This window comes from Sorex fumeus, unplaced genomic scaffold (assembly GCF_029834395.1).
Source record: "Sorex fumeus unplaced genomic scaffold, SorFum_2.1 ptg000075l, whole genome shotgun sequence".
NCBI lineage: Eukaryota > Metazoa > Chordata > Mammalia > Eulipotyphla > Soricidae > Sorex > Sorex fumeus.
Window position 1 is genome coordinate 2,166,335 of NW_026606132.1, and position 60,948 is coordinate 2,227,282.

Below are 60,948 nucleotides of genomic sequence, written 5' to 3' on the forward strand. Positions count from 1 at the left end.
AATACTATGATCAGGAGTGTGAACCCTGTAGGCACATGTGTGAGTTTCACAGAATCCCTGGGGAATATTTCAACCAGAATGTGCAAGCGTGCCACAATTAGGAGCTATAGGACAGTGGGTAGGGTATTTGCATGTGGCTGACCTGGCTTCAATCCCGGTTCTAAACCTGGTCCACCGGGCCTGGCCAGGAGTCATCTGAGTACATAGCCCAGAGCATCACCAGATGTAACTCCCAAAAGCAAAGAAACTAAATATAAAAAGAATGCCACAATTAAAGCAGTGCAGTCCCCAGTAAGCACTGCTGCAAAAGTGAGAGCAATATAACCAAATGAATGTATAACACAGTGGGCACCAAAACCAAGGATACAACCCCCAGTCATAACAATAACAGCAACAAAGAAAGGGAAGGGGTAAAGAAACATATGTGGGACTATGTACTATAATACAGCAGGTAGAGCATTTGCCTTGCACGCAGCTGATCCAGGTTCGATTTCCAGCATCCAATATGGTTCCCCAAGCACTGCCAGGAGTAATTCTTGAGTGCAAAGCCAGGAGTAATCTGTGTGCATCTCTGGGTGTGACTCAAAAAGAAAAAAAAGAAACATGTGCATATATATATATATATATATATATCATATATATCACTGGGCTGGAGCGATAGCACAGCGGGTAGGGCATTTGCCTTTCACGCAGCCAAGATGGCTGACCCGAATTCGATTCCTCCATGGCTCTCAGAGAGCCCGGCAAGCTACCGAGAGTATCTCGCCTGCATGGCAAAGCCTGGCAAGCTCCCCATGACATATTCAACATGCCAAACATAGTAACAACAAGTCTCATAATGGATATGTCACTGGGCCCGCTCGAGCAAATCAATGGACAACGGGAGGGCAATGCTATATATCACTATCACTGTGATCCCTTTGTTCAACGATTTGCTTGAGCAGGTGCCAGTTATGTCTCCATTTATCCCTGTCACATGCTAGTGTAGCCCGATGGCATATTGGGGGCACTTTCAGGGTCAGGGGAATGAGGACCATCATTGTTACTGTTTGGGGCATATCAAGTATGCCATGGGTAGCTTGCCAGGCTCTGCTGTGCGGGCAGAATACTCTCAGTAACTTGCCGGGCTCTCTGAGAGGGACTGAGGTTTTTGGGGCAGCCTCTAATCACCTTTACAGGTGTTCCCCATCAGGCGGGCAGGATATCTCAGTAGCCTGCTGGGTTCTCTGAGAGTGAGAACTAGACAATAAGAGGTTGCATGGGAGTTTGGTTTTATAGTCCCTGGATCTTGGCCATTGGTGGCGTTATACGGCAGTTGGTGGGTGTAACTGTCTAGCTACTGGAAGATGGGGGATCTGGGTGGAGGAGGCCAATTCCCAAACCGAGCAGTCTTGGCGATCTCAACCCCAGGTCCCGCACACCTGGGTTCCTCTGCTGGTTCCTTCATGTGTGAGAGAGTGGTCCATATGACTGTGGAGCATGTGGTCCCAATGGCTGTGGCTAGGTCCCGGAGGTCTTCAGCTGACGGGGTTCTGCTCGGGGCGGAGAGGGAAACTCAACCCAACGCCTCCAAGGGGGCAACATATATATATATGTATTTATATAATATATATGATCATATATATGTATATATATGATTATGATTTTTATGCATAAGCCAATGTTTCCCAAATTGGGTGATACTGTCCCTGCCAGACACTGGAAACAATCTAGAGGGCTGTAAGTAGCCTCAGGTGCAAATAATGTGTGCTTTCTATTTGTACACTTTATAAAGCTAACTAAATGTGGGAGGGGTTGATTTATTTTCTAAAAAGGGAATGTTAGACCAAAGAAGTTTGCGAACTTTTGGAATAAGGCAATCCATAGGAAAACTCTAAGAGACCCTATTAATTAATCTCTATTAATAATAAGATGGGGGCTAGAAAGATACTCTAGGGAGCAAGGCACTTGCCTTGCATATGGCTGACAACTGCTCAATCTCCCAACACCATATATAGTTCCCTGAGAACCACCAGGGATAAGCAAAGAGCTAAGAATAGGTCCTGAGCACCCAGGGTGTGGCCCCCAAATAAAATAAGCATAGCACTATCCACTGAAGCACTGTCCTCCCGTTGTTCATTGATTTGCTCGAGCGGGCACCAGTAAAATATCTCCATTGTGAGACTTCTTGCTGTTTTTGACATATCGAATACTTCATGGGTAGCTTTCCAGGCTTTGTCGTGTGTGGGGGGATACTCTAGGTAGCTTGCCGGGTTCTCCGTGAGGGACAGAGGAATCAAACCTGGGTCGGTCACATGCAAGGCAAATGCCCTACCCGCTGTGCTATTGCTCCAGCCCAAAATAAGCATAAGAAAAATTATTTATTAGACATTAATAAAGATCACAAAGTTTACTGAGATCTCAAAAGCAGTGTGTTAAGGCAGTGTCTCAATTACTCGGGTCTCAAATTAGCATTCAGTATTCCACATATTACATAACTGATTCACAATGATGTTATGTAGTCACTTCTTTAATATGCTAGCTTTCTTATTTATTAAAATTGTGCAACTTGTTCTTAATTGTGTAAAAAGTAACCAGAAAGAACTTAGGAGGCAAAGACTGAAAGGTAATATCTAATAATATTTGAAGAAGCATCTGATAATTCTAACAATTCAGCAATGTCCATGCCTATGTTATTTTTTTCTTAGAAACATGGTGGAGAGAGAGAATGTGTGTGTGTGTGTGTTATCTCTTGAACACATATTCCTCTCCTCTCTCCTCACAAATTCTATATAACTTCACCTATAATGTGGAATCTTAAAATGAACAATCTTTTATTTTATGCTAATAATGCTATTATTAGGTGGTTATTTATGAAACATAGTGGAACTGGTAACTATCAAGAGCAGGTGATAGGGTAAATCAGTGGAGGGGGTAAAAGGTGACTGCGTTCTGGTGATAAAGGCTCAGGAGAGTACTATAGTATATCAATACTCTACTGTGGACTTTATTGTTGCCAAGAATGGTGAATGTGTAAGTGAGAGGAACTTGGGTTTAAATTACCGGTTCCACTACTGTTTCTTTGGTTTGGAGGTCACCCAGGACACTACTCAGGGCTTACTCCTGGCTGTGTGCTCAGGGGCTACTCCTGGCAGGGCTGGGGGACATATATGGTACATGGGATCAAATCAGTGTCAGCTGCATACAAGGCAAGCGTCTTACCTGCTGTATAAACTCTCCCACCCAACAATGTGTTGTCTTCTGAGGAGTTAAACGGGACACGTGAAACAGTAATTGAGTGTTTACTAGAGCCCCAACACTCTTAGGTACAGACCTGTAACAACTTTCAAGTTAGCAAACGTTTTTTGTCCTTCATTTTTGTACTGACACTTGGACATGACATTTTGAAAACGTAATTAACACCTGGTAGGTTCCCAAAGGAACCTGCAGAGCGAAATCCCAATAATTGCTATTATTAGATGGTTACTGCTGTTTTTATTTTAGGGTACTCTCAGAAGAGCTTGTCTCGGTCCTGGACGGGCATTTGAAATGGAGTTACTGGAAAGCACCGCTGTGGCTGGCTGAATTCAGTAACATGTCCAAGTCACCAGCCAATCACATTTCCCACGCTGCTTTTCTCCTCATTCATTTTCCTGCTTTCCAATTTCCCTCTCTTACACGTGCGGGACTCAGGGTGAAGGACAGTCGCACTCTGACCGTCCCCGCCCCCTCCCCCCAGTTCCCCTATCGTAGCCGAGATCCCGGGGCGGGGGGAACCTTGGCTTTAAGTCACCTGAAGCAGGTCTGGGGGCGGGGAGTCAGAAACGCCTGAGCCGAGTCATGCATCCACTCAGAGGCGCGGTCCCAGGCTGGGACGTTGGCAGGGCGGGAATGAGCCAGGTCCCAAGGACCTCACTCCCACAAAGTCGGGGAGCCCACATGGACTTGCATCACTCCCAAACTTTCCACCCAAACGTGCGCCAGCCTCGCAAGGCTGCCTGCAACGTGGCCGCCTCGGGGACGCCCGTCCGCTTCCCGGGACACCTAAACTCTTCGTCTCTCCCTCCAGGCCGAGTCGTGTCCCCACTCCCCCGACACCCGGGACCTTCCCTCTGCACCTGCACGGAGCCACCCCCTTCGCCGACTCCAACGGGCCCGGCCGAACCCTTCTGCCAGAAGGAGCCGGGACTCTCCAGACACCGCCCGGCAGCAACGGGACGGGGGCAGGGCCAACGGCGGGACCGCCCCCAAACTCCTCCCGGGCCAAGCGAGCGGGCGGGTGGCTGGGGCGCCTCCACCTCCTCTTCCTAAAGCGGCGAAGCGCAGACGAGCGGCATCACTCGAGCCCAGGTCGCCGGCACCGCCACACCCCGAGCCCCGCATCCAGGAAGCGGAGCTCCAGCGGAGGCGTCTACTTGGGTTGGCCGGTGCCAGAAAGGTAAACTGAGTCCCCGGGAGTCGCTCCCCACCCACCACCCCCGGCCCGCGCCCACCTCTGCGCTCCCCCCACCCCGGGGGCGCCGCGCCGCCCGGCCGGTAACCCCACTTCTGTGTGTCCTTCCAGGCCCGGGTCGAAAAGCCTCGGAGGGCCGCCCAGCTACCCCTGGAGGAGGAGCCAGCCCGAGCTCCTGGCGCCACCGCCGCGCGGAGAGCGCGGAGCAGCAGCCGCCTCCATGGCCCACTCCCCGGTGGCGGTCCAAGTGCCCGGGATGCAGGTGAGGAAGCCCGCCCCCCGCGCCCACGTGACCGCCGGGAGCCGGGTGCTGGCCCGGGGCGGCCCCGGGGCTCCCCCCGAGGCAGGGCTGGACTCGTGGGCCAGGTGATCGGGTGGCAGCATTGAGGCTCCGAGCGTCCCCCACCCCCAAGGCTCCTGGGCCAGGCGGTGCCTTGGCCCGGGAAGATGAGGAGTTCGAGGGGCGCGCGGCGAGAGGAGGATGGGGGTGCGGGGTGGGGGCGGCTGTTTAAAAATAGGCCCGAGCCCGAGAAGACACCTGCGCCCGCTGAGCCTTGGAAGGTCAGGCTTGGAAGTGGGAGGACTTGGGGAGAGATGGAGGCAGCTCGGGATCGGTGGGATCCCCAACTCCAGCCCGGTTCCCTCCGGGCTCCGTCCCCCCGCCCCTCCACCCGGCGCGCACACAGAAGTTGGGGCGGAGCGAGATCGGGGTGGGGGGGAGGAGGGGGGCGGTTGTCGGTGGCGGTTTTGAATTTGGGCTCTTCCTGTGTGCGCAAAGCGAAGAGCAAGAGCCGAGGTGACGACTTTTCCCCATTTTGGTGAACTTGCTGAAGGGCCGCCGACTTGTGTCTTGCTCCCCCACCTGGTCCAGCCCCGGAGCGGAGCGTGAGAAAATGCAGGGTCCACCGAAGGGAGGGGGAGCTCCCGGCTCCCTCCTACAGCCTTTCCCACCAGATTGTTGCATGTGGTTCAAGGCAGCTTTTTGTCCCAGACAAGGGAGTGTTGCGTGGGACCCAACTTCTTACTTGCGATCTAGCCACCCGGTCCCCGCCTCTCCACCCTCCCCACCATTCCATTTTCATTTCATTAAGGAAGAAATGAGTGATGTCCACACCCCCTCCTGTTTTGCTGTTGCTTTTTAAAACCGGTGCGTTTACTTCATCCTAGCAGGGCGGTGTGCTGCAAGTCTACCAACTTTTTAAGCATTCCCGTTTTCTTTGTTTTTCTTTCTTTGCTAGATTAAACGGCCCATTTGTGAAAAGCTCAGAGACTAGAAACACTAGAAACACGCGTTCTCTTTGAATGTGGCGAAGACAAACTTTTGTTGAAGTTTAGCTCAGATGTTTGGAGCAGTAAATCGACAACTTATGTTCCCAGTCCAAGTACTGGGGAATGGGGGCTCGCTTTACTAATTGCTGTATGGAATTCATCTCTCTCTCTTTTTTTTTATTTTTGCAGTAGTTGGTCACATTTTATGCATGGTCACCCAAAACTCCCCCAAACAAACAAACAAAACCTAGTAACTTTAAAAATACTTTCCCTAAAAAGGACTATTTGTGTTGGTCATCTCTCTATGCGGGGAATCGCGTGTCTGAAATACCAGGCCTTTGAACTGAGTTTAGGGCAAGTTTGTGGTGAGTCCCAGGAAACCCATGTGCATTTAATATGAAAAAGAGAGTGAGAGGGAGAGAGAGGGAGGGAGGAGAGAGACCGGAAATTGAAAGATATTAGGGCTATTTTATTTAGTCCCTTCAAGTTTTACGAAATGCCTCAAACTTCTTAAGCTAAGCTTCTCGCCCCCCTCTCCCCCGTCCCCATCCACCCTGCCCCACACCCCATTCATTCAGTTCTGCCTTTTATTATATCAAGAGAATTAATAGGAGGCGGTCCCGACTTCTGTTTTCTGTTTGGTGTGGAAGAAAGTGTGAGAAATGCCCCCATGGTGCACGCCTTTCCCTTCTTGAGAGAGTAGAAAGTTACAGATGGAAAGTTTGCCTCTGAGCGGCTCCACACTTCCCTCTCCATTGTGTGCACGCGCCTGCAGGCCTGCGGCACCCTTGTGGCTCTCGTTCATCAAGTTTGTGATTCTGAGGGCCTCTGAGAGCAGAGGGAAAGAATGCTTTCTGGCCTTTCTTTTCATTTGTGTGGACTTGAGTGGATGGATATGAGTTCTGATCTTTATTTCATTGAGTTAGGTGGCGTAGGAACAGCTTGCTGTTCAGTATTTCTTATATTTCCCTGCTTTGTTTCATGATCTGATTTGCCTCTGTTGAGTGTTTTGATCTTAATTCAGCTGGCTTTGTATGTGAACTGGTATTTGAAATTCCCAGTCCTGTTTTTGACTTTTGCCTCTCCAAAGTTGTGACGACTTTGCCTCATCTAATTTGGGTAAGGGAATCGTTTCAGTGTTAGCAAGAGAGGACTGTTCGTTTGTCCTCCTGCGTCTTATTAGGATGGTGAAGTATGGACTACGTTTGCTGTTCTTTGATTTAAGAGAATTGCAGAAGAGATGCCAAAATATATCATAAACTTAAAAAAATTCTCTTAGAATTTTGTTAGAGAAGTGGAGTGACTCTCAGTCCGAGTATTACTAAGGAAACTTCAATTCGCCATGTGTTCTTGGAATTACTATTTAGTATTTCCACAAATCGGTAAAGTGGTTGACTGGCCTGCAGCTTTTTAACAGTTTGTTTTAGAGAATTAGGAAGATTGATGGAAAAAATGATTTTTCCAGGAAAAATTTGACTTTACCCACAGTGTTTTTCTCTCCCTGAGGAGAGACATGAAGTAAGAACCAAGCTACCTGTTCTATCACTTAAGAATTCCAGCATTCCTGACTTTCAAACAAAGAAATTTCTGTTGCCACTAGTTTAAAATAGAAAAGAAACTTGGAGTGATGAAAGAAAACCCAGAGTTTGGTTCAGCTAAAACTCTTCCTTATGAATTAGTTATTCAAACTCATATTGTTGATATTTCCTAAGATGGTAGTAGTGAATTTTTTTGCCATATTCCACCAAATGTTAAAGGTCTGAATGCTTTGCATTTAATTTGTGCTTGCTTTTTAAGTATATAACTAAAGGAATTTTCCATACCAGGAGCTAAACTCTTGAAAAATACTTAAAGTACAACTTCAAGAAAAACAAGAAAGAAACCAATAAATCTGTTTCTTTCCACTCAAGTATTTATTCTCTAATGATTTAAAAGTTCTTTTCTTTGTAGTTTTCAGTTATATATCATACCTAAGTTTAAGATAGTTCCCCGTAGAAAATGCATCAGTAGTTTTTAAAGCTAGTATTCTAAATGGGTTGTTACTTTTTTTCTTATTAAATGGAGGTGGGAAAATAAGTCAAATGTTGAATTTGAAAATAAGTGTTATTATATTAGGCTTGATGTGATACCTCTTGTGAAAGAAGTCTTTTAAGTTCCTGGTAAAGAATTTAAATTAAACTCGTGTATCTTTAAATATTATCAAGGTCGTATGATTTTTTAAGTTGTTATTTGAGATGTGAAATGAAAAGAAACTTTAAGGATTAATAGGCACTTTATTGAAGGCTTGTATCTAAGAAGTAGAAAATATTGCCTTCCATTAGTAAGCCTGGGTACTATTCTCTGGGAAGGATACAGAAGTGCATGACATACTTTCTGTGCTTCAGTTCTTCAACTGATTTTGTGAATTAAATCTAGCATAGGAACTATATGATAATACAAATTCTATGATACTTGCACTATCTGAAAGGTTTGTTAATGACAGAGAAGAAGGCTTATAACTAATCCCAAAGGAATGTTAGAGTCCATACTGGAGAGGGCATTTTCAGGCAGGGAAATAACCTAAGCAAAGGCATGTTAGCAGGGAAGGGCATATCCTTAAGTGTGGGTGTGCACACACAGTCTTTCAGAGTGGGATAAAATCACTTGGACTATGATAAAAAAATTCTTCTAAAGAAGTAATATGAGCAATGATTGGAAAACATGATTGGGTCCAGAGTAGTACTTGGATGTTAGGTGAAAATTCTAGGCCTTGGGCTAATTAAACAATTCTGAATAAGGGAGACTAAATGAACAAAGTTAGAGAAATAAAATTTCTGATATTGCACAAATGGATGAACTAGAAGCATTGTCTGATTGCTTTCAGTGGACCTAATACTGTGATGAAAAATGCAGTTAATAGGCTTAATTCCCTAGTTACAGAAGATGGAAGCAAAGCCTTTTTGTAATGTTGAATATGGACAAACTATGGTACATCTGAAAGATACTGGAAAGTCAAGGGAAAAACACCAGGTCAGAAAGTGAGTTAACGATTTCTGTCCTAGACTGGTGGAAATTGCGGTAACAATGGGATAACAAAAACCATGTAGAACAAGGGCCAGCTGTGTGGCTCCATGTTAGAGCCTATACCTCACACGTGTGAGATGCTGGGTTTGATTCCTGGCCTGGCAAAATAACAATAACGAAACTGTAGAATAATATACCAGTTAGCTTGATTGTGGTAATGGTTTCAAAGTTATATGTTTATGCCCAAGATTGTCACATTATATATACATATGTAAATTTTTGTCATCTTAATATACCATTATAAATTTGTTTATGATTTTTAGAATTTTATTATTATTATCCCACAGCTGGTGGTGCTCACGGCTTACTCCTTGGTCTGTGCTCAGGGATCACTCCTGGTGGGCTCAGGGGACCCCAGAGCCCACCAGGAGTATTGGGAGTCAAGCGCTGGGACGACTGCATGCAAGGCAAACACCCTGCCCAATATACTATTACTCCAACCCCCAAACTTTGTTGTTTTTTTAGGCGTCCATCAAGTATGTGCTATAGGTGCGGAGTGTTAGTTGTGTGTTCCACTTTTATTGAGCATTTACTATGTGCTAGTCATTTCGCCTGAAACTGAAGGGTAGTAATTGACAGGGAGGGAGAGGTTCCAAACATCAGCAAATGTGGAAGTGCAGCCTCTCATGAGACAAGCAGCATTGGCCAATGATTAGCAATAACTTTTAAGATGCATGAGAGGATGAGAAATTGTGTCCGGATTGGAAGGGAATTAACTGAAGGAAATTGTTTTAACTCTTATCCTGAAATCTGAATTAGGAATTCTGCTTGGTGCCAGAAACTGGTGTGTGGAGTTCTTACCTTATTCATCTGAAGAGACTAGTCAGCTTCACAATTTGAGGAGAGAAGAATTGTTTTGCACTGATAAGCCCAAACCATTATCCTTGTGGAGCAGTGGTTGATACAAAGATGTTGAATATGCTAATGATAATGGCAGAAGACTAGCTGGAATAGAATAATCAAAGACAACTCTTAGGTGGGAGAATTGGAAGTAATTGGAAGGTATGGGTTAAAGTCTAGGGGCTGTATAGGGAGAGTAAACAGGAATTGGGCATGATAGGACATGTGCCTTGAACATTAATGAGGGTCCTGAAATGGCACTTCTGTACAAAGGTCTATCATGTACCTTCTATGCTTGAGTCACAGAAAATGAGAGAATATAATTTAGTTGGTACTTAGGAACCATTGAACAATGTCATACTGTTTTTTTATTCTGCTTTTCATTTATTCAGTGACCTTACAAAATGGGGAATAATAAAAGCTGCATTTCCCTTTGCCTCGATGAAATGTTATTAGGATGAATTAACTGTCATCTGTGAAGTATATTTTGTACTCCTTTATAATAGCTGTTGTGATGTATGTGGACTGTTCATCCTGCAAAACAATACTTGGCTAATCACATGAAAACACGTCATTATCTCATCTCTCTCCTGCCTGATAACCTACATTTTTGTATTGAAATCTGGTGTTTTCCTCAACCCCCTACACCACCATCACTGGACTCAGTGTCCTTTGCTTAGCTTTCCAGACTTTGTTATCCAACTCTTCTTAGTTATCATGATCACTTCTCAGCAAGAAATACCTTTTGTTCTGCCATGCCAATTACATTTTCAGTAAGTACTGACTGATCAGGGCTGGAGCGATAGCACAGTGGGTAGGGCATTTGCCTTGCACGCGGCCAACTTGGCTGACCTGAGTTCGATTCCTCCGCCCCTCTCGGAGAGCCCGGCAAGCTACTGAGAGTATCTCACCTGCACACACGGCAAAAGCCTGGCAAGCTCCCCGTGACGTATTCGATATGCCAAACACAGTAACAAGTCTCACAATGTTACTGGGCCCACTTGAGCCCGCTTGAGAAAATCGATGAACAACAGGAGGACATCACTGTGATTTCCTACAGTGATACTGACTGATCAAATGATACCTGATTTCCAAGGTCTCCATCTTACTTTCCCATTGAACTTGCCTGAGAGTTGCAGGCTACCGAAGTCTTCCTCCTTTCTGAGTGCTTAGTATATTTACCGCCAGTAGCAGATAGTCCAATCCTAAATTAATATACTACCTTAAATTTCCCCTAATTATGTATACTTGTCTCTAAAACTAGGTTATAAATTTCTTGAAGGCAGGGCCTCCTGTATTTTACTTTTCTTTGTACCGTTAGGCATAAATTTTATGTAACAGTGTTAGCTAATGAGTGCAGTGCAGAATAGACTTTTCTAACATTTCTCAATTCTGTTTCTGTTCCTTCAGATATATTATGTAATGCTTGAATTCTTTTAGTTCATGAAGGCTAATTAATGTGTGCACAATGTAGACTTTTTATACTTGCTGAAAAGATTTAACGAAACATACTTGTAACTAATCAGCTGTCCACATACTGAAGCTCTCAATCCCTTGCCTACCAAGACCCTTAAGAGAAAAAGGAGCCTCATTACTTTTGTAGTAACTAGGACTGATTTCAAACAAAATTGTGTCTTTGGGAGAAATAACCTCTTGTTCTTTCCATCTGTTCCTACCTTCCCCTGAAAACAAACAAACAAAAACCCATTAACGATCACAGAACAAATCTAGCACAACATTGGCAAGTCTGCTAGATTTGAAAAAGAACAAAATACTAACAGAAATAAAAGAATAAATAAAAGGCTATGTTATATTTTGATTAGAAACATCATTATCTTGATGTCATTCTCCTGGAAATGTCTTTATTAATTTCATAAAGTAAATGAAAACAAACAAATAAAATAAAATTTTCTCTATCTTAGCTCCCTCATTAGTAAGACTCTGATGAATTTTATTCATATGAAGATGTTTTTGATTAATGGCTCAGTGTGTGGCCTCTCCCACCCAAGGTTTACATTTAAATGTTATACACTTTATATACACACAAAAAGAAATCTAATCTTAGAATTTCAGGCACTTGATGCTACTTTTGATTGAGTTGTGTCTTTTGGAAGAGTGGTGACTTTGTTATTTATTTCTAGAAAATGAATGTAAGAGACAAATTAACACCATGTAATGCAGCAAGGTATTTTTCATTTCATGGAATTTAGACTGAAAGAATTTGTTTTTAACCACGGGTATATATAAAATAATGTTTTTGGTTGAATACCATGAGGTAACTCACCTTTAAAGGAACACAATTCAGTAAACTATGCTCATCTGAAAATTGGAAATTTTAGATATTATGTAAATTTCTTACTTTGTTATCTGCCATTTTGGATTAAGGTAGATACACAACTTTGAATTAATGTCTATAGAAGTCAAATCTTTTCAAGATATATTCATCTTAGCAATCGTAAGAAATACGTGATCTAACAGGAAAATGCCTTAAATTTGGATTAAAAAACAAAGAGCAGGGGTGTGGTACAACAGTAAATCAAGTGGGGTCCTTGTCTTATATGCAGTGGACCCAGGTTCAATCCCTGGCACCACATAAGGTATCCTGCAGCCCTGCCTTGAGTGATCCCTGAGCACAGCTCAAAGAAATAACCCCAGTCCAACCTAAAAACACAGTTCTGGTTAGTCTTACCCATAGTCCTCTGCATTTTCCCTCTCTAAGCCCCACATGATTGAGGAGAACCATCTAATGTACACCTTTAGAGTAACTGGGTGGCCTAGTATATAGAAGATTCTCAATACACTAAGAGTTAGTTTGTTGGAGTCAGAGATACAGGCTGCTGCTGAGAACTCGCTTTCTCCTTTTCTGGGCTGGTTCCAGCATTCCCCTGACAACAGCCCCCCTGACCTTTTTCTTAATTTATCATCTGATCATGTGTTCTGAAATAATCAGATGTGCCATTGGTATGGTATAGTTCTGAATGGTCCAGCAAAATCTAGACCAAATTATGACTCATACTTTCTGGGGACTAGAGAAAAAAATGTAGATAGGTGAACGTTGCAAATATTCTACTAATCAAAACTATAATTCTGGGGCCCGAGCAATAGTACAGCGAGTTGGGCATTTGCCTTGCAAGCATCTGACCTGGTTTCAATCCCCAGCAGACCATATGGTCCCCCAAGTACTGTCAGGAGTAATTCCTGAGTTCAGCACCAGGAGTAACCCCTGAGCATCGCTGGGTGTGAGCCACCTACAAAAAAATTCCAAGGGGCCAGAGAGGTAGCACAGCAAATGTGGCTCTAAGATGTAGTAGCCAGGGCTTCCTCTTGGCTTGGCGCTCAGGGATCACTCCTAGCAGAGCTTGAAAGATATATGGCATGCCGGGATTGAACCCGAGTCATCTGTACACAAGGCAAGTGTCCTACCTGCTGTGCTATCTCTATGGCCCCTTGGAATTACATTTTTAATAAGTAGAATATTTGCGACTTGTTCATCTATCTACATTTATCCTAATCCTCAGAAAGTATGAGTCACTAGATAGATATGTATCTATCTATCTATCTATCTATCTATATATATATATATATTGTGTGTGTATATGAGTGTGTGTGTATATATATCTATATAGGCTTTTTGGGTCACATCCAGCAATGCTCAGGGGTTAGTCCTGGCTCTGCACTTGGGAATTACTCCTAGAGGTGCTCAGGGGACCATATGGGATGCCAGGGATTGAACCCTGGTTGGCTGTTTGCAAGGCAAATGCCCTACCTGCTATATATACTATTGCTCTGCCCCCCAAACATATATATTTTTCCAAGTGTTCACTTACCTCTTTTGCAAGTGTTCATGTATCTTCAGATATGTGTTATGCATATTGTGTTTTTGTCTCTTTCCTCATGAAAAAAATGTGTACAGAAAAGTTTTCAAAATTGTGTTGTGATTTATTTTTTTTGGAGGAGGTGGGCACACCCAGCAGTACTCAGGGCTTAATCTTTGCTCAGCTCTCAGGAATCATTCCTCATAATGCTTGGGGGAACATATAGGACTCCAGGGATTAAACTTGAGTTGGCCACGTGCATATCAAGTGCCCTATCCATTGTACTATTGCTCTGACCCCTGTTTTGTGACCCTTGTAACAAAAATTGTGTATTCTTAGTGGTATTGAGAAAAGATTTGTCCCTCTCTCTTTTAACCTGCTTTTGAAAGAAAGCGAGGGAAAAAATATCTGTTCAAGTGTTGTCAGTTTAAAATGCAGAAGACTGGAATAGGTGTTCAAATTAAACTATCATTGGAATTTTCAGTTTGTTTAGTACAAAACAATGGAGTGGCCAGACAAGGAGCAACAGTTGCTTTGAATTACAGTAACTGCTTCCCAGTATTAACTTAATGAAGTTTGACTGGATTTAAAATCCATACCACATTATGTATTAGAGAATTTCTCAGCATAGTAGTGAATTACCCTACCAGGTTTCAGTAGTGCTAAGTAACTCAATCCTAGAAGAGAATTTTTGGCAGGTGGAGAAAATACTTTAAGGACATCTAGTCACATCAAGATTTCTCTTTGAAAATGCATTTTTGCGTTGCTCTGTTAGTGCCTTTTATCCCCTTCTCCCAGCTTACCATTAAACCACTGGCTTTGGGACATATCATTTTACAGCATGTTATATTATACTAGGATTTTACTGCATGATGCTGTATCGTATAAATAACATAACAGCGGGTTATGGCTACACAATCAGGTGGGGCATCAGCTGTTGTTAATGCAAGAAAATTTGGGGGATCTGAGCTAACAGAAACCGTAAAGTCATAATTTCTTCCCAAAGACTTTGCCTCATCATCACTGCTGCCCACTATAGCTGGGAAAGTTTCTAAACTCCCTGGTCTCAATTTCCTGCTGCCTGCCTTAACTTGAAGCAGAAGCACAAAGGAAACCAATCAGCAAAGCATACACACATGCAACTAAGTATGGTGATAGAAAATAGAACTTTGACCTCTGCGGTTAAGAGAACTCTAGTCAGTGTGTCTGGCAGCCTCAGGGAAAGAAACATATTTCAAATGTATGCTTTTTAAGTGCTGCTGACCCCATGGGAAGAACAGTTTGTGAACTCATTAATTAGGGTCCTGTTTGCTTCTTGAGTTTTCCTTAAAATCCTTTGAACCGACACTTCCTATGTGCCCGTCCCCATAAAAAGCAGTCTGTTGGACTTGCTCAAAGTTGGACACTGGTTATCCAGGTTTAGTATTTTTTCATATTAGTCTTCATGAAACCACTGGGTATGATTTCAGCGAGAAAGCGCTTAGCAGGGTTTGGAAGGCAGCATTTGTGTAAGACATAGAGCTTTCTGCCTAGCTTTGGAGATACAGAAAGGGTAAGAGAGTTTGACTTCAAGGAGTTTATGTTATAACTGCAAAGAATGCCATGTAGACTTTAGAAATCTATCAAAGCAGAACAATAGTGATTAATCCCAAATGAGATAGAACCCTTCCAAAAGAGAGCAAACTGAGGAAGAGAATGATCCTTTCGGGAATACCTTTAGTCCAGGTGCTACTATTTCTACCAGCATACCATATTGCTTCTAGACAGAGCTGCCTTTAACTGACTTTTTTTTTCAGCCAACATATTAGGATTTATTTAAGTGGGTGTGGAACCCAGACATTGGTAAAAATATCCTTAATGTCTTAGGATATTCTACTGTGCCACTGCATATTAGTGCATTTAAATTGTTCTTTTTATTGAGGTATAATTGACAGATAAAATTACATTAATTCAGATATCATTACATAATGATTCAATGTTACATTTTGCAAATAATCTCACAATAAGTTAAGTCAACATAGTTAAAAATGGAAATAAACATCCTGGTACTTATCTCGGCTATTCTTGGGTGTTAGTCTCCTATTTTGTTACTTTATGTTCCCCAGATGAATGCAATCTTTCTATGTCTGTCCCTCTCTTTCTGACTCATTACACTTAGCATGATACTTTCCATGTAGTACCACTTGTATGTGAATTTCAAGACTTCATCTTTTCTAACAGCTACATAGTACTCCATTGTGTAGATGTACCAAAGTTTCTTTAACCAGTCATCTGTTCTTGGGCACTCAGGGAAATGCATGCTGAGAGTAGACTATAGACCGAACATGATTGCCACTCAATGCCTCTTTTGCAAACCACAGCACCCAAAGGGAGAGAGAGAACAAAAGGGAATGCCCTGCCACAGAGGCAGGGTAGGATGGGGGGGTGGAGGGTGGGAGGGATGGGGGGATGGAGGGTGGGAGGGATACTGGGATCAGTGGAGGTGGAGAATGGGCACTGGTGGAGGGATGGGTGTTCGATCATTGTAGAACTGAAACCCAAGCACAAAAATTTGTAAGTCTACAACTGTACCTCATGGTGTTTCACTAATTAAAAAATGGAAATAAAACCAGATAGGGGTTGGAGAGAAAATACAAGGGTAAAGGCACTTGCCTTGCATGTTAGCCGACTTTTAAAAGACAGCAGGAAATGGGCACAAGTAAAAGATACCAAGTTCCTTCCATATCAGAGGTTTAAGGTGAGTGCTGCTTGGCCTAAATTACATTAAGGCCAAATGATAAAATACCAAAACTAGGGGCTGGAGTGATAGCATAGCCGGTAGGGCATTTGCTTTGCACCTGACCAACCCAGGTTCGATTCCCAGCATCCCATATGGTCCCCCAAGCACCGCCAGGAGTAATTCCTGAGTGCATGAGCCAAGAGTAACCTCTGTGCATCTTCGGGTGTGACCCCCCCCCAAAAAACGCAAAAAACTAAAAATTCCAAAAATATAAAATGTTTCCTCTTGAGGGAGTGGAGCATTAGTACAGCGGGTAGGGCGTTTACCTGGCATGCTGCAGACCCAGGTTCCATTCCTACCATCCCATATGATCTCCTGAATACCATCAGGAGCCGTTCCTAAGTGCAGAGGCAGGAATAACCCCTGAGTATCGCTGGGCGCGACCCCAAAAAGTCAAGAAAAATGTTTTCCTGTTGAGAAAACAACCCTTATAGGACGTGGTGCTGTCTCTGTGCTGGACATGGGAAGATGAGCACAACTCCGCGCCCCTCCCCCACCCCACGTAGATCTAATTGTATGCTCTGTTATGCACTTGGTCTGTGGAGGAACCATGAAGCTAGTCCTGATGTAGGGCAGTGGGAGGGAGCTGAACCCTAGTTTCATCTATGACATATACTTTTTCACTTTGTCTACAAGCAAGCGTTTTTCAGCAGGAAAGTAAACTCCTGAAAGTAATATGTTTTTTGTTTATTTGTTTTCTGAAGATTGCATTAGGCTTCTGACCCAACAGGCTGGGTTGGATAAGGTGAAAGGCTGGATATAATAAACATATATTGTAATATCCGGGCTTTAGTTGATAAGGGTTTGATCTAGGGCAGTGATAATCAAAGCTGAACATGCATCTGAACCATCTGGTGGGTTAAAAACAGACGGCCAGTTCCCAGTTTCCAATGTTTCAGATTTGGTAAGGTTTTGTGGTGGGGTTTTTGAACTTATATTTCTGATGAGTTCCCAGCTTCTATATTGGTATAGAGACCACTCTGAGCACCACTCAAAGAATAACAGACTCTGAAGAGTAATTGGGTATAGAAAAGGAAAAATGTATGAAAGGAAAAGAGTCAGAGGTATATCTGAGTGTAGGGGAGAAAATAGGGTTCGTTTTTCAAATGTTGACTGTGAAACACATTTCCAAATAGGAGCAATTAGTAGCAGAGTTGCTGTTAAATAGTAAAGATGATGGCGGGGGAGAGATAATATGGGGGATAAAAGGCTTGCCTTGCACTCTGACTTCGGGTCTGTCCTTGGGCATCGCATATGATCACTTGACTCCTGCCAGGTATGGCCCCCAAAATCAAACAAAAATAAGAAGTAAATATGGACATCAAAAGCCCTGTGAAGTGGTAGTTAGTAGATGAAATTGTGACACCTTAAAACTATATCTCATATCAAATTCGCCACAGGTAGCTTGCTAGGCTCTGCTATGCAGGCGGGATACTCTCGGTAGCTTGCTGGGCTCTCTAAGAGGGACAGAGGAATCGAACCCAGGTAGGCAGCATGCAAAGCAAATGCCCTACCCACTGTGCTATCACCAGCCTGTGGCTGGGAATTACACCTGGCTCTACACTCAGGAATTCCTCCTGGCAGGCTTGGGGGACCATATGGGATGCTGGGGTTTGAACCCGGGTCAGCCACATTAAAAAATTTTCACTATATAATCTCTCTAGTCCCTGAACTTAACTTTAGGTTCAAAAATACAGTGTCCAGAATCCTCTGGTCACCCATGATATTTCCTGTTTCCCTCTCTCCAGATAGGTTTGATAACTCAGTAACTGCTCTTATCCTTGAATATCTGACATTTTTTATAAGAAGATGAATTCTATTTATACTTGTAGTTATGAAACTAACTTGACTAAAGCAAAGTAAAATGCCAGTCTCCTAAATGACACTAAATGGCAACATTTCCCCTAAAGACACAAATTTTAAAGACTTTCAATTTTAATGCATCTCACTAATTTGTATTCTTCAGAATCCTTTTCCATCGCCCTATTATTCATACCACCTACCCTTAAATCCCTGGACTTAATAATTCTGGGCTGTTACATAAAAAATATCCACTCATTCATCCCCATGATATCCCAAAGACAACTTGTGTTTATACATATAAATTCCTGGAGGGGAAAGGAAGTTACTTTCAAACCACTTCCTAAATGGCCTTTCTGACACCAGCTTCTGCTCTCGAAAGTATTCTCTCTACCTGTCAGATTAATATTTTTTTTTTGCCAATAGGTACCCTGCAGAAAATTTAAGAGTTTGCTTAGTTCAAAGGATTAGGATGGAAAGAAAGAGAAGAAAATAAGACCTCCTTAATGAGTTTTCCAACACCAGACAACGTAAATAAATTCATTCACCAGTATTCGCCCTAAATCACGTTTTAATTCCCACAATGAGCGCACAACCAGTGACAATAAAATTATCTTTCACAACTAAAGATTTCCAACCTCTGAATGTCTTCAAATACATGTGCATTTACAGAAATGTATTTCTAAGCACATTTTAAGTGATGTTAAATTAGCATTAGAATAAATTCATTGAGTCCCTACATGACTTGTTCCCTCTGTAGGGAATAAAAATTGTTTGGTTTTCATAATTCTATTGTATTTATTTTATACCTCATACCTCTTACATGGTGGCTGTCTTTCTTTAGGCTGTCTAATTACTGTTGTTACCCCTTATTATTCTAAATAAGTGGAATTAAGTTTTTTGGTGGAAGTCAGCAGGTGCCTGTATGCACGCTCAATGTATATTTTGCATGAAGTGTATTAAGTTTAAAGACAGTTTCAATCTAGTCAATAAAATAAGGCTCAACATTTTCCTATAGAGGTTTTAATTCCTTCTACCAATTTTAGACATAACTAATAGTAGGAAAGTTCATTGTTGTAAAGGGGGTCAGGACTGAGAGATAGCTCAGGAGATAGGACACAGGTCCAGACTTTGATCCCTGCCACCATGTGATTCTCCCAACACTATCAGGTGCAGCACAGACGGCTCCTAAGCACAATAAGGTATGACCCTAGTGGCCTCAGCACCACCAGGTGTGACTCCTTTAAAAATAGTGAGTTAAAAAAGGGGTAAAAGATGGAATGATCATTAAGTTCAAGAAACAGAAAATCATGATTTCATGGCATCATTTATGAATATTTGCATATAATCCAAATCTCGTCGTGTATGTAAAAAAAAGTATGGTATTCAAGGATTTTTCTGACTACTTTCATGATAGAAAAATTACTTCGAAAAAACTTAAAAATATAATCTCATTTTAAAACATTTACTCTTGGGACAAGAGAGAACAGGAAGTAAGGCATGTGCATGCGGCTGCTTCACCGTAGTTCATTCCCCAGAATGACCTATGGTCAGTCCCCTGAGCCCCTCCAGGGGTCAGTCCTGAACACAGAAACCAGGAATAAACCCTGAAAACCTTAGGGTGTGGCCCCAAAACAAAAAAGAGGATTTACTCTAATGTAAATATAATATATATACACACACACACACACACACACACCTGTGTTGGAGTACACAATAGGGTAATCAGTATTTTACACATGTCACATTTTTATCTGAGTTCATCTTTTCCTCTTAAATATCCAAACTATTACCATTATAATTAAATAAATTGGATTTCCAAGATTCTCTTTCATGTAGGACACAGATCATGAGATGTGACTTCTAATGAAATTTTATATAGGTTAAGCTATTTCTGTGAATTAGAATTAATTAAACATTATGTATGATTATATTTATCAAGCTTCACAATTCTCTGCTAATTTCTTCCATAGAATAGTCTAGCAGAGAATCCATGTATCAAAGAAGCAGCTTTCAGTAATATACACTGGTTTACCTGTCAGCAAAAACAGTGGCCTGTGAACCATATATAAATGGCTTATAGTTAATACGAACTTGTGATCATCTGCTCTTATTTTGAAGGTAAAATTGTGATAGGTACTTCACAGTATAGATTCGAAGGTAATAGGGAGCAAAAGAGACAGGGCATTAGATTATGTTTCTGTCACAAACAGAGTCTTGTATCCAGAGAGCTGCTTTATTTTGTTTAATTATCTATCTCTTCATGAAAATGGTGACTGTCAGTGAAAAATCATTTTTCCTCTGCCATATGCCTCCCAAAGGGCACATAATATAAAAATGTGGGCTTTAAGTAGTTAAATAATGAATCAATTTTGAGGGTTTAGCATAGGTGACACCTCCATGGCCGTCTTTTTGGACTGTGATTTCTGGTAATAGCAAGTGAAAAAAAAAAACTATTACCGCTGTTGCTATGGCTCTTCTATCTGCTGAGGTTCAGGCATCGTTTTGGAGGCTGCAGTGTAAACCCTGCTTAGGGAAGGTAGAATTTCATAATACCAGAGGATTACTGCTGCCTCATGAGCAAACAGTAAATGTAGGTGAGGGAAAAGGTGTTGGACTCTGGAAGAAGAAAAAGACAATATTTCAAGGAAGGGCAAAAGTAGTCTTTTGCTCTAAAGCTTTTGAGATTCTTTATTTTCATCATGGGAAATTTCTCTACTTTCTGCAGAGACGAGAGAAGGCTATCCGAGAATGAGAATGGGGAGGTAATAGTAACTCAGTTCTTTCTTGTTGCATGTGAATTCTTTGATAAAAGTTACATTTACATGTTTGATTTGTGATGATATGAAAGTGTTTGTAAAGAGGCTTTTTGGTAGGGAGAAATAATGGGAAAGATTGGGGGAAAGAGTTGGTATGGATGGGGGGGAATGGTAATTTCAGCTGTTTTTCTGTTGGAGATGTGAAATTTTGGGAGTGGGTATACTGGACCAAGAAATTGTTTCTAGATACTTTGAGTTATTTTGAATGACTTTTCCCCCTTTTTAGGCAAAATGAATACTTTTTATTAACAATGGGGAAATGCCAGATTATCTCTGGATTATATTTGAGCTAATTTGAACTGTGATTTGGGGCTGACTGGGGAAGCTTTAAAAAGAAGGAATCTCTCTTTCAAAGACTGAATTTAATATTATTGTTACTTTGCCAGTAGTTTCTGGACTTTAAAGTCTCCCTCAGGGACTGAATCAGGCAGTTCTTTGCAGTTTGTGAAGACTGAGTAGCATCTCAGATTCACTTTAAAATAAGTTTGCTTAATGATTTTTTGGCACCTCTTGATTTATGGCTAAGCTGAAAGAAGAGTTCTAAGCAGTACGTAGTCCAGTTACCTTTTTTGGGGGGGTGGGGGGTGGGGGAAGAACAATTATGGATACTATGCACTGTATTTTTCTGTTGTTGACTTTCAATTATCTAATACTTAAAAGGTATATGTTTGCTTCTAGTTACAAAACCCAGATATTCCTTTCTGCCCAGGAATTGTAGTTCTCTCCCCACATTCCAGATAGGCAGCTTTTTCTGATATCCATCAGCTGCTGGATTCTTAGTGAGCATCATTCTGTCTAACCTGAATCATTTTAATTTGATTACTTTTGTGTGTAGTTTTGATGACAGCTTATTGTTATGCAGTTAGAGTATAAGTATGATTCTAATGGAAAGATCAGCACTGTTGCAGGTGATTTTTTAAACTCTTAAATGAAAAGATTATCTATGAATTGTGAAAAATATTCTTATTTATATGGCCATGTCATTCCAGAGCTTGAGAATTTAATGGTATTTGGGAGGGGGTGTTAGAGCCCTAATACACTTCCTTCTGACTACTAGAATGAAGAATGTAGTATATTATGTTCCTATACACTATGAAATAATGCCTATGTGTAGCTCTTCAGGTACAAAGTAGGGAGATTATATAGGTAACCCGTAAGGTCTGAGGCCATAAATTATGAGGATTCTCTGCTAAGAATGCTGGATTCTGTTTACAAAAGATAAGGCACACACGACTATTTGTAGATAGAAAAGATTTGATACCCAGTCCAAGAAAATTTTGAATTAAATGTAATTAATTTTCTACTGAAGTAATTAATACCTGATTACTTTTCTACTACATGTAATTATTTTTCTACTAAAACATGGTGAGGCTGTAATGTTTGACTTCTGCTTTGGACAAAAAGAAAGTTTCTGTAAATTTTGAATTTTAACTTCTCCACTAGTGGATATTTTTGAATTCCTTTTTTTTTTCAAAGTAGCAATGATCACTTTCATCCCGTAATGTTTTTAAGGTTTGATTCATTTAATATATAGCCCTTTCTGGATCAGTAGTTTTATCTGAACTACAAAACAGAGAAAAATCTTTAATGTTTTCTCAATTCTCCCACGAAGGACACATAGCTAAAATCATTTGAGATGCACTAGAGAAAAATTTAGCATATACAATGGAATTTCTTAGAACTGTCGGCAAAGTAAGCTAAGGACCAAATCTCCGCCTATAGTCTATGTATAGCCTGCAAGCTAACAACGTATTTTTTTACATTGTTAAAGAGTTGTTCAAACCAGAATTTGTGGACAGAAAACACCACTGAACCTGGCTGACAAAGCCTAAGAGATTTACTATGTGGTCTTTTACACAAAATATTTTCCAGCCACTGCCTTAGTGTAAGGAAACCCATTGAGAATTTCTGATCTAAAGAAGTGAAGCGTTTTCTAGTATTTTCTCGGAGCTTGGGCAATACCATATCATAATAGGAAATGTTCTCTTTGCTGAGGTAACAGACTTATGTTTGGTACTATTATTGAATGTTTAATTCAAGGAGAGATTCCAGATTATAGTACATAGGTATACTTTTGTTTTCTAGACATACATTTTAACAAATTATATGAAAAGTTATATTGGTGATGATAATGATAAGTTGTATGTATGTAAAGATACATTTTAATACTTAGTTCCTAGAGCAAAAATATAAGCGGGTGAGTTTTGTACAGAAATATAAGGGAGGGCTTTGATTGCTTTTATTACTATTTTAAATTAAAGGACCACATCTATTAGAGAAGGAAAGTGAATAGAGTGTTAAGTGTCAGATATAATCACATTTGTTTCCTCCTTGTACTGAATAAGTGTCTTCACCCTACAATTAACATCTCAGGTACCTTGTCAGCAGTAAGGAGAATAGTACTTAATCAAAAATGCATTAAAATTATTAGATCATAGCATATGAAATAATCAGGCTCTACCAAATGCCACTTAACTACTTGATTTAGTGGGGGAGGTGCCATCAGCCATAAAACATATATTGGTATATCAGAATATTATCAAGGGAGGAAAAAATAACAGTGAGCATTATTCAAAATTTGCTACTGGTTTCCTTTATTGTCATGTTTAGTGAATCCTGGAGTTTTAGCGGTGCTTTTTCTTGGAAATGTCAGACACCATCCCTGCTTTCATCATGCCATTCTGGCATTTGTCACTAAGTAGACTCTAGGCAACATGCAGACTTGATGGAGGTACCTGAAACACAGACTTTATTTTGCCACTCATCTGTTAAAAGCTTTCAATGGCTCCCTGCTAGCCTGACCAGAAATTCTTAGGGAAGATGAGTTAAGCCAGGCTTCTAAGAAGGTCTGAAAGGCAGCTCTGGGTAGCTGAGGGAACTTCAAGATAGGCTAAGAAGAAGGGAATGAAAGGCAAGAAAGAACAAAAGGTTGAATTTGCAAAGGTTGTGTTTTTCAATATGTTAAATGGGTCCTTTTGGGTGGGCAGTGGAAATTTAGTAAATGGTACTTTCTCTCTGGTTAGGGCTATAAAATCAGGGAATACACGTTGGCACAAGTTGTAGATCACAGATCTTTTTGGGTAACACACTGTTCAAAGCATTTTAATGACTATGAATTGCTCATTAAGCTTATTTCGGCTACGGCTATTCAAGGACTAATTAAGGAACTTTGTCATTTGTTCCCATCCTGAGGTTTCTTGTTTGTTACTGATTTCCCTAACCCACGTCCAACTAATTTATTTTTAAATTTATTTTAAAATCCAAAGAACAAGTATTTTACAGAACCACTTCTAGTTCTAAAATTCACCGGCCCTTTAAAGCCCTAAACATGCTATTTAAGAGTCTTGGAGGGAAAAAAAACAGCTCTTGTACATGGACTCAGATTTCTTCTTGTATGTTGATTATTCTCACTGGAAAATTTAATTTTGTTAAATTGATTGCTGAACAAACAAGTGTTATAAATTTCAACTAATAAAATGTTAATCTAGCTATGGTGTGGAGAACTTGTGAACAGCGTGTGTTTTTAATGCTGCTTGTTAAAAATCAAAAGGTTTGACTCATATTAGTAAATATGTCATACTTTCACAAGTATTTCGGTATGAATGTTAAATTTGTTAATTGTGCTTTGGTAACAAACACTTGTCAGTAGTGTCAGGACAGACAGTAGGAGTGGAAACCTATACCTTTAGGGATAAAGAGTTGGATAGTCCACAGGTGTCTTTCACAGTAGGATATAGGGGAGAATAGGGATCTGTTGAATTTTATTTCAGGAAAAGTTGGTGAATTTTGAGAGATTTATTTACAACAACAGCAAAAAAGAATAATTATTTAAGCTGCAATTCTTGGGCAAAATGGAAACACGATAATATTTAGGGCTTTCCCCTCCCTTCAAATTAATGGTACTCCCCCCTCTGCAAGGCAAGGGGAATAATGAAAATAAAATCACCCGTGAGCATATTGTAATCCATCCTGTTTGTTAATGTAGCAATTTTGTTACTGTACACTAATGTCTCATGTGATGAGTGCATCTTGATGCTAAGTGCAGCGCTAACATTAATGTTCGTTCACGGCAGTTCTTAGCTTACAAATTTAGGTATAACTTATATATGCATATCCCTTTTACTTAGATTTGAGTAGTTTTCTTATGTATTAATGTGCTACTCTAAATATTTAAAGAAAGAGCGCATAAAATAACAATAAACAATGTACCTTTAGCTCAGCACCTGTGTACACACATAAACACGCTCTGATGCTTCCCCTCCACTTTGGGTAAATGAAAAGTGTGTTTTTTAAAATGTTAAGATCATTCTTTTAGAATTCGAAAATTGCCTCACTCCCTCATTCTTGGTGTTTACCAAGGTTACAGTTTTTTGCTATTGTTACTATCACAGCATCAGCATCATTTTCTTAAGATCATACAATGTTAACACCAGCAGGACCTAAGAGATCATTTTCCTTAGTCCTAAAATTCGAACGGGCAACTTTTTGCAAATACTATTTGATTAAATTTGCTCAAAGTATAGATTTGATTAAAGAGGAAAATGTTAGAGAGAAATTATTCTGCAGCCACTTTCTCATTAAGAATGAAAAGTAAGTCTATGTAAAATTCCACTTTTTCAATCAGTGTTAATTTTCTAAAAGAACCCATGGTGTTAATAATTTAGTGCTGTGCTTACAAGCTTCAAACCTATTGATTTTAATTGGAGTTCCGCATCTAGAAGGAAGATAGGCAGTGAGCAAATCAATTTTGTTTTAATCCAATGCATTTTAATAAGTGTGCTAAAGATTCACCATAACATTACTCGTGATAGTTCGATATTTGCTCTAAGGGGCCTTTGCCTTAGATTCTTCCCAAAGGTGTTTGTTTTTGAAAATACTAGAATGACATCCTTTCGTGTTACCTTCTCTATGGATAGCTTTAAGTGAGCCTCTCAAGTGTCCATCATGTTAAAGTGCCCTATATGGGTTTGATTAAATAATGGCCTGAATAAATTAGGGTACCTGTTTTTTCATTTATATGTTAGCAGCATCTTTGTCTTTCATTCACTCTATGGCTTTGTCCCCTTTTACAAATGAATAGTTTATAGTCTGGGCTTAATATTAATCCCAGCCCAAATTTATGAAACATCCTATCTAGTCAGTAATAATCTCTTTAATTTCAACGTTACTGCTTATGGGCAAGCCTGATCCCGAACCGAATTGTAGTTCTGATTGTATTTCTTTATGTTCAGCCAAACTAAAGTAAAAGATATATAGAATAGTGTGATCTACAGACTGTGGCTCATCAAGTTCTTCAATCTTTGCATTCGAGTATGAAATCATCCCAGATTTTCCTTGACATTTAGTGACCCTGTGACTCTGGCTAATAGTGATTGCAAATGTACATCCAGAATCAGACTGCGTTTAGACTTATATGCGTCTTTCTGTATATAGTTACGACCAAGTTTCCGGTGGGTATAGCACTCTATTATTTCAAAAGTAGCTCTTTTGTAATGTAGCAAGTTCGCCAATAAAAAGGGAAAAATATCTCCCAAGTTGTCACTTTAGAAAATTTCTATTAGGTTAATCCCATGTGAGGATATTCAGGGATTGACAGCGAATTTCATACTTATTTTAATATACTTTAGTTTATTGACTGTTTTTTTTCTTTCACCATACAAAATTAAACTGCAAAAGAAAGACTAGCATCATTACAAAGATTTTGTTTTAGAAGGGGACCCTGCAGACAAAACACTGTACCGGATGCTGTGTAAGAATACCTGGTGCCTTGTGAGTCAGAGCTGCATCCTTAATGAGCTTACTGTCGAAAGTAGAATGGTCATGGCAATGAAAGAGAATGCAAAGATAATAAGATGTGGGCTAATGGAAGCACAAGTGAAGGGCGGTGTGGTGGGGAGAGGTTGACACTATTGATTCTGGTTTTGGGTGATTAGAGTTTCCTGGGAAGTTGGGTTGGTGGCTGTGTTTGGGTTTTAATTTTTAAGTTAGCAGTGTGGTGTTTCCAGAGATACAGAAGTATAGTAATTTCAACTTAAAAAATAACGGGAATCAAAGGCTCAAAAATAAGAAAGTAAAATTGTTCCTCAGTAGAGCTTTGCATTTAAGTTTGTATGCCCGAGCTACTAAGTCACTGAGGCATTAGGCTTGGGACATTACGGTACCGAGATCACTGAAATTTTCCCTTTGGATGTTTAGTTCTCTTGGCTCTTCTAGTTCTGTCTGTAGACAAGTAGTAGTGTTGTATTACTTCTGAATGCTATGAATTTATTTTAAGACCCTTAGATTCTTTATGAACTGCACTCCTGCCTTTCCTTGATTTCTTTGGGGTGTGAGTCACTTATATAATTGGACAAAGCTGGTACGAGGGAGGAAATATCTATCTGGACCACTAATTCACTCTGCTGCCCTTTTATTCACCGTTTGCGTCTAAGCCTGACTCATTATAGTATGAGAGTTGGGACTTAAATTCAGTCTATTAGTGATTCCGAATTTGGTATTGGAAGAATAGGGAGGTAGAAAGACAGATGAGATATTTCATTTGAGCCATTGTTTACCATAATAAAATGGCTATGTAGACAATGCCAATTTAACCCTTAAAAACTGGAGTTGGTTTTACCAACTCTAAGGCTGAAACAAAAGGATTTAGTTTCTGATACTTTACAAATTCCTAGGCTTTCGAAATTATTGCGCACACCTTTCTCCTTCATTATACAGATGGTGAAGCTGACATTTAATTGCTGATTTCTTGCCATTTCCAGGATAAGCAAAATTAAGCCAATTTTGCCTGACCTCATGCTCTTTGCTCCTATTTTTTTTTCTTAACCTCTGCAGTACTTGTAAGGAAACAGACCTCCCTTTTTCTTTGGAATAGCTAGAAGGTCAGAGAGAAATGAGTTAAATGATGTAGTGGAATTTGCATTCAGAATTTATTGTGATGCTAGCCTTGACTTTTGATTTATTGAGAGAAAAATGTGATTGTTGCATACTGTTTCCTTCCCCTTTCTCATTGATATAAGTAAAGGTTTCTTTTTTCAAAAAAACTTCAGATCCCATTCAGGTAGATAAAAAGAAGAAATTGCTTATTTCCTTTTACTTAAAGAGGTCTGAGATCTAAAGATGATATACCTGGCTAAATTGAATAATCAGACATTTCTACTCTCAGTGAAAATAGTGGTAATCTAAAGATCTGTCTGGGAAATGGAATTGTTAATAAAAATGCTTTCTATGATGACTTTGTGTTTTTGCTTGAGGATTTATAAGATGGGCAAACTTATGGTTAAATGTCTTCTCATTATTTCTGTATTTCATTTTTCTTTAGAAAAATATGGTATGTGGTAAAGGGTCAGTAGAGTTAAAGTACTGTTTCCTTTTCATGTGACTGCAAATTGAACTGTCTTACAAACATATGTAAAGAACCACAGTCTTCACACCCTAGAATGTATCCCGCTTACTTCATTGTTCTTTTCCTCAGCTCTGAGCTTGTGTAAAGAGAAGAATGTAAGTTTGGAAGCAGAGGAAGCTCTTATTTTATCTTTTCAAGTAGGAGGAATTAAGATGAAGGAATATGATCAATTATTCTTTTGTTCTTAAAGATGAAGCAGACTCAAAATTATTAATCAGGAGAAACTCCTCAAACTGTTATGTTATTCATACAGCTGTGTCAAAACCTTTTGTAATAATTTTAACGAAGTTATCCTTTACTAAAATATTTGCATTCTAAGTATTTTTGCTAATGAGGTGCATTTAAAAATAGGAATAATGAAATAAAGGGAAGATGAAAAAGTACTTATAAATTTAATTTTATTTCTGCCTTATGAACACATTTTTCTTGTTGCTATGCACAATATTGCTGAAAGTTTAAATTGTTGGTGTAGGAGTATAAAATAATGCTGTGTATGACCTTTGACTTCAAGTTTTGTCATTAATACCCAGGATGTGTTGCTGGGACCTCATCCATCTCAAAACAGCTTTTTAAGTGGGCGAGTAAAAAGACAGGGACTCAACTGATATGACAAAATGCTGTCTCATGGCTATAAGGAAATAGAGTTGTAGGTATATTTATGACAAACATTTCATTTTTGTTGCATATATGTATAATCAGGCAATTTGATTTTCAGAAGTGTTTTTTCAGAAGGTAAATTATTTTTCAGAAGGTAAGTTTCTTTTCAGAAGGTAAATTAGGTTATTACTTTTGAGAGAGATGTGAACTACAAATATGCAATAAAATTGGGCAAAACAACATTTTCTTTATGCACAAAGTCTTTTGAACTCTCATGAACATGGGCATACACTGACGTCCTATGGAAACTTGACCTCAGGCTCAGTTCCTCTTGTTCAATTTGAAACCTGTACATACCAACTTAATTATTATCTTAGTTCTTACTTTGTCAAGTGCAAAGTATAGCAATGCTAAATATTTTACCTCTGAAATATAAATCAGAGATCTTTTAAGAACGGCATAGAATATTCTCAGATCCTTGTCAGAGGAGCCTAAGATAATATGAAGTGAAGCAATGATAGGCTCACATCATATTCAAAAGTTTTTTAAAAATATGAGAAGCTTGTTTAATTTTTCTCATTATTAAAGTAATCTGAGTATTCACATGGCTATTTGAACAAGTCCCTGTTTCTGTAAAACTGAACACATACAAGTATTTTTATTCTTGCAAAATGTCATCAAGTTGAGGGGCTTTTTGTTTTAATGAACAGAACTGAAAATCCTCATGTTAAGGGTTACTGAAGTCTACAATAAATCACTGATAAAGCTGAAATTGGAGTTTTTAGCTTCCAGACATTGGATCCTATGGGAATCATGGTAAAGAATACCCTCACTACCTTGCCTCCTACATACTGGAGGTTAACCCATTGCAGTCTGATTATTGACATGGGAAAAATGAGCTGAGTATAGTAACTTTGCCAGAATGTAAATATCACTTCTCTGTAAATTATAATATGAAACATTTGGTTGTTGTACACATACACAAGGATCAGTTAATTTTATTGTGGTTCAAAGCTGGTAAGAAATTATATCATTCAAAGAATAGGAAAGACCTATTTTTAAAATTTTCAGATTCTTTTAACTTTATGTGTTTTCAATGTCTATAAATAGTAGAGACATTAATAAGTATACATAGGCCAACTGCGTGACCTGTTCATAATAGGAACTAATTTTGGTTTTACAGCAAAAGAGCATAGTTTAAATTACAATTTAATTCAAGCTCTAATGAAAGAACCTTGGACTTAAGACCCAGAATATATGGGTTCAAATTTGAGCTTTGCACTAATTAACTACCCCACACATTTGAAAAATACATAACCACTGTTGACTATAAGTTTTTCCCCCTAAAAAAGTTGGTTTGGGATCAGATGCTTGCTTAGTTCCTATTAACCTCGATGATGCTAGAATTCTTTTAATTTGAGGGGTTTTGTTTGCCTTGTCTTTTTGGTGGGAGGAGGGTTAGGGCCACATGCATTAATTTAGCTGTGCTTAATGTTTGTGCTTGGTTCTTCACTCACGGATCACTCCTGGTAGTGTTCAGGGGACCATATAGGGTACTGGAGAGTGAACCCAGGCCGACTATGTGCAAGACAAACACCCTGCTCACTGTACAAACAATCGACCCTTGTTAGCCTCCTTAACCTCTCCTCGCCTCCACCATAATTTTGACATAATGCCTTAAATTTAAGTTTCATTTGGTGGTGTGAGCCAAGGCCTAGGATAAGAAAGCATACAATAAGTGCTTGTGGGTGATGATGGTGATAAAGTGCTGGGCTAAAAAAACTATTCATTTCCTTCTTGCTCTGAAAGCCTGTAACTATTAATTTTTTTACTCAGGGAAAAGTCAGTTGTACTTGTATAATATATAGCATTGAAAAGATAGTGGCCCATGGTCTTAGACTCAGGCAGCACGAAGAGGTTTATGACTGTTGAATTTAAATCATTTTTTCTTTCATAAGTTTTATTTCCTCCTGTGTCAAAAATTGAACCCAGAGCCTAACACATGCATGGCAAGTAGACACTTTACCTATGAACCACAACCTTGGCCTGATTCTGGAAGTCTCTTCATAAGGAAGTACTTAGCAAACCTTCTGATATGGTTGATAGGGCAATTGAAAAAAGCTTTAACAATCATAGTCAAGCTCATTTAAGGCTCATGAAACTGTAGTTGCTGGAACCATTCTGCTTATTTAATGTACAGTAATAGTGGAAGCAACCCAGAATAGCATTTCCTCTCTAGCCTGAGAGAAGTAATGTGAACAATTTAAATAGTTTACTAACTAGTACTTAGGACTTTGGTAGGCAAAAGATTTTATTCTTTGTGATTTTTCAGATGACCCAGAACTTACTGAGGGTCACTCCTGGTGTGACTACTTGAAATTTGAAGGCAGTAACACAGATCTTCATTTCTAAGCCTTAAAATCATTGTCATAGTCTTGGCTCATTATTTCCTGCACACTGTCTACATCAGTGCATCACCGACAGGCCTAGACACAGATCTGTCAGTGTAAAGTGAAACTGTTTGAGAGCACAAGAGCATATATGAATTTTGTTAACATTAGGGATACAAGTACAATATTTAGTTTGAGGTCAGCCTTGCTTGATTTGATTCTTGGTTTGTAAAGATTCTTTCAGAGTACCCAAGCTCAACCTTCTTGGTTGAGTCTTTTGAGAAATACTCTTTCTCTTCCCTAAATCTATTAATGTTTTTTCACGCTCAGCTCCAGACAAGAGTTCTTATTTAGCTACCTCCGACACAAAGAAAATACTTCTTTTTCCCACTTCCCTTTTGCTGTTGTTGTTTTTGCTGCTACTGAGTATACAGCAGGTCACATACACTTGTTTGTGCCACTGAGGATCACACTGGCAGAACCAGGAATTCAACGTGACAGGAATGTGGGGTGGTGCTGAGGTTAAACTTAAGGCCTCACACATGCAAGGCAGGCATTCTACCATTGAACCATATTCCTAGGCCTGAAAAGAGAGTCTGTCTTTGGTTCCTTTCCAGCTGAGCTCTCCAAGTCTCCATTCATTAAGAACCTCAAAGTTAATTTTTCATTCTGTCCACCTTATTCATGTTTTTTCTGGTCACTTACTCCTAATGACCTCAGTGGGGTCCTGAACATGCTACACCCAAATATGAGACCTTGTCATATTTAATATTTTAAGTGAGAGAAGTTTACAAAAGTGGCAGAAATGGGAAAGTCACTCTGATCGCCCACCCTACACTCCCACCTCACTACACTTCTCATCTCCCATGCAGTAGGACCTTAATATGAGAGGTGCTCCAAAGTTAAAAGGATGCCAAAAAGAATCTGCAACAAACATGCTTTGCTATTTTTGCTAATTTATGACACATTAACTTGCATCTTGCCTTGGTTTTCCACACTTTGGCAAACCAATCATAAAAACACAGGTCGAACCATTTCTTGTCAAATTTTCATTTCCTAATGGAGATGCGAATGTCACATAAAGTTTAACTTGAATAAGTGTATGTGCTTCTTTCTTGTTAATTTGTCATGTCTGTTTTGTTTTTTCATTTCGGGCCACATCCTGCAATACTCTGGGCTTACTCCTAGCTCTGCACTTAGTGACTATGCCTGACGGTATTGAGAATCAAACCCAGGTCTGCTGTGTGTAAAGCAAGTGCCCTACCTGCTGTACTATCTTGTTGGCCCCTATCATGTCAGTTTAATTTTAGACCCAATCAAGAAGTCAAGGAAACTTTTTCCTCTCCATTCCTTATACTCCTACCCCACAAATTGTTCCTATTTTCTACTAGCTAACTTGAGCTAAATTTTCAGTCTTTGTGCATGTTGATTGATGACTCAATTGTCAGCAGTTAAAGCATAATCTATTATATATCCTATTATTACCTAGGTATATTGACTTTGAAAAGTTTAAGAATAAACAGAGTAGGATATGGTATGTGCTCTTTGATAAATATTACATTCTGAGACTTATTAGGGAGTAACCACTAATTTTAGAGATGTATCCTTAGAACAGCGCATTACAGAGCTAATTTTTTAAATATAGGAATTTATAGGCAAATATCAATGCTCTCTTGGTTTTATTTGGTCAGAAGTCTCCACTTACAGTAGGGCACTTATCTTGCACGTGGCCAAGTCAGGTTTGATCTCCGGCATCTTATATGGTCCCCTGAGACCACTGTGAGTGACTCCTGAATGCAGAGCCAGAAGTAGCCCTGATCATTGCCATGTTTGGCACAAAAACTAAACAAAAAGTAAACTTCACCTCGCCCTGCTCAGTGGTTCCCAAATGTTAATCTCAAGATGGGTGCCAAATTGACTACATATAGCATAGTTTGGAGTGAGTACTTTAAAAAAATTACTACTTGTTAAGACCTAATCTTAGAGATTCTGAATTGGGTGAGGAGACGGTTGTGAGTTGAAGTGCCTTCTACTTTTGATGGTGTACAGGTGATCCTAATATACAGCTGGAACTTAGAATACCTATGAGACTTCTTCCAACCCTCTGACGCTATGATTTAAATATGCAAGAAACTTTCTATATGACCCTAACTTTCCATGGGAGACAAGATGGTCATCTTAGATTACATCGCTTTTGGATTACCTGATTGTTACTGTCATTGTTTTAGTTGTAATGTAATGTCTGTCTGAGGCTCAAATTTGAATAATATTCTTGGAGCTGAACAGTTGAAACTCAGACAAAGAACAGGTAAAGAAGGTTAAGGAATGACAGGAATGTACTGGGGTGGATTTATGACGTTTTGATTTTTACAGCCTCATTTTTGTGGGCATGTACAAACCAACAACCATTCATTGTAACTCTGTATGAAATTAGGTTTAGCTTTTCTTCCCATCTGCTACTACAGAACTCTGAACTCCTTCCTGGGCCACAGTTCTGAGACAACAGCATAAATACAGATGCAGTAGTAAATTGTAATTTTATAGCAGAGAGAGAAAAGACCTGGAAATTTTAATTTTTTTAAATAAACTATTTGATTTGTGTAAAGAGGAAACAGGTTTGAGTTGATTTTCTTAAACTATGAAGGAGAGAAATGTGAAAAGTAGAGCAAGCCAACTTCTTTATGTATGTTTAGTGGGTTTTTCCCCCATTGAATTACTTTGTATGTTTTCTGTATATTTCCTTGGCTTTCCTCTAGCAGAAAGGATGGCCTATGGGAGGTAAGACACTGGTCTAGCAAGCGGCCAACCCCAGTTTGAATTCCTCGCACCACAAAGATACCCTGAAAACCACTGTGTGTGATTTCAAAACCAAAATAGTAATAATAATAAACAACAATAATAAAAGTAAATCTGTTTCAATAAAAACTTGAGATGCTTACTTTTGTCCAAGAATCTGAAAAATGATGAAGGAATGCTAGACCTTTGGTGTTATATGCCAAGATTCAGAAACTGGTCAAGATGGCAGGGATCACTAGTCCTCAGGTAGCTAGGGAGGTGAGGTTATGCTAATGAAAAACTTGTTTTCATCATTCTCTACCATTACAAAGTTGGGATTTTTCAGGAGACATTTCAATCCCACGACAGAAGGTGATAAGTGCAAACTGAAAGTTATCAATGTTATTTTTTCTTTTTTCTTTCTTCAAGTTGGGCTCCCATGATTAAACAGTTGCTCTATTCTAAAAAGCATCCAGCCCTTTGACAGAGTCAGAGACATTGTCTGTCTGGTATTAGTTACTTTGGGTGACAACGGTAGAGTATGAACTGGCTGGTTATTTGGGATTACAGTTGCTCAAACAAAGCACATGTGGAGAATCTAGGGAGTTTCTATATTCTTAAAAAGTGGATTGTCTTTTGTGGTTTATTTTCCTTCATTTAAAAAATTGATGCAAAACATTTGTGTTCTTTATTTTCTCTCTCCCCACCACCTTAGAATAATATTGCTGACCCAGAAGAACTGTTCACAAAATTAGAACGCATTGGAAAAGGATCTTTTGGAGAAGTATTCAAGGGAATTGATAACCGTACCCAGCAAGTGGTTGCTATTAAAATCATAGATCTCGAGGAAGCAGAAGATGAAATTGAAGACATTCAACAAGAAATAACTGTTCTGAGTCAGTGTGACAGCTCATATGTAACAAAATACTATGGATCATATTTAAAGGTAATGTGTATGCTGTATTGTTTAAGTCATAAGGTATTTTCATTATGTTTTCTCTTTTCAAAAATTCTATTTTTTTGAAGGTACTGTATTAAATTAGGACTTGGCAGTCTTTGGCCTCCAGGCAGAATCCAGTTCCATTTATGGTGCCAAATTGACTGTTTTTAGATTTAGCAGCTGTATCCTGAATGCATCCCAGTACTCAGTTGCACCATTTTTTCCACACCTGAACTTTTGGGTTGATGGAGGAACAGAAATGCAGCTGGTCTTTGAGACGTATCCTTTGTCAGGAAAGAGCTATCCTCATGAGCTTTCACACATTATTCTCCATGGTCCAGTCTGTCTCAATCTCAGAATTGATGGCTTTTGTAAGTATGTCACTTATTCCATTGAGTTACAGTGTTTGTTTATGCCCTTTCCCTCCAGGTCATGAGCTCATTGTGGCCAAGTGTAGTTCAGCTGTTCTAGGGTTTTACGTCACTGAGCACTTGTTATATATTTTTTGAAATGAAATTAAATGGAATAATTTGTTATCCCACCCTTCACCCTGCAAAGTTTGATTTTTAGTTTCTGTGGATGTAGAATTAGAGGATACATAGAGTTGTGGCAGCCAGAGGGTCTTTCTGCGTAACTCTTTTTTTTTAAAATTTTTATTAGTGAAACACCATGAGGTTCAGTTGTAGACTTACAAATTTCTGCATAACTATTGAGTAAAACTCAAGTGTTCTTGGATTCTTGAGTTGGAAATCAGAACTCATTTCTCTTGAAATGTTAAGAATAAGTGATTAGGAGATCGATCTTAGGTTATAGTTTAAACTGTTTTCAAGTATTTTATTGCCTTTGAACTTTTTTAAAGGTGGTATTTATTAGATCCTTTATTTTTGGGGGGGATTATAAGGATTGGGGGAGGTTTATTGTTCATTGGTGCCTTTAGGTTTATTGTTCATTGGTGCCTTTTAAAAAGATTTTATTTTATTTTATTCAAGCACCACAACTTTCAAAGTTATTCATAGTTGAGTTTTAGACATCAGTGTTCCAGTAGCAGTATCCTATCACCAGTATCAACATACCTCACCAGTGTTCCCAGGGCTTTTTGATTTTTTTTATTTCTCAGTAGGTCAAAAGTGATTTATTTATAATGCATGAAGCTATTATTGACCCGCATAAAAATTAATGCTCTCTGCACTGGAAGATAGTACAATAGTACAGTGCCAGGCAGGTGCCCAACCTGGATCCAATCCCTGGCAGTGGAGCATCTCTAGATACAGCCTTGAAGGCCCACAAGCATCACCAGGAATGGTTCTAGAGACCCCTAGCACCACTGAGGTGGCATGGGTGTCATCAACTCTGCAGTGCCCAAGTGTTTTCACATCCTCAGACCCTTGCAGGAAACCACTGCCTTTGTTGATTGATAACTACCAGTGGTGCCCGTTGGGCCTCCTGAGTACTGCTCGGGAGGTCCCTCCCCAAAAGAGGATAAATATAATTCTCTCTTTATGTGATTCTCTGACCAAATAAACCTAGGATAATCTATATTAGTTAATACTGATGTAGAACTTCATTATCGATTTCACTGCCTTTTTGCAAAGCCTGAGTTATTCTAAGGTCACATGAATTAGATGAATGCATCATAGAATGAATCATTAAATAGCCATATAGTCACTGTGTGTCATCTACAATGGTCGGTGGTGGAAATATAAAAATGAACATCTCTCTCACCATTGAGAAGCTCATAGATACATATTACACTGAAATGGTGCAAATTATATGATTAAGTATGAACCTGATAGAGAGGATGTACAAATAAGCTGTCCTTTATGGATGGAGTTGCAAGAAGGAAGAACTTCCAAGAAGATGTGGTAATTTCTATTCAGTTTCACAGTGTTTGTGATGACTCTTTTACTGTATACACATACTTTTAAAGTTCTGTGTGTTGTATTTTTTTTCCTTCAAACACTTCTTCAGTTGGTCAGATTCTTTGCTGAAAGTCCTATGAGTAGTCCTTTAATTTCAGTAGTTTTAGGTTCCCCTCCTAATTCTAATAGAAGACTTAATTTTAGGGAACTCTAGGGATTTGATGGTGGTGATAGTACTGGTATTTATACATATTGCCGTTTGCTCATTCTGGTTTACTCTTTCTGGATTGAATCCTGGTAATTCCAGACATACTCGAGAGCAAACCTGAACACTTGCTATGTTTAGGCATCTGTGACAGATAAGCTATTTTGGGTAACTGACTTAAAATATTAAATAAGCCCTTTTAAAATAGACTGTTCTGTTTTATGTTGAAAATGGGTGCAGAGGTGGTATTGTAAGCCCTGAACACAACCAGGGTGGCTAGAAACTCACAATGTTTTTCCATATTATTTTCTTTTGGTGTGGATAATTAAAATTATCTTAATTATTAACTATTAACTATATTATTATTAACTATTTTCTTAAAATTAACTATTTTCACTATATGCTAGCTACAGAATTGTAGCTTTTGGTATCCTGTTGTGTCATTACCACCATCCATTTCCAGAATTTCTCATAACCTTCAGCTGAAACTCACACACTTGGAAGTTTCCCATTTCCCTCTCGATACAGCCCTTGGAACTATTTTCACTATATGCTAGCTACAGAATTGTAGCTTTTGGTATCCTGTTGTGTCATTACCACCATCCATTTCCAGAATTTCTCATAACCTTCAGCTGAAACTCACACACTTGGAAGTTTCCCATTTCCCTCTCGATACAGCCCTTGGTATTCACCATTTTACTTTCTGTCTCCAGATTTTATTACACTCAGTTCCTCTTATAAATGGAATTGCACATTTGATCTTTGGTGACTGCTTATGTTACTTGATTGGTTGCTTAATTTTAGGCATCATAGACCACTTCATTTTGATAATGATTATGATCTCTGAAATATATAGCTTGAGTATTTAAAATATATTTTCTGTGAACAAATGAATTTCGAGTTTCACAGTAGCACTCCTCATGCCCTTTGGACAGATATCTTCTTCAGTTGCGAACAGTAAGTTTCAAAGACATTAGAGCGAGAGTTGATACTGCAGGCATCACTAATTTGTTAACACTAGGCTTAATTCTTCAGTCACTCTGAATATTGAAATAGAGAGCCATTTCTTAACCCCAAACTGGCAATCCAGGCTCATGCAGGACATAAATCTCACTCTTCTGACCCACTGTTCACATATGTGGATGATTTTATAACTACAGAAGTACACTTTTATCTTTGGGATTTTTTATGCTTATACGTACTAAATGTGTAGTTATAGTTTACAGTTACTAAACTCTTCTCATATTCACTTTCTAAATTATTTAAAATTATTATTTGGGGGGAGGCACACCTGGTGATGCTCAGCAGTTCCTCCTAGTACTGTGGTCAAGGATCACTCCTTACAGTACTCAGGGTTCATATGGGATGTCAGGGATTGGACCTGGATTGGCCATATGCAAGTCAAGGGCCTTACCCACTGTACTATCTTTCTGACCCCTATTTAAAATTATTGATAAGCAATCAAAGATACCATTTTACATTTTTAAACCCAAACAACTTTGAATCAAAAATAAAAAATGTATCCCCACAAAAATGCAAATAGAATATCTACATTTTGGGTTTTGATTTTTTTTGTGAGTGGTGCAGACACAGCTCCAGAAAGAAGAGCTTCTGTGGGTTCATCCCCATCGTGCAAGGAGGATCCCCTCCAGCTTACTTACTGCTATAGTTTATGCCCGCTCAAGCCTTGTTTCACTCTCCAGGCTTGCCTAGCCCTGTCTTTTTTCTTTTAGGGTGGCATCAGGTGGTGCTCATGGACTATTCCAAGCTCCGTGCTTGAGGTCATTCCCAAGGGGTTTTAGGGGACCATAAATTCTGGGTCCTCGTACATGAAAAGCTACACTCAGCTCTTTGAGTTGTTTGTCCAGATTCAACCTGGCAATCTTTTGAACATGAGACCAGTGGTCAACTTCTGAGTCTTTTCTACAGAATTAGCTATAGGAAGTGGCCCAAAAAGCCCTATCAGGCACTTCTGGTTCCCTGCCTGGCTCTTAGACGAGATCCAGTTCCTGTGAATAGGTTACTTGCTAGGAGGAAGGTTCACTTTCAATCAAGAAGTAGCTTAGTCATTACTTTCATAGCACTGAAAGCTTTCCATGAATAATTCTTAGTGAAGGAAGAACTGAGAGTTGGTAGGTTTCTATCTTAAGATTGGTATCCCCCAAAAGACACATATCATTTTTTACTTAGAAAACAGTTGCTTTGTTCATGCCCTTCCATGAAATGAGTGATGTTAAGCAGATTTTCATGTGTCTTCTTTGGAGAAGTGTCAAGTTATATCATTTGCCCATTTTTTAAATGAAGTGGTTTCGTATTCTGTGATTGAGTTGTGTGCATTCTATGAATATTTTAAGTCACAACCCTTTGATGTATGATGTGAAAATGAGATCAACTAATTGTATAAGATTTAAACATTTTTCTTTTCAATATTATGCGAGTGGGAAACATACTAAACTCATAATATAGGTTATACTAACAAGAAACAAACGTATAGTATAAGAAAAAATGGGTACTCGATCATCATATAAATGAAACCCAAGCATGAAAGTTTGTGAGTCTACAGCTGTACCTCATGGTGTTTCACTAATAAAAAATAAAAAATAAAAAGAAATGCTTGTTTATAAAAAAAAAGAAAGAAAAATGCTCAGGCTATACAGCAGGTTCACAGTTCTTGGGTTCTAAGTACTGAATTTATACTTGCAAAAATAAGTTTACACTAACAGATTTTGTAACTCCTCTCCTCTCCATTATTGTAGGGATTTGATTCCCCTTTTTCACTACAGTAAACTCTATTGCTAGCAAAGACTGTTAGCTTTTTCTTCAGTTCAAGCTAGCCCACTGTGATGGAGAGCAGAAGTCAAGCATTTTTTCTTTCCTCTTTTGTTTTCTTCTCTTGCTGTCTTACTGATTGATTGATTGATTGATTGATTGAATCACAGCAAATTACAAAGTCACTGAGTTATTCCTGATTGAGTTTCAGGCATACAGTGTTCAAACAACAATCCCTTCACCTGTGTCCACTTCCCTCCATGAGTTATCCCCGGTTTCCCTTCTTTCCCCCAGCTTGCTTCTATGACAGGCACTTTTTCATTTTCTAGGTACTGTGGTTTTCAGTACTGCTACTGAAAGGGTATCATGCATATCACTTTACCTACTTTAATGCCCAGTTCTTATCCAGAGTGACCATTTCTCCCTATCACTGTCATAGTCGTACCTTCCCTGTCCAAACCCCTCTCCCCTCACTGTGGCAAGCTTTCTACTAAGAACCAGCTCTCTTCATTTTCATTTTTGAGAGATAGCACAGCGGGTAGGGCATTTGCCTTGCATGCGGCAGACCCGGGTTCGATTCCTCCATCCCTCTCAGAGAACTCGGCAAGCTGCCAAGAATATTCCTGCTCACACGGCAGAGCCTGGCAAGGTCCCCATGATGTATTCCATATGCCAAAAACAGTAACAAGTCTCACAATGGAGACGTTACTGGTTCCTGCTCAAGCAAATGGATGAACAATGGGAGGGCAGTGCTACAGTGGGCATTAATCTCCTACACTGTTTCTTTATGTCCTGCAAATAATACAATTCTCTTAAGTATCCTATATTGGAGTGTTTCCTAGAGGTACTGTAACAGTGGGGCTAGGGGGAGACAATAGTAGCCTCAGGTACGAAGTAACTGAGTGATACAATGTATTTTCCTGAGAAAGGGAGCAGTAGGCCAAATAGGCTTGGGAAGCCCCACTATATGCGATCAATATCACGAAAGAAAGGACTCTTTTCATGGTAATTTAACAGAGTCCTTTCTCTGTTTCTTAGCCCTATGCCATATTCCAGTTCCCTTGCGATATTGTCACCTAAACATTCATCATCATTATTCCTGGAGTCCATTCTCTACCATGATAAAGCCTCTGCCTCATAGAGGCACTTGAAAAATTTGAATGGAGCTTCAGTCTGGGCTGGAGCGATAGCACAGTGGGTAGGGCATTTGCCTTGCATGTGGCCAACAAGGCTGACCCGAGTTCGATTCCTCCGCCCCTCTCAGAGAGTCCGGCAAGCTACCGAGAGTATCTCACCTGCACGGCAAAGCCTGGAAGCTATCCGTGACATATTCGATATGCCAAACACAGTAACAATTGTCACAATGGAGATGTTACTAGGCCTGCTCGAGCAAATCGATGAACAACGGGAGGACAGTGATAGTGACTTCAGACTACTTCCTAGGGATTTCAAAGTTTGAGGGCTACCAGCAGTAGCTTAAGAGTCATCGTGCCACAGCTGGGGCTATAAAGGTGAGAAATGTGTTTCTGGCATCTCAAGTTGAAGCACAATAGTGAATATATTTTTCCCTTAGCAACATTGCTTCCTCCCCCTAGAAACGGAATAAATAGTTCCTCTGGTACTCTTCTTTCTATACTATGAGTATCTTCGCATTAAATTGTCTTTCCAGGGGGACTACTCCAGACATACACAGAAATAACCTAGACATTATTTTTATGGGGAAGTGTTTGCTTTCAAAATTCCAACCACCATAATTAAAAATTGACCTTTGGAACACAGCTTGGCTACTTGCAATTATACTGAACCCATCCATTCCATTTTTAAGTCAACTCTGGAGGCCCACAAAAATTCAGAAATATTGCTCATGAAGTGATATGGAGATAAATATCATTAGTTTTCGAAGCTACAGCTGAATGTAAAAAGATGGGTTTTCCATCTTGTTAATGGTTTATTCTAATTTCTATCTGATGAAGCTTTGGAGTATGTGCATGTGTTTGTACCCTTATATATTTTGGATTTCATACAAATGTACCCTCCTATGGGCACGATTTTGTCTTACACAACTCACAGTACAGTTAGCTCATAAATACTTTGAGTAATTTATGCTTGTTAAGTTACACACTCCTTTTCTTTTTTCCTTTTACCTCAGGGTAAAAAACAATATCTATTATTGTCTTTGGGCATTAATCTCCTACTATGTTTCTTTATGTCCTGCAAATAATACAATTCCCTTAAGTATCCTATATTGGAGTGTTTCCTAGAGTTACTGGAACAGGGGGGCTACATTCTATATGTGTACCAAAAATGTTCTTTAATCTTGGCTGACAAAAGTAGTAAACTATACTGAAACAAGCAAAAACTGAAATAAGGCAAAATGTCCAGTTATCCTCAAACTCTCAAATCACATGGGAAATAACCAGAAGCTCTATTCAAAGTTCTTCCAAGACTCTTTTACCTCCTCATTCTTTAGCTGTCCTTTCCTTTCAGTATTATCATTCAAGATAATAACTTAAAAGTAGGGATTTTTCTGGGTTTTATAAATGGTTCAGTCACGGTCACGGTCCTCCCGTTGTTCATCGATTTGCTCGAGCGGGGCCAGTAACGTCTCCATCATGAGACTTGTTGTTACTGTGTTTGTCATATCGAATACAGCACAGGGAGCTTGCCAGGCTCTGCCCTGTGGGCGATATACTCTCGGTAGCTTGCCGGGCTCTCCGAGAGGGGCGGAGGAATCGAACTCGGGTCGGCCATGTTGGCCGCTTGTAAGGCAAACGCCCTACCGCTGTGCTATCACTCCAGCCCAAATGGTTCAGTAATAACAAATAATTATTTAACTATATTATCAACTAAATAACTTGTGTGTGGGCACAGATTTGGAACTTTCATTTGGAATTTCAGAAGAAAAATATATACTTGGTCTCAAATATACATATTTGAACCTACATTTTAGAGTCAATACATTATTATGTTTGTAATTCAACACTGTATTATAATACCCTATTTGACTCAGGTTTATAATATTGTTTTGTGGCTTTTTTAGGGTTCCAAATTATGGATAATAATGGAATACCTGGGTGGTGGTTCAGCACTGGATCTTGTAAGTATTTTAAGATATTTACTCATGTACATACACACAGAGACACACACATATACACACACAGTAGTATAGTTTTACTTCATCTTTTAATTGGAGTAAACAGTGGATTTGGGGACAAGTCAATGTTTGTGTTAGTCAATATGGTCAAATTAATCTCTCTTCAAGATCACTACCATTATGTAGATTTAAGTGTATTCTAGGATTGAGAATGTAATTGAGATTATTAGGGTAGATAAGAAATGCAAATCGTTTAATAAAATGATTCCTCCCAGGTTAAGAATGGGTGTGTGACAATTACTGTCAATTAGTGTTTTCACTTTTCATGCTTATCCCTAACATAAAGGGAAAAAAAGTTCAGATAACTGTCATTGAAATTGATGTTTGAATTCTGACTAACTAGACCTATTAACCCAGTTCTTAGTACTCTTCGTACCCTTTATAGGTCAGTTGAGAATGTCATGACATCTTTGATTGTTTCAATGATTTGTTAACATTTACAGCCATTTCTGTGAGTCAGGATCAGGAAACTAAAATCTGATAGTACACAGGAAAAGTTTCATCCAACTAAGAAGTTCTCCTGTATAAAATGCTTTTGAGAAACACTGGTTGTTGTATCTCACTTTAGGTGAGTCTGTCAATATTAGAGTTTTCACCTTAAAGTTTTTATTAATATGAAATTCCATTTAGATTAATGGGTCCAGAGATTGTACAGGAGTTAAGGGGATTGCCTTGTGCATGGCTGACCCCAATTTTATCTTCTGCACTGCATATGGTTCCCAACACCTGAGGGCTGAGCCAGGAGTAAGCTTTGAGCAGTTCCAGGTGTGGACCCCAAACAAACAAAAAATTAAATATGAATACTAGAGGTAACATTTTCTAATAATCCCCTCTGGCCTGGCCTTTGAAAGATTGAGGTAGTAGAGCGTTTGCCTTGCACGCAGCTGACCCGGGGCGACCCAGATTTGATTCCTCTGCCCCTCTTGGAGAGCCCGGCAAGCTACCGAGAGTATCCCGCCTGCACGGCAAAGCCTAGCAAGCTACTCATGACGTATTTGTTATGTCAAACACAGTAACAACAAGTCTCACAAACAGAGATGTTACTGGGCCCGCTCGAATAAATCAATGAACAATGGGAGGACAGTGCCACAGTGCTACACCTTTAATGTTATATGACTTATCTTTTATCAGTATGTTTCTGCCTTCGAAATTTTAGTTTGCAATTTCTAAAAATAAGACATTTTATGACTAAGATCATCCAGTAATGTTTTGATTCTTTTTCTTTTAAGTGGAGCAAAGTTTTCCTAACTGAAACGTGATTAAATATTTTTAAAATATTTCATCCTCACTGACAATTACTCACAAATTTCCAACAGTTCTATGAACAGAAATGACTGCTGTTGATTTTTTTCTTTTAGAGAGAGCCAGACCATTCTTAAGAATTGGTAATTAAACATGAAGGAGAGCTTTATCTCCTTCTAAAATTCATCTCATTTTAATCTGTTGCTGAGTTAGATAATCCTTTCTTGTGTCTAATCTAATTCTACCCTAAATCTTGAGTTCATTTTTTTTGTCTTTCCTCTCTAGTGAGAGACCACAACTGGTGTTTCTTTATATAATAATCCTTCATCAATACCAAGTCTTATCCCATTCCCTACTTGAAGTTAAATGATCTCATTTCTTTTTGTCTTGTCACAGTTTTATTATACAATAGTTTATTCATTAGTGCCACAAGAAACCTCAAAATTGCTCCATGATCCTCCCTCTACTTTTTAAATATTTGGAGTCTTTTGCAAATGGAATGGTAATCATAGTAAATGGTAATCATAGTTACCATATTTGGTCCCCTAAGGTGCTGACTATGGCTCTTCCCTGTTTTGTAGTAATTGACAAAGCTACTCCACTCCTTTCACTGATAGAAATGTTAAACAAGCATCGAACAGCAGTCTAATCCTAATTAATGCAACCAATATCCCTCAGCAGTGGTTTGGTCAGTGTTGTAAAATCTCTGAATAAAACAATTGCAAGATCTTACCTCCTACTGCTGTTGTCTTCTCCAAGAGAACAAATACAAAGAATATAAAGTCAATAAGCTTAAAATGTTATAAGCACTACTGGCTAAAAAACCAAAAGGTCTGGGCTGAAATGATTGTATAGGAGTTAGGCACTTGCCTTGTGTGCCACTGACCCTAGTTTCATCTCTGGCACTGGATGGTCCCCCCAGCACTACCTGGAGTATTTACCAAGCATTGCTAGATGTGTCCCCAAAATTCAAATAAAACAAAATCTAGAATCTAAAAAAAAGTCACCTAAATTGTTGCCTGGGTTGACCAGCTGATATTTGTCAAACCATTTTAATTCTGTGACTTAATTTCCTTAAATGTTAATTAAATCAATTGGAGTCATAATCTGTCTAGTTTTTCTTTTCTAGCTAGAAAATTCAATAATATTGTGATTTAATTATGAACTTCATTTCACTGGACTTTTTCAAGAAACCAATTGATAGGGAAATAGTACTATTTCTTCTCCAGGTGTAGTCCTTACAAATGAATGGTATCATTTGGTAGATTGATGAAAGAATTAAGCTTACAGGATGACAATTGTGACCAGAAAACAAAATGAGAGAAAGCAAGAGGAATACTGAGCAGAGTGAATTGAACACTTTAAAGTAGTATCCTTGGCTGGGACTGTGGCTCAGTGGAAGATTAATTGCCTTGCACGTATGGGATCCTGGGTTCAATTCCCACCACCACATGGTCCTTCAAGCACAAGCAACCCTGAGTACAAAGCCAGGAGCAGCCACCAGCTCTGGTTAAATATTATTTAAAAACAAAGCAGAACATAGTAGTGTCCCAGTTATAGACTATGATTATGATTTACAATTTGTGTCAACATTATAGAGTGTTCCTCCAAGATTCTCTTCTATTCTTGAAGATTCTCTCATATTCTTTTTTGTTTTGTTTTTGGTTTGGGGATACTCAGGTCTTACTCCTGTCTCTGCACTCAGGGATCACTCCTGGTGGGCTTGGGGGAACCATATGGGGTGCTGAGAATCAAACTCATGTTGGCGGTATTCTAGGCAAGCTCCTTACTTACTATACTGTAGCTTTAGCCCCTCCCTCAGTTTCTTGAAAGAATTCACATGTGAAAACTTTGAGCGTACTGCACATTATTTAAATTTTTATGCCGTCTCTCCTAAAGAAATTGCTGTGGGATACAACAAAAACTCATATAACGTTGTAAATAGAATGAAACATGAGCATCAATTAAAAAGTCAAAATCAGTGTACTACCTGTAAAAGAAGGCTTAGCATAAGATGCAGCTATCACTGTTTTTAATAGCTAGAATATGGAAAAAACCTGAGTGCCCGAGAACAGATGACTGGTTAAAGAAACTTTGGTACATCTACACAATGGAGTACTATGTAGCTGTTAGAAAAGATGAAGTCATGAAATTTACATACAGGTGGTACCACATGGAAAGTATCATGCTAAGCGAAATGAGTCAGAAAGAGAGGGATAGACATAAAAAGATTGCATTCATCTGGGGAACATAAAGTAACAAAATAGGAGATTAATACCCAAGAATAGCCGAGATCAGTACCAGGAGGATTACTCCATGGCTTAGAGGCCAGCCGGGCATTCTAGGGGAAAGGGCAGCTCAGATAGAGAAGGGAGCATCAAATAAAGGGTGTTTGGAGGATCCTCCCATGATGGGAGATGCATGTTGAAAGTAGACTATGGACCGAACATGATTGCCACTCAATGCCTCTTTTGCAGACCACAACACCCAAAAGGAGAGAGAGAACAAAAGGGAATGCCCTGCCACAGAGGCAGGGTGGGATGGGGGGATGGGGGTGGGAGGGATACTGGGATTCATAGTGGTGGAAAATGGGCACTGGTGGAGGGATTGGTATTTGATCATTGTACAATCGAAACCCAAGCACAAAAATTTGTAAGTCTACAACTGTACCTCATGGTGTTTCACTAATAAAAAAAAAAGATGCAGCTATCAGTCAAAGGAGTGTATGGGGAAAAAACTCCAAGTTCACAAGCATACAATTTTTGAAAGACCAAATGCTGTGCTCTTGTATTAGCAATCTCTATTGCCAATTACCTTGGACACAGAGCAGGAGTCACCCCTAAAGCACCACCAGTTGTGGCCCCCAAACAGGGGTAGGGGCATATTGCATTGGAAATACAATCACTTTCAGTGTACTACTTTACATTATGAAGAGGGTTCAATCTCTGGGACCTCATCTGGTTACCCAAACTCCACCAGGTGTGACCTCTGATTGCAGAGCTAGGAGTACACTCCGAGCATAGGCAGTTATGCCTCCAAAGAAAAAAATGTACCAATAAAAATCACTTTCACCTACTTTAGGAGTCTTTCGAACTCCTTCCTCCAGCTTCTTTTCTCAACATTATCAGCACATCTAAAGAAACATTTTTAACCACAAAATTTGGGAGGTAGGAGGCCTGGAACAAAAACACAGTGGGGTAGGGCATTTTGATTCCCAGCATCCCATATGGTCCCCCAGTATCGCCAGGAGTAATTCCTTAGTGCATGAGCCAGGAGTAACCCCTATACATTGCCGGGTGTGACCCAAAAAGCAAAAAAAAAAGGATTTTGGATAGTTTTCTAACAGTCACCCAGCATATACCAACTATACCATCATCCCTTTTCTCCTGTCATGAAATCTCTTCCTCCCCCTCCTGTGTCTAGCATCCATGTCAACTGATATTTTACTTTTACTGCATTTGAAACTTAAGCATAATAATACCATGAAAGGTAATGAATCCTTAAGGCACCTTTACATTTTTTTACCATTTTCATTCAGGTACTGGAAATTACAATACTGTTAATCATAATTTTCATGGATACATCATTCTACTACCACACCTACCACCAAAAAGCTCTCTTTGCTCCACCAGTGTCCTAAGGACCACACTGTTCCCATGTAAACTCAGTTTCATCAGGCCATATTTCTTTTTTGCTTGTTTTTGGCTTTACTGCTGAGTACACTCAGCAGTGTTCAGGGCTTACTTCTGACTCTGTGCTTAGGGATCACTCCCAAGTGCAGCTTAGGGGACCATATGGGATGCTAGGAATTAAACCCAGGTCAGAAGCATGCAAAGCATGTGCCTAACCACTGTACTGTTGCACCAGCCCCTGAACTAGGTTCTGTAGACAAAATCTTCACTTCTGATAATTTTGACCACTTATTGTTCCCTTACTGTATATACATATACATATATAAACAAAAAACAAACACTCTCCTCCCGTTGTTCATCAATTTGTTCGAGCGGGCCCAGTAACGTCTCCATTTGAGACTTGTTACTGTGTTTGGCATATTGAATATATCACATGTAGCTTGCCAGGCTTTGCCTTGCAGGTGAGATACTCTTGGTAGCTTGCCGGGCTCTCCAAGAGGGGCGGAGGAATCGAACCTGGCTCAGCCGGGCCAGCTGCTTGCAAGACAAATGCCCTACCGCTGTGCTATCGCTATCGCTACAGCATATATATATATATATATATATATATATATATATATATTAAGCTCTTATTTGGGTTGGTTCTATCTTTTTTTTGGATAAGGTGACACCTACAGACATTGGTGAATGGAGCTGATATACCTGGATTCCACAGAATTGTAAAGCAATGATAAACTGATAAAGTAAAAAAAATTAAGTATTGTATAGGTAATAAATACTAAAAATTAATATGAATAATTCTATTCCAATACAGTTTAAGATTTACATTAAATAGATTAATCCTACATATGTAAAATTCACTAACAGTGAATAGTTAAATTTTGGGGAGAGACTATGAATAGACCTATAGAGTTATAAACATTTGTTTTTCTTTAAGTAAAAAATGCATATTAGGGTTATACTGACTTAACCAGAATATTTTAAGAAGTCTTTAAGAATTAAAGTAGTACCAATGGGTACTGGAACATTGAATGACTGAAACCCAATCATTAGCAACACAGTTACAGTGTATCTCAAAGTGATTCAATAAAAGATTGTTAGTACCTTTTTATGAATCCTACCCTATTAAGAAAGTGAGGGTATACCTTCTGAGTTTGCAACATTTTCTTGATGAGATCAGTGATAGTAATAATCTTACCATGATATTCATCTTTTATTTATTTAGTTGGTAGTTTCTCAGAATTTCATTTCCAGTAATCAGTAAAATATTATCCCAATTTTTGCCTTTTAGAATTACTTTCATCATTGCTACTTAAATAGAAACTCTCGGGGTAGAAGTTGATAGATCTGAAAGTAAATAGCTAATGTTCCCTGGGAAAGGCACCCATTGATGTAAGGACTCCCTGGAGTATACTATGTATCCAGACCACAGTTAATATTCAATGGTGAGGCAGAAGTATGGGTTCTATTTTAAGCCGTTAAATTTCTACATGAAAGTGCCCTTTATTCAGAATAAATATGGCATTCATGAAAGATGAAATACACAAGGTGCCAAAGAGCTGTGAATCCCTCCCAGTGTGAGGCAGAATGGGCAGTGTTTGATTTTCACCACCTCTTTCCTCCTTCCAGCAAACAGAACTCTACCTCAGTTCTGACTTTGGATCCCCACCCTTTCCTGTAATAATATTGTACAGTCCACTGTTTGTGTTTTATGAGGCGGTACCAGAATTTTTAAATAACCATTTATTTTAAAGAGAGATTTTCAGATATTCCATTACAAGTTCTCCTGAAACCTAATCATTGCTTTCCTTGTATTCCAGTTGGAACTATTGGCTTTCACACAGGGATGGGGAAAGAAAGGGAAATGTGTTACATTTGTATGGGAAACCTCTGCGATTTGATCATTTTTCTACAATGAGAGTATGAGGAGTTTTAATTATTATATTCACAGCAAAAATTTTCATTTGATTCTCAAGCAGCCTTATGTAATATTATTGAATCACATAAATTTCAAGAACTGTGCTTCAGCTCACCTATATAATATGATCATATTGGGTTACTGTGGAAATCTTATGGGCTGTCTGATCTAGACTCAGTTCAGCATAAATTTTTAATAACTTCTCAATGGAAAATGCCAAACTGTAAGTAGCTGATTTCTCTTTTTCCTATTTGAAAAAGAAAGCTAATTCTATCATGATTTAAGCATATTTGTATATCTTCCATGTAAATATTTAAGAACTTCAGGATTTGGAGTGCTTGTATTATCTTTTAAGATGAAATCTCATCATGTAGAAACAGTTTCATCCCTTTGACTTGATTTTTAACTTGCTTCCCTGCCTTTTACATTTTCTCTACGTTTGTTTAAATATTGATCTAATAAACAAACTGCTGCACATATCAAAGTGATTCCCTTATTTCCAAGATAATATCAAATGTGAAGTTTATTGTTCCAGACTTTTATGTGTGTATATTGTGTGCTTTTCTTCGAAGCTACGAGCTGGCCCGTTTGATGAGTTCCAGATTGCTACCATGCTAAAGGAAATTTTGAAAGGTCTGGACTATCTGCATTCTGAAAAGAAAATTCACCGAGACATAAAAGGTATGCAAATGTCTAATATGGACTTGAGAAAAAGAGATGTATTCTGAGAAACATGAGAGGTATTTTTTTCCATTTTTTTTTCTCCTAGCTGCCAATGTCTTGCTCTCAGAACAAGGAGATGTTAAGCTTGCTGACTTTGGAGTTGCTGGACAACTGACAGACACCCAGATTAAAAGAAATACCTTTGTGGGAACGCCGTTCTGGATGGCCCCTGAAGTTATTCAGCAGTCGGCTTATGACTCAAAAGTAAAGTCTTACCTGTGCACACTATTTTTGGACAATGAATTTGTATCATTACTTATCATTATCCTTTAAATGTTTGTTTAAGATGGGGCTCTGGAGCTAGAGCAATAGCACAGTGGGTAGGGCGTTTGCCTTGCACGCTGCTGACCTGGGTTCGATTCCCAGCATCCCATATGGTCCCCCGAGCACCGCCAGGAGTGATTCCTAAGTGCAGAGCCAGGAGTAACCCCTGTGCATTGCCAGGTGTGACCCAAAAAGAAAAAAAAAAGATGGGACTCTCAAACAGTGCTCAGGAGGCCCAGGGGTTCCTGCAAGCAACAGACATAGTAGTTGAATGGGTTTAATGCCAGGGCTCCAGGTTAACAAATGGTCTAAATTCCCCATTTTTGAAAGTTTTCCAGAAGCCAGTTATGTCAAGTGTTGGTACTAAATTAGGTACATACTCCATTGTAGAGTTTCCTGCATCCCAAATGAAGAAGTGTAATTTTTTCCTTTACTTTTTGGGTTTCTATCACCCTCCCTCCTCTTTCTCTCTCCCTTCCTCTTTCCCTCCTCTCTTCCCTTCTCTCTCTCTTTTTATCTCTCAGTTTTCCTCTCTGTTCTTCCTTCCATTCTCCCTCTGTGTTGTCTCCCTCACTCTTCTATTTCCTCTTTAAAAATTGTTGGTACTGGGGCTGGAGCAATAGCACAGTGGGTAGGGCGTTTGCCTTGCACGCAGCCGACCCGGGTTCGATTCCCAGCATCCCATATGGTCCCCTGAGCAGCACCAGAAGTAATTCCTGAGTGCAGAACCAGGAGTAACCCCTGTGCATCACCGGGTGTGACCCAAAAATTAAAAATAAATAAATAAAAATAAAATTGTTGTCACTAAGCCATAACTTAATGCTAGTAGAGCTTAGACCTTGCTTTCTTCAGTCACTTTCCACACTGTCACATATGAAGTTTTCCGCTGTCCAGCCCTCATCTGCCTCTCTAGCCTCAGCTTTAATCTCACTCTTCCATGTTCTGTCTTCTTCGGTCACAGCACAATCATTGCTGAGCCTCAAATATAACAACTGTGGGGGCTGGAGTGATAGCACAGCGGGTAGGGCATTTGCCTTGCACTCGGCCAACCCAGGTTCAATTCCCAGCATCCCATATGGTCCCCTGAGCACCGCCAGGAGTAATTCCTGAGTGCAAAGCCAGGAATAACCCCTGTGCATAGCCAGGTGTGACCCAAAAAGCAAATAAATAAATAAATAAATAAATAAATAAATAACAACTACACTACTCTGGCCTCAGAATGTTTGCACTTGCCCTTCCCTCTGCCTGGACGAACCTTCCAGTTACTCCTCTACTTAAACTTCCTTATACTCTGTATTCTTCCCTAGCCATCTGTGTATACTTTTAGCCTCTTTTTGTTGTTATTGTTGGTTCATGCAGTGATATTCAGTGCCTATTCCTGGCTCTGTGCTCAGGGATTACTCCTGGCAGTGCTTGGAAGACCATATGTGATGCCTGGTTTTAACCTACCCACTGTGCCATCTCTCCAGCCCCCATTGTAGCCTCTCTTTTGTTTTGTTTTGTTTCAGGCCCACACCTGTCTGTGTTCAGGGCTAATTCCTGGCTCTGCCCTCAGGGATCAGTCCAGTTGGGCTCTGGGGGTCCATATGGGGTACTGGGGATCAAATCCAGGTCAAGCTGCATGCAAGACCCACTATACTATCATTCTCAGCCCCCTGTTTGTAACCTCTTTACCCCATCATTCATCATTTCTTTAACCTGCTTGCTTATTTTCTTCCCAAAACTTCATAATATGTGACACCATATTACTTACCTGTCTTTTTAAGAATGGGTTGGAGCGATAGCACAACAGGTAACACGTTTACCTTGCACATGGCCAACCCGGGTTCAATTCCTCCATCCCTCTCGGACAGCCCAGCAAGCTACTGAGAGTATACCACCCACACGGTAGAGCCTGACAAGCTCCCCATGGTGTATTCGATATGCCAAAAATAGTAACAAGCCTTACAATGAGACGCTACTGGTGCCCGCTAGAGCAAATTGATGAACAACGGGAGGACAGTGATACAGTGCTTTTCAAGAACACATTCCTCAAGAACATGGAGTTTCTATGTGATTTATTCACTACCTCCACCCTCGGTACCTGGAATGTGATACCTAGCAAATAAAAATGGACTATCAATGAAAATGAATCAACACCACATTCCTTGAAGCACTTCTTTTGTCTTTTGGGTTTGGGGACCACACCTTACAACACTTAGGGGTCATTCCTGGCTCTGTGCTCAGGAGTAACCCCTGGTGGTGCTTGAGGAACTATATATGGTGCCAGGGATTCAAACCCAAATCTGTGGGATGCAAGAGAAGCACCTCAACCCCAGTATTGTCTCTCCAGTCTTCTTGAAGCACTTCGTTTTTTTTAATGTGGTGGGAATTGGACCCAGGATCTCAAACGTGAGACATATGTGCTGTACAACTGAGCCATATCCCTGGCCAAATAACTATTAGGGTCCACCAGGTTTTTTGTGACAGTGTATATACAAATGCAGTGTCAAGGTAATCATTCTTGTTCTTTCATTTCAGGCTGACATTTGGTCCCTGGGAATTACTGCTATTGAACTGGCCAAGGGAGAACCACCCAACTCTGACATGCATCCAATGCGGGTTCTGTTTCTTATTCCAAAGAATAACCCTCCAACTCTTATTGGAGAATTTAGCAAGTCCTTCAAGGAGTTCGTTGATGCTTGCCTGAACAAAGATCCATCATTTGTGAGTATATATTTCTATCATTATTCTTTGTGTTCTGTTATCAGATCTATATAAAGCAGATTTTTTCCTAATAATGTGGAATATGATGTATATGAAGATTAGCTGAGATCCATCCAGGAAGTTGCTTCTTCCTTATATATTACCAATTCTGTTAACTTTCTTCACAAGATACTTAGCTCCTATTTCCCTTCCCTCTGCATCTTCTTTTATTCAGGTGCTTGCCATCTTCTTTATTCTGCCTATCATTTGCTATTTCTGGGGCAAAGATGTTTGAGAAATAAGTTCATTTTTAGAGGATGTCATTATTAAGGTATTCATCATGACTTTTATTCAGCTATTTTATTTTTCACGAATTATGTGTGCTCTACTGTATTTTAGTACAATGTTTGGAAACACCAACTTGAATTTATATACTTTTTCTGAAGACTAGTGAGACCCACTTATTAACTTGCCACATTTTATTACAGTTATTTTGATATTTTAAAAATAAAGTTGTTGGGGGCTGGAGCGATAGCACAGTGGGTAGGGCATTTGCCTTGCACACAGCTGACCCGGGTTCGAATCCCAGCATCCCATATGGTCCCCTGAGCACCGCCAGGAGTAATTCCTGAGTGCATGAGCCAGGAGTAACCCCTGTGCATCCCTGGATGTGACCCAAAAAACAAAATAAATAGATAAATAAATAATAAAGTTTCATTGTGACTTCCAGAGACTAAATGTATATAAGAACCCAATTTGACATAACAATTTTTGTACTTTAGAATTTCTTTTATTTTTAATTGATAATCTATGGTTTACAATATTACTAATAATGGTTTCTCATGCACATAATTCTGACACTACACTCATCAGTGTACCAACCTCTGTCCCCCAAGGGCCCCAACACGCTCCCTTTCATAACTCCCCACTCGACCCAATTGGGTGGATCAGTTTTTCCATTATGTTGCCTTTGGATCTTTGTTACTACCATTGCTGTGTGATACAACTGTTTTTTAAGTTGATGATGAATATGCTAAATCAATAAAATGCTGGAGGGGGGAACATCCTCCAAAACACCAGGTACTTGTATGTGGATAAAGTGTGAATTGATGCTTAATGGATTAATCTGACAGTATATGCACAGCTATTAGCAATACTTCAACTTTCATTTTTTTTTCAGTTTACACTAAATGTGATTAAAGTATATGGACTAAAAAGCCAATTTCACTTTATGTTCTAAATCCTACTTTGTGTTTCTCTGCCATTGAGAAAGTTCTGCCTTCCAGTTTGCTGCTTGCTAGGTTGGCTAGCTTCTGCTCAGTGGGCTTTGTGAAATCGGTTTTTGAGCATAGTGAATGTAATTTGGTTTCTCTGGCCTTCTTCAAAAATATAGTTAGCAATGATCTGTAGCTTTTCAGTGGTCCTCATGTCTATATTCTTTTCTATCTTTCAGCTTAAAACTCACAATGATTCCTTATCACTCCCAAGTAATTCTAAAGAGCCTAGAAATAGTCATGTACTTTTCTTTTCAACCCATAGCGTCCTACAGCTAAGGAACTTCTGAAACACAAATTCATTGTAAAATATTCAAAGAAGACCTCTTATCTGACTGAACTGATAGACCGATCCAAGAGATGGAAGGCAGAAGGACACAGTGACGATGAATCCGATTCTGAGGGCTCTGATTCGTATGTATCAAATACTTAGTTTTCTTGTAGATAGCTAGGTTCTGATTTCTCTAGCATAATATGTAAGCCATATTCTAAGGTTTCACTTTAGCAATGGAATTAAAAACAATAACAAGTCTGTGGAGTACAATGAATTGGTAAACACGTTCTAATAAAGTGACTTGCTCTAGTTTTAAATGGTCTTGGTCTAGCCCCTAGTGGATACTTGAGTATATTACAAAAATTTGGGAACCAGGTTTGATTAATGGTGTTACACAGCTTACTATAAATGTTAGGAGGTTGTCCTCATACTTTCTCAAAAACTTGCAAAATCTCCTTTAAGAACTAACCTCCACGCCTTTCCAAACATTTAGAAATGTGTGCCATGACCAGATTGTTACCTTTAAATATTCTTCTAGATATCATTTGTACCCCCAATAAAAGTTGTAGTCTTCTAAATGGAGTATTTACACAAATATTTTATTTTATTTTATTTTGAGGGGTTGGGGCCATCCTTGGCAGTGCTCAGGACTTTCTCCTGGCTCTGTGCTCAGTGATCACTCCTGGTGGAGATTGAGGGGCCATAGGTGGTGCTGGGGATCAAACCAAGGCCATCTGCATGAATGGTGGACACCTTATCTGCTGTACTGTTGCTCAGACTATACGTGAACTCTTTTTTTTTTGTTTTGCATCACACCCGACAATGCAGAGGGGTTACTCCTGGCTCATGCATTCAGGATTTACTCCTGATGGTACTCGGGGGATCATATGGGATGCTTGGAACCAAACCTGGGTCAGCCATGTGCAAGGCAAATACCCTACCCACTGTGCTATTGCTCCAGCCCCCTCTATGTGAACTTTTTAGCCTCCAGGTCTGTAGCTTAATTTTAGACTAGGATAGTTTCTAGCTTACGCTAGGATTGAGTTTTCTACTGGGTGAGTTGAGACAAAAGCAGCACCAACTTTCTTTCAATAATACCCTAACACATCTACATTTATGAGAAAATGCTCAGTCTTTGAAAGGGATAAAAATAGATCAGGGTAGATTTTGTTCCCTCATTCTAATGGTTGTTGGTCCTGATTGACCATCAGAGTCATTCAAAGTACCTTAAAAAAGCCACATGTCACTCTAGAGGAGATCCTGATCCAGTCAGTGAGGAGGGATGGAGGCAGGATTTTCTGTGTGGTAAGAGGTCTCCACATGTTATCCTGAGGCTTGCTTAAGGGTTGAGAACAACTGCAATTCTTTAGCAAACTGTCTTATCTATCTGACACTAAGATCAAATGCTTTTTCATAGTGTGATTTTTTTTCACATTGGGACAAGTCTCTTCAGTGTGCTGACTGCATTAAATTGGTACTTTCACCAAGCTGAATAATTTAGGAACTTATAAAAGTGCCTTTGACTGTCTCTTTAGGGAATCCACCAGCAGGGAGAATAATACTCATCCTGAATGGAGCTTTACGACTGTGAGGAAGAAGCCTGATCCAAAGAAACTACAGAATGGGGCGGTATGTACATGGGGGCGAGCACTTTTTCCTGATAGACTTTTTCAGATTATATACTAGTATTAATATACTGAAGCGATAGCACAGCGGGTAGGGCGTTTGCCTTGCACGCAGCCAACATGGCCAACCCGAGTTCCATTCCTCTGCCCCTCTCGGAGAGCCCGGCACACTACCGAGAGTATCTCGCCCGCACGGCAGAGCCTGGCCAGCTCCCCGTGACGCATTCGATATGCCAAACACAGTAACAACAAAATCTCCAATGGAGACGTTACTGGGCCCACTCGAGCAAATCGATGATCAGCGGGAGGGCCTTTACTTTACTTTACTTTATACTAGTATTAGGATGACCAGGAATTGTTAGAATTTGCTATTTCTAAATGCCTGTATACCTCCCTGCATCCATTGCATGCATTATTTCCTATTCATTTTGAGCTTATTAAGAAAGCATCATGTATGCCAGAAAAGAAGAAGTTGATTACATTTTAAGTTTGTTTACCTAGTGATACATAAACCCAGTGGAATCATGTATATTTATGGAATCCTACAAGGTAAAGGCCCTCTGAGTGATGAATGGGAATTAATGATGGCAAGAAAGAATGGGAAAGTGCCTTATATTTTGTCTTTCTTGGTAAGGATTCAAAGTAGTACCCGTTTGTTATCAAAGAGCTAAGCAAACATGATTATGCTCATTTCATGTGTATAATCTATATTATTTTCTTAAAGGAGCAAGATCTTGTGCAAACCCTGAGCTGCTTGTCCATGATAATCACACCTGCATTTGCAGAAGTAAGTGCATATTCATTAGCTTTGGGTAGCTATTCTAAAGGACATAATAATCTTCAATGCTATAGCTATTGATCTCTCTCAGCTTAAACAGCAGGATGAGAATAATGCTAGCCGGAATCAGGCGATTGAAGAACTCGAGAAAAGCATTGCTGTGGCTGAAGCTGCCTGTCCTGGCATCACTGACAAAATGGTGAAGAAATTAATTGAGAAATTCCAAAAGTAAGTATGTGGTGTCATTTAAAAATTAGTGTGTCTTTTTTTGTTGGAAGTATATTTATGAAGCAACTGTAATTAGCTTGATTCAGCCATTTAAATTATTCCTAATGAACTCATGTCTCCATAGTCATTTTCTTGAAGAAATGTTTTGATTTATGCCCATCTTAAACATTGGCTTTGAAACTATTCCTTTCAGGCATTTCAAGGTATTTTCCCCTAAATTAAATGACCTTTTTATTTCCTTTTCCTGCTAATAAGGAGTATTGACAAAAGTTTACTGATCCTATCATTATTTTCAGGAATACATTTTTCTTGCCACTATGGTCAGCCACTATTCACAGTTTCCAGTGTAAACCTCCTAAGTTTAAGCCCCATTAGAAAAGTTAAGGGAAGAGTTACAATTAGCAGAACTCAATAGAAACTATAAATGGCCCAAGTGTTTGGCTTTAGTGTCTATACTCTCTCTTTATTCCTTAAATTTTTATTAGTGAAACACCATGAGGTACAGTTTTAGACTTACAAATTTTTGTGCTTGGGTTTCAGTTATACAATGATCAAATACCCATCCCTCCACCAGTGCCCATTCTCCACCACCACTGATCCCAGTATCCCTCCCACTCCCCATCCCCCCCATCCCACCCTACCTCTGTGGCAGGGCATTTCTATACTCTCTCTTTAAGTAAAGTAAAGTAAAGGCCCTCCCGTTGATCATCGATTTGCTCGAGCGGGCCCAGTAACGTCTCCATTGGAGACTTTGTTGTTACTGTGTCTGGCATATTGAATACTCTCGGTAGCTTGCCAGGCTCTCCGAGAGGGGGCTCTCTCTTTAAATGAAGGTTTATATCTTTGTTCACAGTTGTTGAAATGCATACATTTGTTTTAATAATTTTGTTTTTAAATAAAAGTTTGAGAATGTATATACACACATACCACACAACTCCTTATCCCAAGCAAGTTTTAAGGTAATACTAATTATATCTTAGTACTATTCCCTCTTTGAAGTGATGAATCTTTATATTTCTTTGTATGCAATGGAGTTGGAGCGACTATGGAATCATAAAAACATACACTTAGAGATCTTTCTATCAGATATAGCCTACTTATACTAATAAACAAAGATTTCATAAGTCCCTTAGATTTGAATGAAAAACTCACCCTCTCTTTTCTATTGTGGATAAAAGTCAATTGAAAGTTTTAGAATCGGATGCAGAAAGTATTTCTGAACTTACATTTTATCATTTTTATGATGAAGTAGTTCAGTTTTCCCAGTTTAATACAGAGTTCATTTAGATTAGAAATAAAAACATGTAGAGCTTTATCAAGTTTAAATATTTCTTAATTTTATAGGTGTTCAGCAGATGAATCCTCCTAAGAAGGTTTTATTAGTGGCTTCTGTTTGGTATGGATCCAGAGAAACCCACCAAAGCTACTTCAAGCTTAACAATGCTTAATTCATAAATTCCATGTGCCTTTAGCTCTTTGCAACATTGATGTTTTGAACAAAGCTACTCAACTATTTTGCTAAGTGTTTTCATTTTATATTTTCAAGAGATTGTTTTGTAAGAACTGTCTTTTAATACTATAGTTTCGCCTGTATTCTAGAAAATATTGAGATACTTTTTTGTTTTTAAGTATCATTATTACTTAATAGGATGAGTACTTTTTGTTTTGATCTTTCCTCATTTGCACACTCATAAAGCTTCTAGGCCTTTCAAAGTCATCCCAAATTTTTTACCTTTCATAAATCATTACGCGTTAGAGTGCTATTTTTTGGTTTTATCACAAGCATATTTTTAAAATGACTATTGGTGGGAAGATAGAAACAGGTCGTACCTTCTTGCAATAGATTTTTATGAGCTTTTGGAAATGAAACCTGGAAACGTGTTGACTCTTTTACCGCTTGGTAAGATATTCTTGGCATCTCAATGATGATCACATTTGAGAGCCCTGTGTTTGAAGCATTTGTAAGTAAAATGTAATAACAAAGGTAACTCTTCTCTTCAGAAGAGACAATTAACTGGTTTTCTAACATGGTTGGAATTTTATTTTAAATACCATTTATCCAAGGATGGATTTTTGGTACTACTTCAAGAATTATATCAGGCTTCATTTTTAAAATCTTCAATTCAAATTGTGTATCATATGCTTGGATTTGGGAAGCCTAAAACACTGATGATCATGTGATTACATACCTGATCAGTGAGTATTAATATAAGTAACAAGAGCATATGTTTGTCATGGTAGTGAAATGTCCTGTAAACTATTTATGGACTTCATTTTTCCTAATTATTAGTACTTAAGCATCAGTTGTTCATTTTTGAAACTGTATTTAAGTGAACATTGTGTAGTTCATGTGAAAATAACCATAGTACAGGATGACTTCTGTCTGTAGAATGGTGAGTTAGTCTGTACAATTGGTTTTCAATTATATTTATGGTACTGTTACATGAGTAATACCTTTTTTCTCTTAAACTCGGTATATAATATTATGCCTGCCTAAGTTCTGAACTGGGTCTCTATTTCAGTAGTTGTAGAATTATTGATATTAGTTTTAATAGTTAATATTTTGTTGTTGGGATCTGCAGTTTTGTCTTTGCACAAAAGTCATTTTAAAAAATATCAGTAATTGCCAAATATTAGAAGAAAGATGTTCTTCAAGCCATTTTTAACCAAAATGACCATTATCTTATTCTTTTGTAATGTGAAACGCCCGTGAATAAGTTGTGCCATATGCCAGAAATGTTGTTGTAATTGGTGCCTAGACCATAACAATATTAACACATTGTGCTTAGAAATAATTGTTCAGTTAAAATTTTTACCTGCAATGTGATTAAAACCCAAATCAGTTTATAATTAATTGGTAGAGATCTGAAAGTAATTTTGCAGCACATTTCATGAATGAAATGAATATTTTTGTAAAAGTAAAAGCAACAAATTTATAAATTGAATATTTAAGCCTCTACAACACAACTATACCACAAATAGGAATTGTATTACTCATTTGTTGTTATTAGTCTTGTAAACAGTTTCTAGACAAAGTATACTCTAGTGTTTGTTGAGGGGAGTGAAAAATAAATATTTAAACTTCGTGGTCCTTAATGTTTGTTTTCTTGAGTGGGAAGAAACTTACTGTGGTATCTTATTGTCTTAATTTCTTTCTCATTTTACTTCTCCTTCATACTTGGGACTTTAACACCAGAATGAGATATTCATCTTACACCAGTGAGAATGGCACATAATCAAAATAATCGGAACAATCCATGTTGGTGGGAGTGTGGTGGAAAAAGAACTCTCATCTACTGCTCATGGGAGTGTTTTCTGATTCAGCCCCTATGGAAAACAGTATGTAGGGTTCTCGGTAACCTTAAAATTGAGCTGACATACCACCCAGCAATTCTTC

The 60,948-nt window shown here is 39.1% G+C and overlaps 1 protein-coding gene across 1 annotated transcript; it reads left to right on the forward strand.

The window, feature by feature from the left end:
- The first annotated feature begins 4,260 nt into the window (after positions 1-4,260).
- Positions 4,261-60,642, forward strand: STK26 (serine/threonine kinase 26). The gene is made up of 12 exons (XM_056130224.1): positions 4,261-4,417; positions 4,544-4,694; positions 34,697-34,927; positions 42,795-42,851; positions 50,273-50,381; positions 50,470-50,627; positions 53,208-53,393; positions 54,912-55,060; positions 56,456-56,549; positions 57,270-57,332; positions 57,415-57,551; positions 58,896-60,642. Exons 2-12 carry the CDS (start codon positions 4,653-4,655, stop codon positions 58,918-58,920), a joined length of 1,251 nt encoding a protein of 416 aa, XP_055986199.1. The 5' UTR covers positions 4,261-4,417; positions 4,544-4,652; the 3' UTR covers positions 58,921-60,642.
- The last annotated feature ends 306 nt before the right edge of the window (positions 60,643-60,948 follow it).

Coding starts and splice junctions, on each gene's coding strand:
- STK26 (XM_056130224.1), top strand. CDS start 4,653: ATGGCCCACTCCCCGGTGGCGGTCCAAGTGCCCGGGATGCAG. Junction 34,928..42,794: donor ACTATGGATCATATTTAAAG/GTAATGTGTATG, acceptor TGGCTTTTTTAG/GGTTCCAAATTATGGATAAT. Junction 50,382..50,469: donor AATTCACCGAGACATAAAAG/GTATGCAAATGT, acceptor TTTTTCTCCTAG/CTGCCAATGTCTTGCTCTCA.